Below are 72,089 nucleotides of genomic sequence, written 5' to 3'. Positions count from 1 at the left end.
TGGGGCTGCCTTCCTCAACCTGGAAAGCACCTTTCTGCGCCTTCCCGGGTGTAGCCGGCCGCGCGAGTCTCAGACGCTTTCCTGGACTCTTCCCAATAGAATTAGTGGCTCCAGCCGCTGGTGTCTTCATGGCCTTTGTTCTTTATGTGAGGCCCCAGTGACACAATCCAGTCATTGATGGGCTCACAGTCTCCCGTGCCACCAGCCCCCACATCCCTGCCCCAGGATGAGGGCCACTCGGTCAGGAAGATGCCCCTGCGCGGTGACAGGTGCAGACCAGTGCTGAGGAACAGAGCACCGGTGGGGAGGGGGGGCAGTAAGAGGTGTGTGGAGAGGAGACCCCTGCACAGAGCCGGCCTCTGGTTAGGACCACCAGGCAAATGTGCTGGGGTGTCAACAAGAGAAAGAGAACTAAGAGGGCATCATTAGGTCTAAACTGAGCGTAGAAATTACAGATTTGACTGGGGGGTTATCTTGTGTGGGAGAACGAGGTCACCCGTCCGGGCTTTCCGGGCTGGCCTCCTGACTCTTTCATGATTGCCCATCTACCTCGGGATAACTGTGGCTAGAAGGCAGGTGAAGCCATGGGCCCGGTAGAGCAGACGGAAGGTCCCGCTGGCTGGGGGACAAGTTCAAGGTGTGGCCGTGGCCAGGGAATGGCGCAGGCCGACCGCTCTAGCGTTGGAGTGGCAGACACCCATAAACCGTCACCTTTGCTCTGAAGGGTTCGCTTTGAGTTTCTGAGTCAGCTGGGTGACTGCTAACCTGGACGGGGCTCTCCTACAGTTCGAGACAACCAGACTGGCTGGTGTCTGCTCCGCGGGGTCCCTCATCAGCCAGCACGCCACCTGGGCTTCCTCCAGCGAGGGCAGGGCTCTGGGAGAGCAAGGCTTCTTGATGACAAGGTTTGGGACATCCCTGTCACTCCATGCACATTCTACTTGCCACAGCAAGCCACGCCGGGCCGCACGCAGGAGAGGAGCCTCGCGGCACGGCCCGGGGGGGGGGCGGGGGGGGGGGGGACGCGGGGCAGGGCCGGAAGCTGCGGACAAGGAAGACTGGTGGAGTGGCCAGGCAGGGGACCTCGGAGTTTGAAATCTTGGCAATGGCTGACTTCCGTCTCCTGATGAGGCCTAGTGAGTGGATCTTGAAGTTGCCAGTTTCTACTAGCTTCTGTCGTACAGAATGTCGCTTAGTGAATGGGGACAGGATCTTCAGCTCTTCTGACATGATTTAATGCTGTCACTTCTGATCAGATGAATGACTTTTATGAAGGGCCAGTGGCCTGATACAAGGTGATTAGTATAGATATTTGCTGAGTGGACCTAATTCAGTCATTTAGGAGATCATTCACATATAAGGGAAGTGAGGCCCAGAGAGGTAAACTAATTTGCTCCACATCACACAGGAGAAGAATCTTCTTGAACCCTAGTCTGTTCTTTCTCCTTTTCATTCTTCGTTAATTACTTTTTTATAAGTGACAGAGAAAAGAGACTGATTGGAGTCACAGTAACTTTAAGTCATATAATAATTTTTATTTAACTGACCTCCCCCTGAAGTATTGTGGCTACATGACACACTCTATGGTAAGAGATAGAGTAGCCCGTAAGATCAGACACCAGATTCTATGCCACTTACTTAACACAGCGGTTTGGGAAATCAAACCCAAGAAAGCTGTGCATTTATTTTTATAACAAATCATACACGATTTATTTCAGCCTCAGAATGTCCCGTGACAGCCAATCCCATATTTACTTCAGACCCTCTCTCTAGGTTCCAGTATTCAAAAACGACTTCAGTAAAAGAGGACCCTTGTGGTTTTGTTCTTAACCTGCTTATTGGTATTTTCTTTCGTCAGGAAACCAGTGGGGATCCCTTCCCCAGACTGCACGATGGCTCTTGGCTAAGAACAGCCCCAGGCCACAGAGGAAGGGGGCTCCAAGACAAGCTTCCCGAAGGAGCCGGAAGGACCCGTGCGCAGGGGGTCTGACAAGAATACATCTGTCGCAGCGAGCCGGGGTGATCAGCAAGTGACAGTTGGAACCGGATTTACAGGCATCACCTTATAAAGGGAAATGTGGGTCCTGTCCACCCTATAAAAGATCCCATTCTTACTGGTTATATAAATTCACAAATTGATTGTATTTAAAAACTTCAATGTCTGTGTGAACATTCAGATATGTACGTATGTGTTTTAATTCAAATAAATGTGTAAGCATTAATTATCTAATAACAATTAGATAATTATTTTTTCCCTTCCCATTTTCAGTTCTTTCCATGGCTCCCAAAACATTTAAAGGGAAATTAATGTATTGATATATTGACCTTTATCAGTGTGGATGGGCATGGCAGAGGGTCAGCCACTTGTCAGGCATGGAAAGGCACGTGGATGCTGCCTCAGCTGTGCTGGGAAGCCACTGGGGAGTGACCGGGTCTGGTGTATGTTGTCCGCATCTCACTCAGGTGTCCAGAGAAGGGGGTGGAATGGGGGAAGAGCTCAAGGGGAGACACGTGAACTTCAAGGGAAGGTGGTGAAGAGGCGTTGGATTAGGGGCAGGTGAACACACAAGGGTTCGCCGAAGGATGTAACGTGGGGTGCAGAAGGAGGTGGCTCCCAGCTTCTGGGACCGCGGGTTTGGTGGGCGGGGGTGCCCCGTGGTGCAGCGGGGAAGACGGGTGGGCAGGACGGGTTCTGCTAAATAAAGAGGTCTTTTCCAATCCTGTTGCTCCCCAGGCCTGTGCGAGACAACCAGGTGGAGATGTTCAGGAGATGTGTCCTTGGCATGTAGATGGAATTCGGGGCCCATGGCCTTGTGAGGTCACCATCCCAGATTTCATGCTGCAGAGCGAGGGGACAGTGAGGAGGACGGAGGGAAGGTTTGGCAAGAACAGCTGGATGGGGGATGCCAGGGCAAGTGCCAGTCTAGGCAAGAACACGGTTAGCTCCTCTGCTCCCTGGAGCATGAGGTGTCTGCGGTGCATCCTGATGAGGTGTTGAGCCAGACGTCCCGTACTTGACGTTGAGACGCATGGAAGTCGGAGTGGAGCATATAGATTTGCAGGTGCATCGTGGGTGCGTGAGGGTGTCCGGGGAAGGGTGTCGAGTTGACGAGCAGTAGGACGGAGAGCATCACCGATTTCTAGGACACGGAGAGGAAAGGCACCAGTGAAAGGAACCGTGTCACACGAACTCTCACCCGGAGTTGGGGGCTGGGGGGAGGGGGCTTCCTCACATCCGGGTTAGCGTCACTGTCCTCTCTTACCAAGCGCAGGGATTCTGGATGCTAAGCAATCCAAAACCAAGAAAAGCGGGTCTGATTTAGTGATCACTCCTAAGCACTGTCGGTGAATTCGCAGGAAGGTAGGGGAAAGCCGAGCTGTGGTCACTATCGAGTAGGACTCCAGGGGCCCCAGGGATGGAAGAAGCTCTTCCCGCAACTTTGCCTGATTCCACATTGTTTCTCCTCTAAACTGCAGAAGCCAATGTTTGCGTGGACCTCTGTGACGCGTGGGTGAGAGACGGAGAATCTCCTTGTCCTGTTCCGGGGTTCAACAGAAGTCATTTCCACGGCCTGGTGGCATTGGTGGGACAATCGGAGCCGTCAAGCAGGAGGACCCAGGCCGCCCTGCCTTGGAGGCTGCCCGGTGGGGCCACAACCCTCGGCACTTCAGTGTGCGGTTAACCAGTTACGGTTCCCTTACTACCGTGTCGTGAGTTGATCTTGTTATTGGGCTCGGGTCCACTAGCCCTATTCCGAGGAAAGGAGGGTTTGAGGAAGAACGGAGAAGGTAGGAGACACTGACTTGAAGAGTCAGCTCCTCTCCCTACATGTTATGCTTTGCATCCTGTGTCCCTTGCTGCCCCAAGGACGGTCGCTACAGCATCTGCCCCACCAGGGGCTGTCAGACGTGCAGAGACTCAGGCCGACCCCAGACCCACCCACTCAGATTCTGCATTTTAACACATTCCCCGGGGAGTCTGTGTGCACAGTAGCGGTTGAAAAACATTATCATACATTATTAAATGGCGCTCACTCAGGTTTTTCCAAAGAAAAGGTGCTAATGAGACTCCTCACCTTTCAGCAAAAGGCTCACCTTAGTCCATGTGTGCACCAAGCACCAAAGGGAACCATGCAGACAACCCCCTTAGTGGCTGATGCGGCTTCACTTACCCATCAAAGAGTGCCTTCAGGCCCGTTCACGGTGCTCAGGAAGGGGGTTGCACCCCTCAACGCAACCGGCCGCCCCCCGCCGTGCACGACACAGATCGAGACTTCGGGTTGGCACCCTGTGCTCCGGGATAATTACCCACATCTCCGTGTGCCGCAGACCATGTGTAGCCATGTCCTGGCTTGCATGCTGCGGCTCAGCACCTCCACGCACGTGTCACGGGTGGACGCTTTACAAACGGTCTGTTTGGATGGCCATGAACCGAGCAGCTTCACAAAGCAGAAATCTGCCGCCCACAGCTCTGGAGGCTGGCATTCCAAGATCGGGGTGCTGGTGCTGCCAGGCCCTGCTAGGGCCTCCTCTGGGTCACAGACCACATCTGTCTTCTTGCAGGGGGACCGGCGAGGGAGCCCTCTGAGCCTGTTTGACAAGGAACTAGTCCCCCTGGGGACCTCGTGCTTCCCATGCCGTCACCCTGGAGGTGAGGTCTCAACAAATTAATTTGGGGGTACATACACATGTTCAGTCAATAGCAACAAATAAAGATTAGAAGTTATTTGATAGGAAACAACGCAAAAACGATTTCGATAGATATTTTAAATTTACTTGCTTGGGCACTTTGGGGTCAATCAATAATTACAAGTCACACCTTGCCACCTGACTTTGAATGCAAAGGAAACATAGAAGTTTTCTTTTCTTCCTCAAAAGAGTAGTTTAGAGAGCTGTGTGATGGAGCATGGGCCCGCAGACGGGGTGAGGGCCTGAGATCCCCTTTCCGAGGAACTGCTCTTAAGCAATCAAACGGAAGTGCACCTTGTGGTCCATCTGGCCTCCGCATCCTGCCCAAGTCACCAGGTAACAGCTGTGGGTTGCTGCGGGCATCCACGCTGTGCACAGGCTGCCTTGCATGTAGACATTTACTCCGGGGGCTGAGCCTAGTTTCAGCCACACCTGGGTGCCTCAGGTAATGAGGAGACAACTTCTAGTGGCGGGGAAACAACATACCTTTGAATAATTGGAATATGTGTGCAGAGGGAGGTAATTGCCCTCTTTGGAATGGAGCAGCTTTGCTTCCTGTTGGAAAGGAGGCAGACACAGGGAAAGGCTCTCGTGCCGGCTTCCCGCTGTATTCAATTAGCTTTCTAGAGGATGCTGGAAAGGATGCTCCATTGCCAGAGCCAGGATTTAGGAGATCCTGGAGGAAACCCCCCCCCCGGGGCAGTGCCACCTTGCAAACGTGGTGGAACCCGAGGTAGGGCATGACATGATCAGTTGAACTAGATGCGGGGGTGTTATTTTAATTTTATGTCACCAGGGTCTGAGTTAGACACGCCACCCTTCAGTGCAGTCTTCCCAAAAGTGCACTAACATTGAGTAACTCCTAGGGGATTGTGATGAGAAAAGGGAGCTCAAAGCTCTCTGAAGGCTGAGCCCCCGGGGCCTCTGTGCACTCGGCAGGGACAGTGGCGTCGCCCAGACCGGGCTGGCTCCGCCGGCCGGCCAGACGTTGTGGGTTCAGGCCGAGCACACGAAAGCAGGAAGCAGTGACTTTGAACCAAGAGCTTCGTGTTTTCAGAAAATGGACCGGACCGGCAGGAAAGAGTGCGAGTTTCCTCTGAGAGCAGTAAACGAAGTCTGGGCCGCCTGCCACGGAGGAGCACTGACCTCTCCGGCAGGTCCTCGAAAGCTCAGGCGGCTGGTGGGAGCGGGCAGTGCATATCCCAACCCTTCCTGTGCCCCGTGGGGAGGAAGCACCCAGGGTGGGTTCGGTGCCAGGGAAACCTAACAGAGAGCCACAGGATGGAGATGCAGAGCCAGGGGGCACCGTCCAGGGCTCTTGCCGGCAGATGCCCCGGCCGGCCAGGAGCTCCTTCTTGTCTGGGTTCCCTTACGACTCGTGTTCATCAGGGAGGGCCCGGCTCGCTCTCAGCCCGAGGCTTCCCTCCTCCTTTGCAAGGACTCTGACAGGTACGTGATAGAGCCTTGCAGAGATGGACGCCCGTGTATGTCATCTGACGCCGTTGCAAGTTAACTGACCTCTGTTATTTTTTAGGGGAAACCTGCTCACCCACGGACCCAGCTCGACACAAATAAAAACCAAACCTGTAATCTTACAAAGTTTCTGTGGGAGTGACTGTTTCTGGACATCCTCTGGCATTGCTGGAGGGTGGAGTGAGATGCCCTGTAAAAAAAAAAAAAAAAAAAAAAAAAAAAAAAAAAAAAACAGCCAGAGAGAGGGCACTTTCTGAAAACTTTATCTTTGCTTCTTTTAGCAGGACACGCCCATCTCCATTCCTCAGCATGGCAGTGAATACTCCTCACCCTGTGAGAACAGGTGAGATCATGGCAATGTTTTGTGCTTTGCTTTCTTTGGACAGCATGGACATTTTTAACAGATGTCACTGATGATGATAATACATAAGATCCAATAATGTGCTAATAGTAATTGCATCAGTGGATAAAGAAACTATACAGCCTGGTAATTTTTGACAACGCTGACTCATGAAATGAACCCTCTGGAACAAGGGGTGATGGACACAGCAGATCGGGACCCCACTGGCATGGGGGCCACCTCATTTCCGCTCTGGACCTCACCAGAAGCCCGCTGGGTGACCGGCCAGTGATGACGTGGCACAGTGCTGTCCAGCAGCAGAGATCGGCCCCGCTGCTCGGGCTGCAGACAGCAGCTCATCTGTATGTGCCCAGGTGTGGTGAGCGTGCTCGTCAGCCCCAGCAGCCTCAGCTCCCACACGTTGCCCTTGGCCGTGTGGGTGAGAAGGGTATCACTGCCCCCCGACGCCTCACTCCCAGCCCTTCTGGTGCTTCTGCAGGCTTAGCCCCCACTAGGAGACATACTGTTTCTGCTAATGTCCAGCCTGCCTCTGTCCTTCCCTTTCTCCTGGAATATATACTCGCCCCAAATGAACAGCCCTTCAAAGCCAAGGGAAGTTTCTGTTGTTTTCGTAAAGTCGTTCGTTTTCCTATTCCGCCCATTCTCTGTATTAAGCAGTAAAGCAAAGCTCTTAACAACCATAATAAACCTTGATAGATTATTTGCATAACTGATTCTCATTTAAACAAGAGGATTAAATAGTTCACTGACAACCTGAAATGGTAGAGCAGGAACTGAGACTTCGGCCTCCTTGTTTCTCCAGTATGTCAAGTGTGTTTCAGCCCCAGGGCCTTTGCACATGCTGGTCCCGTGGACTTTGATGCTCTTTCTCTGAGTCTCCACCCAGAGGGCCTCCTCGGGGCTCTTTTCCAGGGTCACCTTCTAGGAGAGGCTTTTTCTAGCCACCATAGAAGATAATGCTCCCACCATTTTCCCCCAGCTAGCCCTCTTTATACTATTTCTTGTCCTGTTTGTCTTCATCTCATGTTTAGTGACTTGTTTGGCACTAGTTCTGTGAGTGCTAGGATGCAGGTTTCCTCCCCACACTACCTCCAGTGGCTGGAAGAGAGCCCGACACGGAGGAGACACACAAACATTGTTGAAGAAACAAATGGTGGAGAAAGGAAAGGTTCTCAGTGACACGTTTCAAATATGCAGGCGCATATAGTGACCTGGCTTCTCAATTACTTGAAGGCAAACACCTTCACAGCTGGACGGGGACGGTCGTGCCTTTCTACGTCCTCCGAGTGGGAAAAACGGAGTGAATTTTCTGGTCTAGTGATTCTCATCATGAATTAGTGTCGAACGAATTTCCCCATTGCCTCCAGGTAACTGAGTGAGGGACCAGAGCTAAGGATGTCCGACCAGAATCGAAGTTCACATGTCATCTTAGTCATTTTTAAATGTGTGCGTTTTTCCCTGAGAAAGCGGAGGTGTTCTCATGACATAAGATTACACAGTTGTTAACAGACATATCCCTGTGTATATTTTCTTTCCAGCACTGCATAGGTCACAGTAAACACATGTTAGTTAAACCATCACTCTGCTATGGGTGATGCTTTCAGCACTCATCCATGAGCACCACGAGCCTTTGGACTAAGTCCTTCATTCAGTTCAGGGTCATGCAATTTCAAAAATCCTTGAGAGAAAAGGAAACCTAATAAAAGGTATATATTTTAAAAATCAAACGACATGATCAAGTTAATACAAAGGAAGCAGGTGTTTTTGAAGTCAGATCTACATACATGATGTGTCTCCCCCTTTTCCGTAGACTGAGAGCCCTATTACATTTTGGGGTGCAATGTTCCCCGTTCAAAGTCTGTTCGTCAGCTTCTCCTGCAGCTTCTACATTTGTCTAAAGTCCAGCCTGTGAGACTCAAGCAGAAGGTCCACTTATAAAGCAGCTGACTTTTTTGCGTGTGGCCCCTTCATCATTCTTGTTGGAAAAGCACATGTTTTGGCTGGAGCTGCAGAAGCCACATTGGGCCATGAAGAAAACCTGAAGATGGAAAATATGCACTGGAGATGGCAAAGCTTAATGACAGAAGGAGCTGGGATCCTGGGAAACTTCATGAAAACACCATACCAGCCTTGAAATGTCCACATTTGGTCTCATTTTACCTGAGAGAATAAACCCTTCTTTGTTTGAACCATGTCGTCTTTGGCCTTTCTGTTCTAGGGAGCTACATGTAACTCCCACACATGCTAGGTACTGAGGGAACACTAGGGTTGAATATCAGTCACTTACTATAATTCGGAAGATGTATTTTAATTGCCCAAGTAATGTTATACATTCATAAAGCCAATAAACAAGGCAAATTTTGAGAAATAATGCAAGTACACAGTATAATCGTTCAAGACCAATGAGCTCACTTAGACTGGTACTGTTTTAGTAGTACAGAAGACAAAGGCATTCATTCAAAATATTCACCAGACACTCGTGGAGCTTACTACGTACCGTGTGCTGCATTAGCCCTGCTGAAGCACAGGGGGAAAGACCTGGCACTTGGAATGAGTGCTTTGAATTCTGACTCACTGTTTATTAGCTGTGTGACCCTGAGCAAGTTGTGCAATCCCTCTGAGCGTCAGTGCTCTGCATCCTACTTAGCTCTTGGGGGCTTGTGCATCCAGAGGAGTGAGTAACCAGCTCTGCTTAGGTGAGTTGAAAATAGGTTGTGTTGTCATTAAGACTGCTCCCCCAATATTTATGGATTTCCTCCTTCTGATACATGGTGGTGCTGCTTCCTATCCCCTTTGAAGATGTGGCCATAGCATGCGCTTTGGTCAATGAAAAATGAGCAGAAGTGACATGTCTCACTTCTGACTGTAAGTTTTCAGAAGCGGTGGACAATTTGCATTGTTTTCTACTGTGCAGTGATCCTGGGAGCAAATCCGTGTGCCTCCATCTGCCCTGGTCTCCGGTGACTACCGTAAGCTAGACCATGCTCCTCCCTCCACACGCTCACCCTGGAGATGTTATTATGAGAAATAAGCCTCTGAGATTTGGGGCTCGCTTATCACCGTAGCATCACCTAGCTTATCCTAACGGATCCAGGTGATGATATCTGTCTTGAAGCCTGAGTACCAGTTTCCAGGTAAAGAAGGAGCCCTCAACACTCTAGGGCAAAGGGAACAGAGTCTTGAAAGGGTTCATGTTGGTAATGAGTTCATTGTAACTGTTAGCAGCCCTGGGAGCGTGGGGCAGATGAGTCTAGTTGGGTGGAGGGGGGCAGAGTGTATAGTCGGAGGAACCCTTCACAAGGCCAAGTCCCCAAAAGTGATTCAAACTCAGAAACCATTCAGCCAAATCTCTGGATTCAATAAATTAAGAGCTCAAAAATGAATCTGTAAACGAAAGTCAGAATAAGATCAAAAGGGGAATGAAGTCCTAAAGCAACGTATTAGGACCAAGCAGCACCGAAGCAGCACTAATGTATTAGAAACGTAAGGAGTGGGTTAGACACGGCTGAGACAGAATCACTGACACGGAGAAAACTCTAACTAACCGTAGTGAATACAGACAGACAATAAAGGAGCCCGGCATTAAGACATTTACAGAGAAGCTAATGAGTGGAAACGAAGATGCATCGGAGATAAAACCCACCAATAATCATTGCCCCTAAAGTAGAAAACTCAATACATATTCAAAATCAGAAGCTTTCAAAGGTATAATACAGGAAGTCCAGCAATTCTTTTCAGCGTCATTCTGTCTCCATCCGTGTGTGAGCTGGGTGTAGCTCCGGGACTTTGGCAAGTCTCGGGCACGGACAAGCAGAAGGGGGGGCCTGCGATGGGGGCCATGATGGGCCCATCGAAGGCCGCGGAAGCCACACCGTGAAGCGCTGTGTCTACCAGGCTCAGGAAGTTTGACTTTTCCTGCAATATAATGGGCTGGGGGAGGGGGGCCAGAGGATCTTTAACCAAGATGGAGAGATGGTCATGCGTGGATTTTGTGAGGATCATTCTGTCACTTTGGCTGCACCTCGTGTTGTCTGGAGGTGCTCTAGCATGTAGGTGATGGTCAGGATTGGCCTAAGATCCTGATCTTCGCCTCAGGGTTTTAGATCTTTACTCCAGATTCTTAAACACTGTTTGCTACATACTTGCACTACAAAGTGAACTGGGCATAATCATTTTCTTGTTCCTGCTCAAACCCAGTGCTAAGTAGAGTCCTAGTCTTCAGAGATGCCAGGACCAGAAACAGGAGCGGGCCCCGTGGGTTTCCAGGCTGTGCTGTTGGCAGGCGCATCCAGGACAGCCGCCCCTGGCTCCCGGAGCTGAGAAAGGCAGGAAGGGCTGTGGGGTGTGTTTGGCCCACCTGCTGCCCTCCCTTCCCTTCAAAGAAAGTCCTATTTCTTCAGGTTTCTGAGATTGTCATCTAAAATTCTTCTGACGTCAATATTGGCATTGAATAATCCTCATTATTATCAAGTTATTCCTTGCGGAAAATGAACGTGTCTTTCCCACTGTCTTTCACCCTTTCTCTTGTTACATCTTCTTCCAAGAAGGTCGGTGACAAATCTCTTTTCTTATCATAGCCTCTAACATCACCGATGGGGATAAATCACCACGGCTTTCTCTCTTCCAACCTAAAAAAATCCTTGTTTTAATGTTCCTGCAAAGGTCTGATTTTCCATCCTTTGTATCTTTTTTTTTAAAGATTTTATTTATTTTTGACAGAGAGAGAGACAGACACAGCGAGAGAGGGAACACAGCAGGAGGAGTGGAAGAGGGAGAAGCAGGCTTCCCGCCGAGCAGGGAGCCCGATGCGGGGCTTGATCCCAGGACCCTGCGACCACGACCTGAGCCGAAGGCAGACGCTTAACAACTGAGCCCCCCAGGCGCCCCCGTCCTTTGTATCTTGATCTTTCATAAAATAGCTTCCGATGTTATACAGAATAATGAAAACAAACCTACAAAAGAACACTGTGCTGGAATTATGTTCAGAGTCTGGAAAACAACAATTCTGTACATAGAGGTCGGCATCATTACTATGTTTTTGATCAAGCTAAACTTATCACTTTATTCCAATTAGGAACCCCCTTTTCAAAGTCCCCGGAGATTGGGAGTGTGTGCACCGTGCACGTTAGAGGGCCCATTTGAGGTCTACTTGCACTTGAAAGGGTTCCCATCACAGGTCCATTTTCTGCTGCCACTGCCAGCCCCGCCCTGCGAGACACGACCCCATCTCCCAGAGTGTCACCAGCATCCAGCTCCGTTCACTGCCCGGCAGCCTGGTGCGTCCCTGGATGCTGATGGCTCCCAGGCTCAGGGGGCGAGTCTCGTTCAGTGCAAACCAACCACAAGAATCTCCCTCCCCAGGGACCAGGATCACAATGGTCAGGGACCTGGTTCTGGTCCGTGGGGGTGAGGCCCAGCTGGCTGGGGGTAGGTGGCTCTGGGACCGTTTGCATCCCTTCAAAAAGTACCCAAGGGTGAGAGACTGTCTTTATTGGACATTATTATGAGAGGATATGCCTTATGGGGCCGCTACAACCATCTTATAAACATGAGGGGACAGGTCTGAGAGAGAAAAGCCAAGATGCTGAGGGTTGCTGAGTAGAAGGTGAGAAGGTCCCGGGCCCCTGATGAGGCCAGGTAGCTGCCTAAACAACGCAGCCCTGGACCCTTGTTACAGGAGATAATAAATCCCTTTACTGTTCAGTGGTTCTCAAAATGCGGTCCCAGACCGTCAGGCTCAGCATCCCCTGGGACGTTCCTAGAAACGCGAATCCTTGAGCCCCCCCACCCCCCCACCCCCGGTGACTGAAAAGAAAGTCTGGGGATCGATCGTCCCATGATCTGGCCTCATAAGCATTTGATTTGATTCCAATCAGCCCAAGTGCTGGAGAACTGGCATCAGCCATTGCCCTGGGTTTTCTATCATCTGCGGTAAACTCTATCCTCGTGAATACTTGTACGGTATTGCACACCTTTTTCCTGGGAAATGCAATCAATTTGATATTTTTGTTTTATGTGGGGGTCACCAGGGAATCTGACATCTCAGATGCGGAGGCTGAAGAGAGGGGGCTGGGGCCGCTCAGGTAGGGTTCTTGAAGTGTAAGGAATTTTGTGACAATTTAGAGCTTTTAGCATTCTCGTCCTAGATGAAAGGAGTGGACTCTGAAAAAGAGGAAAAGAAAACCCAGGAAGCACAGCTCAGGTCAGAAGAGCCCAGAACTCTCTCTACATGTCGTGGCAAAGGCCATGAGTCACTCGAGGGATGAGGAAGATTCAAGGACACCGTTTTAGCACGTAATCAGGGAGGTACTAAGGACAAGCAGGCACGAAACTGCCCAACAGCTCAACAGCGTCCTTTGGAGAGGCGAGAGCTAGCTGAAGAGCAGAACAGAGCCGGCCGGGCTGGAGGAGGAAACCCTGGCCAGATCCTGGAGGGGTGGTCACATTGCTCAGCTGCGAGAGGCCACACAGCCCTGTCTCACGGATCACTGCCAAAGCAAAAATCGGAAACTGCAAGTTCCACAGTCCTATCAATCAGGCAAACGCGGGAGAGCCGCGAAGGGGGGCAGTGATGGAAGAGACACGCCGCACATTTCAAAGGAGCAATTATCCCCTTTGTCCTTCAAGCAGGGCAACACAGCGTCGCTATTAAGTCATGCTGGCTTCACTCAAATGCTAGCACACCTCATCTCTTCAGACCTCCGTGCGCCCGCGACTGAACAGCCTGCCCCGTAATGTCTGACCTGGGGCCCGGGGTCCTGCAGGTCAGCTCGGATCCTGGACTCTTTCGGAGGATGCCAGGCCAGGAGACCGTGAGCGAGGCGCCTCCTGCAAGCTCACTACTGAGACCATCCGCGGGTCGGAATCACTCTTCCCAAAATCAGTGGAGCGGGATCTCAATCCTTCACATCATTCTGTTCTATGAAGCTTAGCCTTCTCCTCAAAGTTTCTAGATCGGTTTTGAGGGAACGCTTCTGGCAATTTGTGGATCTTGGCAACGATTCCTCACTTCATTTGTAATCAGCTCTTTTGAGTAAATCCATTTGCCGATTCCTGCTCTATGCGACTCTCTGAGAATGGCAGCTATGACCCGCTCTTTCACTAAAATAGGTTTCAGAGGCATCAAACCTGGGAGACCATCTTCTCCTCTGTGGCTAACGGGAGCCCCCCACGTAAGACGTCCAGCTGTGAACGGGCTGCCCTGCCACCTCCAAGTCCCCAAACACCCCACACAGTGTCCACCAGCCTTGTGACCTAAAAGCCAACATTTTTAAAATAGTCTTCCAAACTGCGCTGGTTCTCTTTGCTCAAAAGAGGTGACACTCATCTTATTGCACTCCTGTAATGTTAGGGTAAAGTGGAGGGGCAGAAAAAATGATTTCCAACAAGGAGGTAAAGTTGTTCTCGATAAAAATCAAGTCATAATTTTTATATTTTCTGCCTCCTAAAGGGCACCTGCCGGCCGACGCAGTGACCCTGCCTGGATGCATTGGTCCACCCCTCCCACGCGTGCATCCCCGGGAGGAGGCAGGGCCAGGAGCACCTGTGTGCCGATCGGCCTTGACCCCGGCTCCTGGGCTCAGAGCTATGGTCCCTGCACTCCGATCGCGTCATCTGTACAACGAGGATGGGGACTCCTAGCACCTCGGTTATTACAGACTCTGAAGGAGTGAGTGTTGGTAGAGCACTCAGAACAGCATCGAGCCGGCCCACCGTAAGCAGTCTGTGTTTTGCGAAGTCAGTAACATCTTTGTTTGCTTAATACACTTCCTTCTCATAAATTCTGTCATTTGGGGAATATTATCGGGTTTCCAGGATTAAAACATTTAAATTAAGAGGCATCAAAGCAATTTTAAGAGCTTTGTGTTTACTTTTTTACTCTCAAACAGCAGGAGTAGAGCGGCTTTATGTGAAACTCAGAATCCACAAAGAAGAAGATATCCTCAAGGCTTTATTCGTTTCATAAATAATGTATTTTATTTTATTGCATATGGCTGTTAAGGAGAGCATCCATGATCAATACAGACTAAATACAATGCACTATTCTAGATCCATTTATTGTTGTCTCCAGCAGCGTCACATTGACCCTTATATACAGCGTGTACAGTGGAAGACAGAGCAAGATAAGGTAAGTCTTTTGTCATATCACAATAGCAAGAAATATATTTAACATCTCGATATCCAGAAACAATACGTACCCAAAAAGAAAACACTGTTTAATAACTGTTAAAGTTTATATAGCAAAAAATATTTTAAATTTAAGGTAAGTCAGGCAAAATGTACAAAGACCCAATATACATTGTGAAGTTTTAGCAAACATAACATTTATACATTTTGGTTCCATTCTGTAAACTAAATTAAAAATGTAAATATTGCATATGCCTTTTTTTTTTTTGAAATGTACAGGATAGAGGAAAATTTAGTATATTATCAACTTTTTATTCTGCTTGTTGTAAGCTGCAGTATGAACGGGAGCCACGCGTATGGTGCCAAGACTACTCTAAGTATAGAGCGCTACTTACATATACCATACATACACCGTATCCAGCAAGGCCCGCACTCAGTCCTACTGAACCGGGGGGACTACGTAGCAAATACCACCCATCGATTCCGAGTCCCAAAACTAAATCTGAACTTCAAGACATTTTATACATTTTCATAAAGTATACGTATCATACACTGAAATTGACCTTCAAACTAACATCATATGGTCTATACACTGTTGCAATGTGTGATTTTAGAAAAGTAAAACTTTAAAAATGTTCTGGGGGATCACTTTACATTCAACTTTGTCTCGCAATACAATCCTCTGTTCTAAAAGTTCAGCATGGAAGCAGGAAGACTTTTGCATTGCCATTAAATATATTTTTAAGACATTGAATTTTTTGGTCTTCCTCTAAAAAAGCCTCATTTTATTAATGCATTATTCTATAGTGATATATATCTATATATTTATATATATTTTTCTCCCAAAAAAAAAAAAAAAAGCTCACATCTCCAATGAATTAGTGTAACCTCTACAGGACTATCCGAGCAGACAGGCACTGCAAACGTGCCCGTGGGAGGGGGGTCTGCAGCCCTCCACCACTTGTCAAGGGGGCAGCGAGGTGACATGACATTCTGCTGGTCAAGGTTAGCAGTTCTGGGTGACACCTGCACTAATCACGACAACACTGGTATCTTCAGAACACTGGAAACGTAAAAGGAGGGTAGTTTCGCCAGGAACTGTTTCGACAAGTCAGATGTACTGTGAGGTTTTTTTTTTTTGTCTCCTTTTTCTTCTTCCCTTAACACAGGGGCCGGAATAGCTCTTACACCGAGTTCTTTGCTTCCCTTGTCTTTTTTGGAGTTTTTGTGTTTTTTTATTGTTGCTCAGGGCAGCCCATTGACCCACATGATAGCATCGAGAGAAGAGAATACATTTTTTTTTTAAATCTGCCAAAGCCGTGACCACCCTTGGATCGCTAGCATGCCTACATGAATTTTTGGTTAAAGAAATGCAAGCTCAAGATTAAGGATAGCAGAGACATTTGAGCTTGTAAATAGGATCAAAGGCTTTTGCAATTTGAAGTACCCACATAAACATCTACATAGAGAAGATTAAACAAGTCTGTTAAAGGTAAAAAGAGATATTCACCCCCTGCCCCAACTCCCCCTCCCACCCCCATGACCCAATGTAATTGATGATTTTTCAAAAGTAGGTTGCTTCAGTTATACATAATTATTATTATTTATTAATCCATCTTCGAAGTCCAATCCCAAATTGCATTTCCGTTGAGAAATGTCAGTCCCACACTGGGCTCTGTCTGAGTAAACACGCAGGTACCTGGACTGGAGTCCACGGAGCAGCTGTGTCCTGGGACCAGTTAATAAGGCTGAAAGGCCGCACTCGAGACGCACTCAGCAGAGATGCGCAGGAGGTCCTGCCAGCCCCCGGCCACCCAAATCCGGCTTTACCTGGAACTGAGGTAGGACTGTGGTAGTTTTGAGTGCATGCCAGTAAATGCCAGATTTTACCACTTTCATGGGTATTGGTAGAATCTCCTAGCATGCTGAGGGATAAATTTGCTTTGCTAAAATGAAAGTAAGAAGAAATTAAGACACTGGCCACGATTTAAACGGCCAATGGGAACATCCAATTTTCTTGAGAATAACTTCTTCGGTGACTTTTGTCAACAAACAAACAAAACACAGCACAAACAGCAGAATGATGAATGCCCCCCACCGCGGGAACCAGGAGAGGGGCAGGTGTCCTTGCCTTGTTGGTTCAGACTCTAATACGGTCACAGATGTTCCAAATCCTAGTCATTGCTCAGATCCAAAAGAAAACTGTAAGCAGCTTCAGATTAAAAAATAAAATAAAAAAGCAACCACGCTGAGCATCTTCTTCTAATATCATTCTCTGATGTGTGACGTCATGTTGATAAAGCCAGACAGATCCTCACTCTGGAAAAGAAAGGGAAGAAGTCAGTGGTGACAGGGGTCGCAGGAACAGAGCGATCTCGAGGGAGAGAGGAAGTCGCTTCACGACCTGTGTCACTTCCAAGCATGAGGCGAACGCTCTGGTGAGGCCCCGGCTGGACTGGACACAGAGGCAGGATGCGGCCTTGCCCTCGGGGACAGAAGCCGTGGAGCTAGCAGCCGGCCTGCTGCCCGGGGCCCAGCCCTCGGTGGGGGCTGTGGGGGAGAAATCTCAAGAGGGGACGGACACCAGGGCACAGGGGTGCATCCTGGAAACCGTGCCACCGGGGGTTGGCGGGAACACGGGACAGGCAGTGAGTCTGAATTTTGCCTCGGAAAACCCTCCCAGTGGATCGTGTATCCCCTTCCCAAAGCGACCAGGCCCACACACTGGCTCCTGCGGCGACACGCTTGTCGTCCCAGACCCTCCTCATCTGCCCTGCTGCCCCGGGGCCAGGTTAGGTCACCTACTCCCGCGAGCCTGGTGGTGACAGGCCGTTAGGACCCCAACACACTCTAATGGCTTCCTGCTTTCCAGGCCCAAGGATCAAACTTCTTCAACGTGTTCCCAATCTCCATTGTTTCCAGCATGTTTTTACTTCATTAACCGTCCGTTAAAGAACATAATGACAGACCGAGTCGGGAGACTGACATTTCATAGCAAACTGCCTTTCTTCTTAAGCTTCTTGGCTTTTTTTTTTTTTTTTAGATTTTATTTATTTTTGGGAGAGAGAGGGAGTGATAATGCGCACTAGCAGGGGATGGGGGGTGGCAGAGGGAGAAACAAACTCCCCGCTGAGCAGGGAACCCGACGCGGGGCTCAATGCCAGGACCCTGACATCATGACCTGAGCCGAAGGCAGATGCTTAACCAACTGAACCACCCAGGTGCCCAGAGTTTCTTGGCTTTTTAATCAAAACCCCGACTGGTTCGTCTGCACCCCCCCTGGAATGGCGGTGGCTGGGCCACCCTGCTGGCCACGCCCTGCCCTACACAGGTAGGCGTTCTTCCCTGGCACTTGAGTGCACACCACCTGCACTTCCGAATACTGCTCTCAAATCATTACAATCTCTCCTCGACCCTCCCCACACTCCCTGGTTTACTTCATTGCGAAGTCAATTCTCTTCGGTCCACCTGGAGTTCAGGGGCCTGCTCCCAGCAAGAGAGAATTTCCAGAGGACCCTGCAGCCAAGAATGAGCAGCTGGATGCCCTAGTTCCAGCTCTGAGGGCTGCATCCTGTGTGCGGCCAGAAAGACAAACTCCTGGACAGACAAGCGGCTGTCAACGGTCAACGTGCAAAATAAACATCATACCTTTTCATGACTGGTTATAAGTTCCCCATAATGTGGTATTTTGAAGCAGTGCTACCAGATTTTATTATTTTTAAAAAGCCTTATGTCCTTTAAAAATTTTAATCCCTGAACAGTTCCCCAAAGCAGAAACAGGGGCCAAGTTTTGTCCTGGGGAGAGATGGGCCCCCCAGCTATTTCAGCATTGTCCCCCCGAGAGCCCATGTGAGGGCCTCAACCCAGACATTTGCATCCCTTAAATAGCAGGTGTTTGCTGGAATCCACCTCGGACTTCCACCTCTCCCCAAAATAGGAGTCTGCGTTTTGTCACTGAGGGCCTGAGTGGGAGACGAATTCCCGGCAAACCCTGAGCAGGTGGTCAAGACACCCTGGATCTGCTGACACGAAGATCTGGCGTCACAGTTTATTTTATTTTTACTCTAATGATTAGCTAAACGCGGGAGAATTGTCTCCTGTTAACCCTAAACCCATGATCTTGAAAACAGCTAAGCAAGTCAATTCCTCAATCTCCCAAGTGTACACAGTCATAGAAATGCAGGTTAGCTGTTCCTGAGAATGCACCCCCCCCACTCACCCTGGGCACTTGCAGGGCGCGGCGGCCGTGCACACTCCACATGGAGGGCATGCTCCATGCCAAGCCCCAACTCCCACCATTAGATCTTCAGGAGCTCTCATCAAGGTAAACATGGAATTTTAGCTTTTTGAAGGTATAAGTATACATACGACAAGTATCAAAACCTTCGTTTCTGCGCTTTGTCGTGGTGGGAGGAGCACCGAGAAAGGCGGGGTCACCTTTCATTCACGCACTTGTGCATGCGCTGATTTCACAGGGCCAGGGCACCTGAGGGTGCTGATGGGTGAGGGGGGGCCCCTAGGCCTGGAGCTGAAGCAGCCTTCCAGAGTTCGGCTCCCACAACACGCTAGCCAGGGCCCTGAACGTGGGCACGGGAGGGGCGCGGCCAAAGGAAAGTGGCAGGGGCTCAGAAGATCCAGAGGCAGTGGGCTCCCAGACTCGGAACCCAGGGCAGCCCCCCGGAACCCCCGTCACTGCACCCTGCTCTGCTCTGCCCCACTCCCCCATCCCCAGAGCTGGCGGATGCTGGTTCCTTTGTTTACTGACTTTTAAAGACGTTAAATGACCTCTCCTCCCGAAAATTAATCTGCTTCATCCAGACTAGGAGAAAAAAAGAAGTCTTCTCACACTACTAACCCGACCATCCTCGCCTTTAAATATTTATGCCTTCTAACGGTGATTCTGGCAAAATTCTGTGTGCTTTATTATCTACGTTAATTCTAGTAGAAGCAAAGTACAAATTATTAATTTTATGATCACTCCACACCAAATATTCATTAGGATGGGAGACACTCCTTGAACTCATTAGGTGTAGCAGCAAAACAAAAAAGAAACATCAAGAATCACACGTTGTTCATGAATGCAATTACCAAGGTGTCTGGATTCTGTCCTAGAGGTAATGCGTCTCAAAATAATTTAAACTTATTGGCATTCATTGAATTTGTCATATAATCACACGCAGTACTGGTCTGTAGCTTAGACACTGCTTTGTAAAGAAACCCATTCACAGAAGCACTGATCTAAGGCAGCTGATTAAAAAAAAAAAAATTTGCATTAATAAGATTTAAGTCGTTCCACTGGCCGCGTCACCCTGGCCAGCTATGCCCCATCTTGCTCTGTCACGTGTGACAAATGATGGCCACACGAAGGACCATTTCCATGTGCCAGGTATCCTCACTTCTGGGGGGGGGGGATAACTCCATGCCTTTTCTCTTCCACTTAAAAGAGCAATCAGAATGCAAAGGAGTGAGCACCCTCATTAAAGACCCCACCTTCAATCTGCTCTACTTTACAAAAAAAAAGAAGAAGAAGAAGAAAGAAATAGAAAACAAGTCACTGAAAACCTTGTCATGGAAACAAGTGGGAAGCCTTCTTTGTCATGAGCAGCACGAATATCGAAACACCGACATGCCTGCCGCTGCTGGTTCGCCGGGCTCCGTGATTCCAAACATGTGCCTGGAAACGACAGTGGGCATCGGGTCTAGAACGTTCCAGGGATAAATCGGGGAAATCTGCACTGGCAAATAAATTCAGGCGGCATTTGCGATGCACATTCTGACTCATGACGTTTTCATTTTGATTTCTCACGAGTATGTGGGTTTGGATGTGTCTGGCTTCGTGGCCAATATTTCAGTGTCCAGAATTCCACACACAACCCTGAGGGGTAGCAAGTCTGCCCAGGAAGGCCCTGGTTCTCTCTGCAGAGAGCCTGTGGGTCCCACCCCGAGTTCCACAGGGAGCCCCGGGGAGGGCTGGGTGGAGATGTGCGTGGAGCCCGTGCAGGCCCCCCGTGGGGCTCCACGCAGACAGAGCCCCACACCTGACTCCACAGTGGTGGGGGGGGATCCCAGCACCACGGCACGGACCCCACCCGAGAGAGCTACCTACAGCTGCACTTAGTAGGTGAAAATGACTTAACCCCTGCAGGCACAACAGGAGTGGCCACAGATAATCACTTACGTGACAAACGAAACATACTTCTCAAAATTAAAACCTATATTTCCAGCGGCAACTATGATTAGGAAGAAAGAAACCTGCAATGAGCCCAGACATGTCCTTTGGCCCATTTAAACCTTTGATGTTAAACACAGACTTACAAGAGAAAATAAACTTTTCAGTTACATGAGAAATTCCTAGAAAAAGAACCCTGATAATACAGTATCTCCTTACTTGACTAAAAGCAAAACACTGTCCAATATACCAGAAGGAAAAAAAAAAAAAAAGTAAGGCAAAGCGTGATAACAAACAAGCCAGAGATTCTAAGAAAAACGGTTACTTGAACTTTTCATTTAAACAGGAGAAAAAAAATAACTTAAAAGGAAACTAGGGAAGAAGTTGCCCAGGACAAATGGGGGCAGTAAATTACTTCACCAACCCTACTCATGGAAGACTTCGAACTGTCTGTTACATGAGATCACCTTTTCCACTGACAGGTAAAATCATTTCATCCTGAGAGCTCGCTGCTGAAATGCCCCAGCACCAAGTTGTAACCTGATGGAAAGGACAGAGCACGGACTCTGGGACAAGAAGATCTAGCCCTGGGAGGGGGCTGGGGACCACAAAAGGCGGCTTCTCCTTCAGCTCCCGTTTAATCGTTCCCGTAAGACCCTGTGTTAATCACCGCACACTGGAGCCCGCAGGGGCTCCCGGCCCGGGGGGCCCGGCACTGCACCTCTCCCCGCTTCCCGAGCCACAGCCGCCCACAGGGGCTGCACTCACTGCTTAGTGCGTGGTCTCAGCACATCACACCTCCAGTGTGCGTTTCCTCCCTGTGCTCGTTGTGAGAAAGCCCGACGCGCACACCCTACAAGCTAGTCTTCTATGGCAAGAGCGCCCCACCATACGTGGGGCAGCAGCTTAGGAGAAATAAGACAGATTATTCTTCAGCACAGACGCCCGAGGGGCAACACACCCCCTCAACTCCTGGCGGACCCCCTCTTAAATCATGAACGGTCAGACCTTCCTAGCTACCAACCAGACGAGGGAGCATCAGTGACTGGTCACCAGTGGAGGGCGGACCTTCGCTGCCCTCAGGGCTCCCCTTACAAATGGGGCGGTCACCGTCCACTGTTACAAATAAGGACAGAGGGGTGGGGCCGGTGGAGGGGGAGGGGAGGTCTGCGACTGTCACTTGGGCCCCGGAGTTTACACTCTTACACAGCACATTCCAAAACTCTCCCCAGTGACACAAAATACTGCCGGCCCTGCTGCTGCCGCATGCACCTGTCTCCCCGGCGAGTGGAGCCCTTGAGCCCTGCCTGTCCCCAGCACCTGTCCCGATGCTTGGTAGGCCCTTCCTAAAGCTTCCACGAATTACGCTGAAATAAAGACCCACATGGTTTATGCCATTTCTCACAGGCAGAAAAGCTAAAAAGAAAAAAAGAAATTCTTCTAAAGGAGAACGAAACTTTAGAACTGTCTGAGGCCCAAGAGAATAGAAAACCCTCTTCACCTCATGAGAGAGAGAGAGAAAGAGAGAGAGAGGCATTCTTAGGCAGAGGTCAACAAAGTACAGCCAAATCTGACCTGTTGCCTGTTTCTGTAAATAAAGTTTTATTGGAACACAGCCATGCTCATTCATTTGCATATGGCCGCTTCTGCCCTTCAACTGCAGAGAGGAGTGGTCCTGCAGAGACAGTCTGCCCCAGGACAGGACAGGAGGAAGGCAGCGGGGAGAAAGAAGGGTAAAGTATTCAAAATAACACCACATATTTCCATCCGTGTGTTACACCTGGAGACTACTGATTCCCCCTCTGGATATTATCTGCAAGCTTACGTCCTTTAGAAACGCCAGACCAGCGACTAAAAACCATGCTATCTTGTTACAGGCCCTACTGAAAATGAGGGAGCAAGTCACACAATCATTTAGGAAGCCAGCACACTTTTGGGATTAATTTCCCTTACCTACGGCCCTTCTATTTGGTTATTCATACACAACACGGAAGTACTGAGAACATGTGATTATTATGAAATACATCCTACAGTACTAACTACTCTTTGAACGTCAACAGAGGTGAAGTTGTAATATGTCAGTCCAAATCTTTTCTCTTTCTGGGGTCATTTATGAACATGATATAAGCGTTATATTTCTGCCCTATGAAACGGTAAGAATACTTGTGAACCAAATGATACCATGTGCACTAAAACTGCAAATATCCGATGAACACTGTAATTTCCTCAGATTTAACACATTATCATGCTTATGAGCTTACACTGATGTAAAGAATATGTATTTTATGTAGACTACAAAAATGTTCATATTGTTTATATCTGAAGTTCTCAAACTAAATATAATGTTTTTCCTATAAAATTAAGGAATGTACAATAACAATTTATTCAAAATATATCTACCCCAAATATCCTGTTGTTATGTTTCAAACGCACCTTTCTTTCCTTCAAATATTAAATATTTAAGAGTTGCTATGGGGTTATTTTAGTTTTATGATTTCATTCCTTTTTTATTTTTATTATTGAAATCAAAATAAGCATTTTCTGGAAGTCTGAAATTATGCCAAACACAACTCAAATCCCCTCTATAGTATCACTGAGTAAGAAACAGACTTAGAAGCATAGTTTAAAAGGAATGGCCTCAGGTTTCTAAAATATATTCTGGTTTTCACATTTAACAATAACTGTAATTTGGAAATGTATTAAAGATAGAGCGTAATAAGCAAAAAAGCGCTTGTCTTTAAGGAAAGAAATATTTAATGGAAACAGGAAGATTCTGGAATCCACCATCCCCCACCCAGCCATCTCCCTTCTAGGTAGAAGCTTCCATAGCGCACAAACGGGCACAAACACGCACAAACGCACCCAGTGGCCTGAGCGCCCCCGGCTTCTAACCTGCAGGCCCACTCCCTCCCCGTCCATAACATCCACATAATACAGGATGTCGGCTGTCTCCCGGGGGCCTCAGAAGAGATCTCACTTAAGGCTCTAGTGTGAATGGGCAGCCAGCCTTCAGGTGCAGGATGCCCTAGGGAAGTCAAGGCTGAGGGTCCAACCCTGCTGTGCCCTGGCTCATTCCCACCATCACTCATCTCAAAAGCATCCTGGGAGCTTAGGAATGACTCAGGTCAAGCCATCCCCACCCCTCTGAACCGAATGCCATTCCAATGGCTCAGTGCGACGTGGGTGTGGACGGCCACCGGTTCCACCAGAGTCAGGGTCCTGGGGCCCAGGATCCAGCACTGACCGATCTGTTCCTTCTTCTGCACACAGGGACCTTATTCTCCTGCCCTGAGTTCCTCCCTGGGCCACGGTGAAACTACCAAATGAGATTTTATGTATGCAAGTTATAAACAAAGAAGTCAAACACAATATAGAGAGAGACATGGTTTTCCTTGTGCAGAGGGGCACGCACCACTCGCATTACCTGACCTTGCAGCTGGGTCCCTTTGCTTTCTTCAAACCCCTTTAAACGGTGTATACGCATAACCACATGTTCCTGTGAACTACAAAGACTTCTTAATAAGACAAGCCTGACTCCTCCCACCCTGCTCTCAGGCTAATCTGTGTGGCCACGGTCGTGGTATCTCTGGGCACGTTTGCCATCACAGCATTTTCCTTCATTCAAAATTCTACCCGTGAATGACATCACGAACAACTGGGACTTCAAGCAGCAAATAAACAACTGATGAATGCACAAAAACAATGGCAAACAGCTCCCGGAATGAAATGAATAAACTTGTTTTAATTGGATAGAAGCAGAACAGAAGTAGAATTGTTTTTCTGGGGGTAACTCCAGGCCATTTAAAGCTCATCGTTCTCAACTCTGCACAGAACGCCTTGCCTGGCTGCTCGCTCCACGCCCCATGCACAGGACAAAACGCGCGGACAGGGGTCACATGCGCCCCCATGCAGGCAGCTGCGCCATCAGAGGATGCACAAATGCCCGTCCGCGTCGAATGTGCCCCGGCAGGCACGGCACACCGGCAGCTAGCTGGGCTCTGGCTGGTGGGGCCATGGGCACAAGTCTCTGTCTCTCTGGTTTTTGCACAAAAGTGCAGCAAACTGTGGATCAACATTCAGACTCTGTTGCACATGAGAAAGATTTACATCCAAACGAAGTACTATTTATTAAAATTTCAGTAGTGAAAAATGTAAAGTGCTAAGTTACAAACCATCTTTATCAAGTTCATTTACTGAAAAATAAAATGAAGTAGGACAGCAGTTGCTGATGGCCAGGCCCTCCCAGGGCAGAGGCCGGGGCGGTGGTTCCGCCTACCCCGCCCCACCCCCAGCCTGCAGGTGGCCCACCCCACGCCCCACCCCCAGCCTGCAGGTGGCCCACCCCACGCCCCACCCCCAACCCCGCCCCACCCCCACGCCCCACCCCCACTTCACAGCCAGACAGCACCTAGGGCAGGTTAGGGTACCCCACATGCTCTTCCAGCCAGAATGCCAGACTGTCTCGATGTCACTCACAACCGGAGTCTCCCCAGAGCACACTTGCTGGAGACTCACTTCTCCAGCCTTGGCAGAACTTAGTGGCCAGACCTGGTGGGCATTTTACATGCTCATTTGCTGGGAGGGACCTCCCACAGGAGGGGCTCTGGACCCCAGGACGCCTGGGTCAGGGGCCCAGCCTGGGATTTCTCAAGGCCTCTTGGGAGATTCAAGAGGGCAGGCAGGCTGGACACCTTGGCCCCCGACCTTCCTGGAGGCCAGGGCCACAACTGTTATGCCCAGAGCCAGGAAGAGCACCTGTTGCTGCTGCGCCCAGCATGGGAAGTATTCACGCACAGGGAAGGAGGGGCCCAGCTCCGGGCCACACCACGGCACACTGGGGACACAAGCACACACGTCTCTCACCCCTCCCTCTTCTCTGGCGAGAAGAAAGCCACGTGAAGGAACAAAACAGCCGACCACAGAAAGACATAGCTTCCCAAACAGCTCTAGGCTTGGGGAGGGGGACACAGTCAATCCACTATGAAGACACCACTGCTTCCACCACAAGAAGGCTGGATGTTCCGCACTGACCAGCCCGCTCGCATCCCCAGTCCCTCCAAGCTGGGCAGAACCCTCTAGGACTTTTAAGAATGGATTAAAAACACAGGTGCCTTCCTAACCACCTCTTCAGGGACCAAAATGACAAAATACAACAGAGCGGACGGAAGCTTCGTACCCGGCAGTTACATGACGCGCGGAGCGCTCCCCCATCCAGAGGGCAGCCCGCCAGCCCCAATGTTCCACCCATGGAAAGCATTCCCCCACTTCACAGTGGCAGGATTGTGACACGCAGTCATAGGGGTTAACAGAAAAATAACGCTTATTTTCTCGATTTTTCTAAGACAGAGAGCAACAGGCCATTTTGTAATTTCTACCTGTTGTATTAAACTGAACACGAACGGGCTTCCAAGTGGCCTAAACCAAGAGGAACAGGAAAAAAATGAGTAAACTTCGCTCTCATTTTGAACCACTGTGCATGGCGACAGTGAGACCCCCGGGAGTCAGGGCGTGGGAATCGGCCGGCCGTGCGCTGCGGGCCGCGGGGTGGGCACCTCAGCCGCGCGTCCCTCAAAGGCCCTGGATGCGGGTCCCAGACCAGCCCACTTGGGGACACGCCGCCTCCCACTCCCACCTCTCACCGTCGCAGGGCCTTCTGCGTCAAGTTCTCCAGATTCAGGCAGCAGAGAAATCAAGGCGACCCATGAGCATAGACGTATTTCCTAGCACACGCACTTGAGCGTGAAAACTGAACTTTCACATTTCTGGCCTGACAGAGGCAAGAGCATCCCCGAGCAGAGGCGTAACTGCCAATACAGGGAAGCAGCCCATCAGGAGGAGGCCGTCCATCTCATTGAAACAGAGGAATTTAATAGTTTACGTATGCTACCGTATTCTGTACATAGTTCACCAAAATTAAGTAAAACTAAACCTAAATCCTGAAGACAGACCTCCATGCTCCGTCAAGTCTGAAAACCACACAAGCGACAAATAACTGCACACAAATCCATTTGCAAAACGTCCATGTCCCTCACACACAGGCTGAGGCTGGTGGGTCCTTCTGGCGTCCGCGGCCTCTGGCTCACTCCTAACATCAGCACTGTCCTGTCGGGGGTTCTAGCTACAAAATATACGGCACACTCAGCTCTCCATCAGCTGGAGGCTGAAGCCAATCCACAGCACAGCCTGATTCTGGCACTCCCTAGGAAAAGCAGAGCCTGCCGAACTCCCCGGGTCGGGGCTCAGCTGTAAGCGGCTCCAGGAGGCACTAACCCAGCTCCAGACTCACCCTCGGTTTGTCTTGTCCAGGGTGACAGCCTTCCCCCCAGCCCCCCAAAAGAAGCCACTGCGTCAGCTGGAAGACCCAGAACCAGGCAGCAGCAAACCTACCAGGACAACACCTCCTTCCAGGCCCAGAGTCTCTCCAGCCTCAGGTTTTTCTCTTAAAACCTAAGAATAACAAGAACCTCCCTCCAAGGAGGTCCTGAGGACTTGACAACATTCAGAAATGTTTTATAAATTATAAGGTGCTTTACAGATGTTTGTGTAATCAGGTATGTGATTCCTCAAGTAGGCAGGTGCCTGGCTGTTTATCTCATTTATCATCTCCCAGCGGGCCCCCCACCGCCCACCACATCGCTTCTCAGGGCCTCAACCCACTTTCAGGGCTTCTCCCATTTTCTCTGCTAGTTTGGAGAAGCAAAGTCAAGAGCTGCCATATCCCTCACCAGGCAAAAAAAACACAAGATGGCAGAATTAGATGACGCCAGTAAAGGTCTTTAAATGCTCTATGTATTGTTCCAAAGACTAGATTTTCCTTTTATACTGTTAAATATGTACTGATGTCTCTACAATGGCTGATCGGGCTCTACAGGTTACTGTCCCTTGTCACCTCCTTCACTTCACCTAATAAGCTCTGCCTTTCTCCCCTTGGTCAGTCACACGGAACCACTTCTCATTCAGGAACATAGCAGCAATCTTCTGCCCCAGGGCGTTTGCACGGCTACTCATTCCCTTTGCCTATAGGAATTCTCCCCCTAAATATCTACAAGAGCTGCTTCCTCATCACCTTCAAGTTGTCACCTTTGCCCTCTCTCCCTTCCCCACTTAATTTTCTGGAGCATCTATTATTACCTACAATGCTTAATCATCTGAACACATTTCAAAATTAAATTTATTTCCTAGGTCTCAAATATAGACTTCAAGATTGAGTACCTTTTGTTTTTCTTTTTAGCATGGAAACCAAACCTATTTCTTTCTAGCCCACACTTTAGTATTTTTCAAGGAGTGAAACATTTTAAAAGTGTTTAACAAGTAACAACTGGCATCTTTGTAATGAAAAAAATATTCAACAATTTGATTAAATCTGAAAGTTGAAGGGAGATCTAACCTTTCTGCCCCTGTCCCTCCCCCCCACAGCCCTTCTTTCTGCTAAGCAGCCACTGAGTGGCGTTCCCATCACTTTGTTTGGGGGCTGCAGAATAAAGGATAGGTTCACAGGAAGAACTCGCACCACCCGAACTAAAGAGAGGACATCTTTGCAAAACAGCAGTGGATGGTGAGCCGAGAAGAATCAGAAGGCGCAGGAAAGGGAGGCCGGTAACCTAGCGTGGGGAAGTTTCTGGAATACTCCCTCTGACAGCAAAGATTGGGCACAAAGAGAAATCCTGGGACCAGTTACAGGGCACAGGGTAGAGTGAGCTACACCCAGCAGCTAAGACCCCAGCAAAATCAAACCTATTGTTTCTGAGAAGAAGAGCAATCCAGAATCGTCAGAGGTAACCCAAGAGTGTGGCGGAAGGGACTCTGCGCTGGAGTGGCTCCATCAAGAACCTTCCAGCAAGCCAGCCCACTGTGAAGGGTGGACATCTTCTGGAGCGCTCCAAGCAGCTGCCCAGGGGACAGCCTGCGTGGGGAGCACTGAGGGGCCAGAGGCTGGTTTCATGTCGCCCCTGTGATGACTCCGGTGTTGGGACACACCGAACCTCAATCGAGTGACTGGCTGAACCGTCTTCGACTCTAGGAAATAGCTTAAGACCCGAAGAATTCTGAACATTCCAGCTGAACAGGACAGACTCCAGAGTCATGGAGATGAATGCTTATCACCCAGAGTTATTCTAGGAACTTAATTAAATGCTCCATGCCAGAGAAATTTGGGTATTTTACTGCTGTGGTTATTTCATTTGGAATGAAGACTACTAATAAACCAGCCCTACTGATAAGCTAAACTGCAAATAATGATAAGAAGTAAAATGGAATTAAGGTGAGTCAGTTCTACTGCATCTTTAAAATTCTGATATGACCCTAAATACCAAAATGTCACTATATTTGGAAGCTACATAAACTTTAAACTTGGAAAAAAAAATTGCTCATTTAGAAAATTGTCAAAATAAGTAAAAGCTAAAGAATGTTTTGAAAATTCATTGTTTAGAAGTTTGTCAGGCTTTCATATCTATTATTTCCACACCATGCATTATTCAAGTTTTCATTTTTTTACTGAACCAATTGAAGTTAGTTTTCTGATGCTGACTGTAACATAGTTGTACGCTCCTGGATTTATAATATCCTAAAGGAGGAAGAAATACAGATTTCACAGCGTCGCAATTTATTTTCCTAAATCCCACCTAAATATTTTCAGTTGAACTGTATATTTATTAGAAGTCTACTCAGCAAACGAATGAAAGAAAGATCTTTGAAGAAGTGTCATCGAACTTACTTGATAAATGTCACTGGAGGCGGGTATGAGTAGCTAATGGTGTTTTCTGTTTCATCTGTATACACAAAGTGCTATTTTAGGTCACGTTTATGCCAGAAAACAATTTTTGGAAAACTCTACTATTACATAAGAACAAAACAGAAGCATACATTGCCACAAGTCACTTGAGTAATTTATCTTCTAAAAAATGCATCCAGGCTGCAGCGTAAGAAAATGACCACTTTCTAGCAATTTCTGCCACCTTAGGAGTTCAGGAGCTCCACTATGTTGACAGTGTCCCAGAGTCCTAGTACCGCCATTTCTTATCTTCAAACAAAATCAAGCTGCTCTATGCACACTAATCCATGCCTTGTTTAATCCTGCTTATTGCTCAGAGTTTCTAAAGCACAATTTGCATAGTTCTTAAACTTAGTAAGAACATCTTGGCCTCTTTCCAAAACTTCTCCCCCACCTCACAATTCCCCCCCCACCCCGGACTCATCCACCCGCCAGGTGCCTGAGACCCTGCTGGGGGACAGGAGGGGGAAGTACTGGCCTGGCCACTCTGCACTCTGCGGGGACAATCCCCCAAGTGGGTGTGGGCGTGGCTTCTCCAAAGGCCTGGGAATTCCAAGCTTCACAGCCCCCCCCACCCCGCCCCCAACTGCAGTCCCTGCTTTCCGCTGGCTTCCCAAGCCCCCCTGCTGGGCAGGGCAGCCATGCCAATTCCAGGGGTGCTCTAGGGAAGGGATCCAAACCTCACCCTGGGAAAGCCTGCTGGGCTTCTTTATGAAGACTCCCTACAGAGCAAGCACATCAGAATCTTCATTCGTCAGCTTTTCCATTTATCCTGGTACGTGCTCCACAGCCAGAACTGAAGAGACGGGGCACTCTGAACTCTGCTCTCCCCTCAACCCGAAAAGCTGCACTGATGGGGAGGGAAGGGGAGGGCAGGGTCCCCCTGCTTTGCTGAGCCCCTGCAGCAGGCAGCCTGGGACGCCAAGCGGCTGGGTAGGTTACTGGTGCACGCTGCTTACCAGGCAGGCACGTGGCCCTGAGGCTGCCATCTGCTAGGAAGGAAGTAGTCTCTCCGAAGATGCTGGAGACACCGGCAGCTAATGTAAACAAAACTGACTCACCCACCAGAGCACAAGCCCATGGAGCCCCATGACATTTTTAAAAACTATGGACAGCTTAAGAATTTTGGTTTGTTTACATCTTCCCCTATGCCTTGGAAAGTGGGGTTACAGTCACATCATTAGGAAGGTAGAAAAACCATTTCTCTTCATATAAAAATTCAGTTAAATGATTTTTTTTTCCTCAGGAAAAAGAAATCTCGAAAACAAGACAGGCACTCGTGAAATAAGCCAGTCCCCAGATTACCACCTAGCAACAACTGATAAGTTAACTTATCGGTCCTTGGGCAAATTCTAAATTGGTTAGTTTTCAAATACACTCATCATTAAAGAGGTTAATGACTCATTTCTTAGGAAACTGCTAATGGACTTATTCATAATGAGGAGAACATGATATTTCACTTATAGAATAAATACATCATAAAGACACCTCAAGCCCTGACCGGATCGACCATCCAGGTTGAACCCATCACAAAGATCAAGGACGTACGTTTTATAATACAGGCTTTTCCATCTGAATTATGCCAGGAATTTTCTTCTTCTTTCTTTTCTTTCTTTCTTTCTTTTTTTTTTTTTTAACAAGTAAGCACATGATCTGGAATGTGTTTGCCAAAGCTTCTCTCCTCTGCCTCACCAGTAAACACTGCCCACATGGTCGTGAGCAGGCTCGTTCCGGGATTTACAGCCCACTTCCTTACTTCGGTGCCTCTGTATCCCCTACTTCTGGCGACCAGCAGACCTTTTAGTCTATGCATGAAGCAAAATGTCCCAAAGTAAAAAAGACAGATACCACTTGTACAAACGCTGAGCTGTTCTGCAGCGAACCGGACAGCCCTGGGAGAAAGTTACTCATAGTACACAAAGGACCCACAGAGACAGAGCATACTCTATTCTTTCTTGATAATATTTACAAACATTTCTACCAACTAATTAAATGGTGACCTTGGAGAAGAAGTCTGACCTCCCTGGGCCTCTGTGTTCACAATCTTAAATGAGTTACATTATACCAACAGCTCCCAGCTCTTCTCCCTTCAAACGAACTTGCATTCCCTTCTGATTCTCACCATGCTGCGTGGAAGGAGTTTTAATGCATTTGGTGCTGGGAGGGCGGGGAGGTGTCTTCCCAAGTATAATGTACAGCCGGCTTTGCTGAAGCCGAAACAGGTGGGGGAACAGGAGCCTTCCTCATCGCAGACCCCTAGAACTCCAGGAAGCGAGCCTGGAAACCCCCCGAGCAGACCACCAACCAACAACCTCAAACACGTGAAGTCAGCAACACACTGACAGCCTTCAAAGTCCTATCAGATCCTAAGCTCTCCACACCGCCGGGCGTAGGACGGGGGTTTAAAGAAATCGGGGGGGGGGGTTTCCTTCCGTGTCCTACTTCCTGCTCACCTGCCCACATTTTACTGGGAATGAATAAATACGTGGAAGAAAAAAAGGAGAGAGAAATGAAGTAACTATCACCCCAGCGATGTAAAAAAAAAAAAAAAACAACACAGTAACCTTCAGAGCTGCTTGAGGCAGGTCCAGTAAAATCCTAATGTAACTACTGGCTGTGAGCTCAGGAAGCAGAGTTTAGGACGCGGACACATAAAGAGCACTTGGAGACAGAACCGCAGGGCACCCCCGGACAGCGCTGGTCAGTAGCACCCCTCTGTGATTCACCCAACAGTACTCTTTTCAGCGCAGGGGACCTGGACAAGTCGCGGGGCATCTCCCTCAGCGGCAGATTCCTCATTCCCAAGGAGTGGCCCTGCCTATGTCACTGGGTTTTGCAGTACTACGTGATACTACAGGTAGGAAAATGTCTCAGCACTATGAAGTGAGAAAAAACACTTTCTGGATTTTAAACAGTACTACTGACCTAAAGGGGATAGGGGAGCACAATAATCTTTCAATATTGATCAAAATAATGGTTACAATGTCACAAGCTCCAGCGCCAGCTGCTTTCTTTCACTGCCCATCAAGTTTTGGGATTGTTAGTTACACATAATTTGGAGGCAAAAGATGGACTGACTTAAGTAACTACTTATAAATTTGCATGGAGAAAGCACTATGTCACATTCATAAATACTAAAGATTATGCATTAATACTATGGAAAAGCATAAATCCTTCTTAAGATAAACATACGGATTTTAAGGTAATTATTAAAGTCACATAATATAAGGAAATTTATCATAATCCCATTCTTACACATTGAAAAAACTGAAATTTAATACTAGACTATACTAACTCACACAGTGATTTATACCAATACCATGTGGATAGATTAAAGCACCAGTAAGACTAAAATTATACTTGAGGTTATAAAGTTTTAACATGATTAGAGAATATGTCATTATTCAGTATTCAAGTTTCAATTAAAAAAAAATTCACATCAAGCCTCTTGGAGCACGACTAGATGAGAAACGGAAGCCCCCCCCCCATAAACACACACACAAAATATTTGTTTCTGGAAAATCTGATACTCTTGAAAATCAATACTAAAGTGGCCCCTGGGTGGTTCAGTCAGTTGAGCATCAGACTCTTGATTTTGACTCAGGTCACAATCTCAGGGTCGTGTGATCGGGCCCTGAGTGGGGCTCCGCACTCAGCACAGAGTCTGCTTGCCCCTCTCCCTCTGCCCCTCCCCCATCTATAAAATAAATAAAACCTTAAAAATAAATAAATAAATACATATATACACATAAAATCAATACTAAAAAAAACCCCAGTATTTACAAGGTGCTATGCATAGATCATTTATCTTTGAAGTATATTATATACCACAATATTTGACCAAATATTCCAAATTTAAGTAAAAGCACAGTAGGCAAAGAGTATTTTATAAATCTTTTCTGTGGGCATCAATATCATGTATGGCATAAAGAAACGGCCAAATTTGAAGACGCATTTACCTGACTGAGTTTTACAATGTCTCTGGACATGTAAAGGCAACTTTATGCAAATTCAGTATTTTTCTAGTCCAATCACCAAGAAATCAGAACCCCTAACTTGCCTATTTTATCACTTGTAAACATGCAGCCTTTAAATTTTAACCCAATTCTCTTTCAGCGTTCCCATGCAGTGAATTCAGTGAAGCAGCAAGAGCACCATGCCCAGAAGGATCCACCAAGCAAGATGGTACCGTACAACCGTACAACGTGTATTCCCAGTCCCTCTCTTTAAACTTCCTTCTGGGCCTTTTATTCCTGTGCCCAGTTCACACAAGTCTCTATAGCTTTCTAGAAAGAAATCAAATCATCACCAGCAACACCCCGCCTCAGCATTCCCCCTATGTTGAAGGATGACTCCACGAGTTCCCCTCAGAAAAAAACCTACCACTGAACTCAGTCTACAATACAACTAAAATTAACACAGAGTCTCCCCCATTTAAATGTGGACAGTATGTTTTCACAAAACAACCACCTGATCAAGGACATGCTTATAACTGATCATTTTAGAGGGTCAGAACACTTTGTTTTCATTTGTTTTTTAAAATGCCCCCATTAAGATGCCTTGTCCATCTTGTACAGAAATACACATTCTCCTCATGTCTGTAGAAGACAAAATCGGCAGCGGATTCCCCCATTATTAGTGGACTCCGGTGAAGAACGGGCTTTGGGCGGCGCTTTACTTCCCTCTGAGTTTTTCCCCACTCTACTTGGCAATGCAGATAAAAGAGTAAAGTTACATTTTCCCTTAAGTTTCTAAGGTGAAACGGGAACACTTGATTCTGCGCTACCCAAAAAAACAAAACAAAAAGAACCCTCTCCACTTGCCAAATCTGATACCAAAAGTTAACCAGCTCTTGGAACTATGCTTCTCCAGAAAATGCATTAGTGGGAATTTTAAAAGAAAACCCATTATGCCCATGCTGTTCGTTAAACTGCTGCAAGTTCTCCTCTCCAGAAAAAGAGAAAGATTCGTTTAATCCATGGAGCTCCAAGGAAAATAAAACATATATATCTATGAGAATTCCTTTTGTGGTGGGGGGAGGCCTGTGGAAAAGCAAATGACTCAAGCCAACTCTGGAGGTTCCCTACCCTGTCTGACAACCAGACAAATCAAAACTCTGGAGTGGCTCCCCTAAGTAAATCCACCCAGGCCCAACACTGGATTCAGCAGCTGAACGTTCAAGGGTTCTGGTTTCCTTTCAATACACCCCACATTGAGAGCCAACGCTATCAGTTAAAAAAAAAAAAGCATATTCTAATTAAAAAATCTTCATCTTGACAGTATGTCTTGACATACAAACAAATCATAAAAGGTAATCAAAAGGACAGTCTTAATGTAGTTTCAGCATTAGGATGCTGTTTTCCCCATTGTTATTCTCCTATGTAATCTAAACCACTACACTTCACTGCAACTGATAATTATCTATGAACAACATCTCACCTTAAGTAAAGAGGGAAAACATGGTTCCTGGCGACTGGGGTGTTAACTAGCAAAGAAGCAAAAAAGACACGCGTTTCTTAAAAGGGTATTAGCTCTGTTTTCAGACTCTGAGTTTTTCCAGTTTTTTGTTTTTTGTTTTAAGAACGCCACGGACAAAAGTGACTTTCCTGTAAATACTCATGGTTTCAAGGTAGTAAGTGTCAATAGCATCAGTGGGTTTATGAGCAGGATCCTTGAGAAGAGTGTTTTAACTGTTCTTGATTTTTATGATCTGCTGGACCGCCCAGTGGCCAGAGCCACGGAAGGGAGAGGGTTATAATTACCCCATTTTACAGACAGAGAAAGTGAGAAAGTGGAGTTAAATGGTTTTCCTCTGTCACACAATGACTCATTAAGATCAGCAACCAGAAACCTGGTTTCCTGATTCCTGGTTTAATGTTCCACATACTATGCTTCCTTCTACGAAGTACTATTTTTGTAAAGGTTTCTCTTTCAATAAAGGAAGTAGAACGAGTCACGTGACTTTCATTCACGAAAGCCTGTGTTTTCATTAGCACCTTGGTTGTCTGTTCCTGGGAACAGGGCAGGAGCAGTGTTCATTATTATCTTATTACAACAAGCGCTGGACAGCACGCACAACGGAAAAATAAAGGGCATGTAGCTTGTCAAGCAACTGAAAAATATTCCGGTTTCCTTGCTTTCAGACTTCCAGTAGGCAACCCTTTTAAACGTAAATTGTGATGATATCGTTCCTTTGGAGACATTCCTCTTATCCCCAAATCCTCTGACCATAGGATATGAATAAATAGTCCTTTTATCAAACAGAATTTAAACACAGATGCCTTCAATGGTAACTCTTATCTAATCTGCCTTATACATACATGAAAACCAATTTTAGAATAAAAATCCCACTAAAGAGGAACAGAACACTAAGATAGCACCTTTTACAATATACACCAACCTCCAATCATAGCACAAAAATGTACACAGTTAGTTTTTAAATGCTGCTTTAAAGCACAGTAAATCCTGTACTATATTTCCAGTTCTGAAACAACAACGCTCTGACAGATTGGTTGGATTTTCCTACATACACACACGCAAAACACACATTAAGGACCTTCCCTTGCTCCCAAGTAAGATGCATAATTTAGAGTTCAATCTTTATTTGCTCTGGATTAATATACATAACTATTCTATCACATATATTATTATTACATATTAATCCAGAGCATGCGCGCACACACGCACGCGCACGCGCGCACACGCACACACGCACACACACACACACACACACACACATCCCTAAGGTATACTAATTGTTTCTTTGGTTCCGGCACCAAAATCCCACCATCCCCAATTCTATTGTAAACAACTATCAAGCACTGCAGGAACCTTACGTCTTTGTTACCACTTATGCAAATGCCAAACCCTACCCAAACAACCCCGAATTATTCTGCTTCGGCATAATTAATGACGTGTCCCCATGTGGAGCCTGAGGAGCTCAGTGTGGACACATAAGCCACTTCTGAGCACCAGGCCAGTGCACGCAATGACCCAGGAAGTTCTCCTATTTCATCTTCAAAGAAATGCTTTCCAAGTCTTCCTCCCTATAAATCATTCTCTCAAAGGACGCTTATCTCCTGTGAACTTTTCATTTATGAGCACCACAAACAAATTTCTACATGCACACGTGAGTTAAATAAAAGTGGACGTTCACTTTGAATTCCCTTCTGGCTCCGCAGACCACAACTCAGGTTCACGTTAATTAAGATGACCTCCTTGTCTTTCCTGTTCTACTGTTCTCTGTGTCACATTAGTTTACTAGAAATCCATTTAGCATGCAGTCCTTTTAAAAAAACTGTGGTTTTGGCACAATGGATCAACTGCCGCTCTCTATTTTGCTTAAAAATAGTCCTTTTCCTTCTTAAATGGGTGTTTACCATAATGCCCCCAGAGACTCTGGAAAAACAGCATGCAAATCCAATCTCATCTTTGTTCAGCCACCACAGAGCATATGAACTGCTGTTTTAGTTTCAGAGTCCTGAATCCTATACGTTGGAAGGGATTTTCTACTGGTGGGAAAACAAAACCAAGCTAAATCAGGTCTCGAACTAAACTTATCTCTTGCAGTTTAAAATTTTCCCTAGTCTGAAAAGGGCACTATATCATACATGAATCACGCTTCTGAATGTATCTCCTTTATCAGAAAGGCCTTGAATCCTTTCAGGCTTGGCGACGCAACCCCCAGGTCACTCCTCCTGCTGCTGCAGCAAGAACCCACTCCTGGGGCCTGGCTCAGTCCAGTCCAGGTTTTTGCTGCCTACTTCACCAAAAGGTGTAAAAGGTGTTATGTTCTCAGGCTGCTTTTCGGATGAGAATCAGATTTCAGCAAAATGTACTTTCATGTTCACTATGGCATATACACCATATATCCATTTGGGCATAGGAAAAAAATTTTTGCGTGCATGCATTTTTTCCCGCAACTCAGTTCCGGTCATGCTGGGGTGTTACTATGGGCTGTGTCCTGGACGGCAGCTCACCCTCCAACTCCCTGACACACAGGAGCCTTTTTCCAGAAGTACCTGTAGTGCTTCACTCCAAGCAAAGTGACCTTCAGTGGAGAGTTATCGTTTATGGGAGACATTCTGACAAGTTCCAACTGATGTAATTAGATGCCATAGCACCATATTCCTGATAATTCTCTCTGACTCTTTTCATCTTTTACTCTATGGTTTTAATAAAAGAAGTAAAAAGCTCTTCCTCTACTGTATTAGAACAAAAGGGTACTTACCCCGTAGCTATATTTTTACACCCCAGGGACTAACAGTTTGGCATACGCCAAACCCTATGTTGGACTTAGATGGCATCCAGCTACTCTGTTTATTTTAAGAACAAAAGGCGCACGAATCCCCAAGCCACCGAGATCATCGCTTCAGTCCCTCTGCAGCCTGCTGACCTTAGGCCAGCATCCGCAGAACACTATCCGCTGCTTCCTGTTTTGTGGTGGCCCCAGAGCCTCTACCTTACTAGCAACACCCACCCCCACCAAAGAAAAATGAGGAATTGAATACTCACTCCCTCTTGTTCCCCAACCCCCAACCCCCAGCCACTCAAAGTTTGAGATCCTCAGAATGCACCACCAGCTGCAAGCAAGCACACCCCTCTCTCCTCATGGATATTTGATGAGACTGTGAACAATACGGGGCACCCTCCTGTCCAATTGTTCTGGAAAAGACCTGGGAGGTTGTCTTCCACTTATTCTCTCTAAAGCACTGATTCTAAATCCCGGCCACACGTGCCCATCACCTGGGCAAACTCTGGACGACACTGGTGCCTGTGCTCTGCCCACTGGAGGCTTTGCTTGAATGTGTCTGGGCGAGGCCCAGTAGGTCAATTCTCAAACCTCCTCAGGTGAGCCTAGCACAGGATAGGGTGCTCAGAGGATGCTCCCCAACCAGCAGCATCAACACAACCTGGGAACTTCTTAGAAAGGCACACTCCGGGCCACACCCTACACCTACTGCATCAGAATCTCTGGGGCTTTCTACAGCCTGGCCATCCAGGTTTAACTCTGACCAGGTGACTCCCAGGTACGCTCAAAACCACTGCTTTTACACTGTGTGTAGGCACTGTCGCCATTTCAGACCCTCAGGAGAAAAACGGTGTCTCCTCGGGCAAAGCCCCTCCAGTTTACGTGTAAAACTGAAATGGTTAACTGTTCCCTGTTACTGCCACCAAAATGGACGCTCATTTTCTAAACGACTTACAGGCCTGTTTTTATAAACTTTGAGGCTCAGCAAAAATCAGGTGGGACCCTGGTTCCAGGAAAACAAAGGGAAAGGTGAGGGAGCTGTCAAACTTCAGGTCAAGAACCTACACCTGGCTGGCACTCTGGGGTGGCTGACCTGGGGAGACATCTGCCCTGGGAACCGATGGGAAGCGGGGGGGTCTGTGGGGAAAAAAGACCTGGCGCTTGGGGAGAAGAACAAATCCAAGTCTCCCGAGTGGGAAGCTTCCCGTTCAACTCAAAGACCCCTGGACTGCTCTTGGTGTTTGGAACAGAAGGAAGCCAGGGGAGCCCAAAGGAAAACAAAACAAGAAGGCTGGTCCAAAATTTTGGTGCTGGGGTCAAGGTACTACAGAAGAGAATGGCAGTGAACCCAGAGCAGTTCACCGGCTTCTGCACCCTTCCCCCCACCCTTCGCCCACCCGTCCGCCCACGATCCACAAGGTCCAAGGGCCTCACCTTTCACAATGGTGGCCTCCTTCAGGTGATGGGACAAGAAGTCAATGCTGGCATAGGTGTTGGCGGAGGGGAGGGCGCCAGGGCCCGGCCCCCCACACACCCCACCGCTGCTGCTGCCCCCCACAGCGCTGATGAGACCCCCGAGGCTGCGGGTCCGGCCCCAGGCGCTCTTGTCTCCGGGCTGTGGATGCGGATGCTGCTGCGGGGTGGGTGACAGCCCAGGCTCGTCCCTTACGTCGATGGCGATGTAATTGAGGCCGTTCTGGAAGCCGGCAGAGGTCTCCCTGCGCATTGGAGAGCCACTGCCCCCTGGGCAGCCAACCAAGCCCCCAGGCTGACTCGATACCCTTGGGCGCGCCTGCTGGGGGGGCGGTGGCTGCAACTGGCGGGGGGAGGTGGGGCGCTCCTCGGCCCCACCCAGGACGCCGCCACCGCCCCCTTCGCTGCTTTTCCTGAGACAGACGTTTTCCACAGAGGCCGAGTTGTGGCGCTTAGGGTTATGGGCGAAGGACGGGGACACGGGGGTCACAGTGGTGGTCGAGGAGAAGGTCTCGGAGCTGTGGCGGCGGCGGCCCCCCTGTGGGTCTGCGCGGATGACCTTGGCTCCCCGGTGCGGGTCTGGGGGCTGGCTCGCCTGCAGGAAGGCCTCCACTCCCGACACCTGATCCATGAGACTCAGCCTCTTCAGGCCGGACGTGGGGCTGGTCACGCGGGCACCTTCCGGCTTCGGGGGGGCCGCGATGGGTTGTGGCGGGGTGGCAGCTACGCCAAAGGCCATCTCGGTGTAGTCCCCATTGTCCCCAGTCTCCGGGGACGAAGAGCAGGCAGCGCTGGGGCCCTGGGAAGTGGACGCCTGGGGCAGGCGGTACAGCTCCCCTGGGGGGGGCGGCGGGGGCGGCTGCGGCTGCAGGGAGGAGGTGGGGGCGGGAGGGCGTGGGGGCAGCGGCGGGTAGGGGGACGAGGCCTCGGGGGACAGGAAGGCATCCAGGGAGCCCACGGGGTCCCCGCTCTGGGGGCCCGGCTTGGGTGACTTGGGCGAGCTGAAGTCGAGGTTCATGTAGTCGGAGAGTGGGGAGCGCTGCCTGCTGTCGCTGCTGGTGCCCGGGGTGCCTGAGCCCAGGGATGAGGCCGGGCTGCTGGCCGACAGCAGCGAGGACGAGGAGGCCGCCGAAGCCAGCAGCGGGGGCGCGGGCGGAGACAGGCGCGCTGCGGCCTCGCCGAAGTCAATGTTGATGTACTCGCCGGGGCTCTTGGGCTCGGGCGGCAGAGGGTACTCGTGCATGCTGGGCAGGGTCTGAAGCCCCTCCAGGGACAGGCGTGTGGGCCGCACTAACCGGCAGCGCTGGTTCAGGAAGCTGTCGGGGCGGCCACCGAGGCTGCCACTCGGCCTGCTGGGCGAAGGCACTACTGGGTGAGGAGGCTGGGTGTGGCCGCCTGCTGCCGCGAGAGCGCTAGTGGACGGCGCGGTCCCCGGGCCGGCCGGCGGTTCCAGCCTCTCTTCTTCCAGGATGCGCCCCACGGGGGAGCTCATGAGCACATACTGGTCGTTGTCCCCGTTGCACGTGTAGGGAGCCTTGTAGGAGCGGGGCAGGGAGCTGTAGCAATAGCCAGGGACTCCCCTGAGCATCTCCCCGCTGCCATGCAAGGCGGCCGAGAAGAAGTCGGGAGGGGTCCCCGAGGTACCCGCGTCGCTGGGGGACATGTTGAGGTAGTCCCCGTTGGGTAGCAGCTTGGTGTCCGCGTTCTCCATGGACAGCTTGGAGCCACACCACATGCGCATGTACCCACTGTCCTCGGGGGAGCTCTCGGCTGGGGAGCTCGTCTTGTAGCTGCCGGCGTTGGCTGGAAAGGCCCTGCCGGCCGTGGGGGTGGGCGCCGGCACTACGGCTCCCGTGGGGGGCAGGGCTGCGGCGGCGGCGGCTCGAGGCTGCAGGATCTGCTTCGGGGCCGACACGCTAGTGGGGCTCATGGGCATGTAGTCATCACTCTTACAGCTACCGCTGCCACCACCCAGGAGGGCCACGCCAGGGGTCATGGGCATGTAGCCATCGTCGGCACCCAGGTTACTGCTGGAGCTCCTATGGGACCCGATCTCGATGTCGCCGTAGTCCTCGGGATAGGGGTGGTAGGCCACTTTGGGAGACGACGCGGGACAAGACGGGCAGAGGCGGCCGGAGCTGCCAGAGAAGGTGGCCCGCATCAGGGTGTATTCATCCAGGGACGCAGAGGAGGGCTGGGGTACCGGCCGCTGCCGGGCAGGTGTGGTCAGGGAGTAAGTCCTCTTCCTCAGCCCTCGGTCCAAGTCCTGGGCCCCGTCCCCCGAGACTCTGCGGTAGGGGCGGCCACAGTGGCTCAGGGGCCTGTCCATAGTCATGTACCCGTAGAGCTCGCCCCCGCTGCCGTCCCTGGCCGGGGGTGTCTCAGCGATAGACTCGGGCGTGTTGCTCCGGTGGCTGCAGAAGGCTCTGAGGTCCCCAGGGCTGGAGCCGTACTCATCCAGAGACATGAAGCCAGGATCGCTGGGGGAGCCCGAGGCCGAGGCGCTGCCGCTGGAGGGCCGCTGGCTCGCGGGGTGGTGCAGGGGGTGCTGCAGGTGCGGATGCGGGCCTGGAGGCGGCGGGTAGGAGCCGGAGCCGTGCCCGCTGCTGGACGACAGGCTGCTGGGGCTGGTGGCGGCTGGGGGCGAGTGCGCCACCGGCATGGACATGGAGCGGCTGTGTTGCAGGGCGCCCCCTGCCGGCGCCAGCGCCACCTTGCTCGCGCGGGCGCCGCAGCCGCCGCTCAGGGTGTGTGAGCGGCTCAGGGGCGCGCGCACCGGCCCGGGGCTCAGGGGACTCCCGGCCACCGACACTGGCCTGCCGCCCGCCGCCCCCGCCGCCGCGCCGCCGTCGCCCTCGCTGGCCGTGCGCACCCGACACGAGCTGCACTTCGCGGCCGGCGGAGTGGCGGCCAGGCTGTCGGTGCGCGAGCGACGCACCAGGCCCGTCTGGCTGGGGGGGAGGTTGACCAGGTGGTGGTGGCGGCGCGCGCCGGGGACGCTGATGGGGTGTGTGGAGGACGAGCCCGACGACTGGCTCTTACTGCGCGGCCGGAACTCGAAGAGCTCCTTGAGTGCCTTCATGGCCTCCAGGATGGTCTCGTGGATGTTCTGCGCCACCACCGAGTCGTCGGCCTGCATCCACAGCTCACCTGGGCCCGTGACGGCCGACCGGCCCACCTCAATGAAGAAAAAGCTGTCCGAGTGGCCGCAGCGGCGGATGTTCATGAGCTGCAGCGTCACCGACGGCTGCTCACAGTTGAGCTTCACGAAGCCGATGGTGCGCGCCGACAGGCACAGGCGGTACACGCCCGTCAGATTCTTGCTCTGGCCCAGGCCCTTGGGCTTCAGGTTCACCTGCCACACCTCGCGGTAGGCGGCCGTGGCGGGCGCCACCAGCCCGTAGCTGTCATCGGCCGCGGCGGCGCCGGCCGAGCCGCCCAGGGCGCCGGGCAGGGAGGCGCTGCAGGACGCAGCGGTGGCGGCGGCGGGGGGCGCGTCGCCGGCGCGGCCCTCGCTGACCAGGTCGGTGAGCGCGCGGTACCAGCCCTCCTGCTCCTGCTCGTTCTCGGCCGCCACCGCGAAGTACTCGTCCTTGGTGTAGAGCGCGATCAGGTACTTGTGCTTGGCGTCGGCGCGCTTGTTGATGTTCAGGCAGCAGTCGAGCGCGATGACCCGCTTCGGGGCGCCCGCCTTGCTCCGCCACTTCTTCTCGCTCTCGTAGTACTCGAGCCGCGGCGGCTGCGGCGCCGGCCCCCCGCCCGCTGTCGCCGTCGCCTCGTCGCCGGGCCCGCGCAGCACGAAGAAGCGCTTGTGGCCGTGCTTCTGCTTGCGCAGGTAGCCGCACTTGCGCACGCTGTGGTTGTTGTTGTTGTTGTTGTTGTTGAGGTTGGGGCCGTCGCCGCCCGCCGGCCCGGGGGGCCCATGCAGCGGCGGGCTCGCCATCGCCGGCGTTTCGGGCCGCGCCGCCCGGCCCGGCGTGGAGAAGCTGGGGGAGAGCGGAGGGGGACGCGGGCGGGGGCGGCTCCCTCCCCCCCCCTGCTCGCCCGCCGGAGCCCGCGTCCCTCGGGCCCAGGAGGTGGGGAAGGTTAGGGGAGGCCCGCGGGGGCCGGCACCGGGCGGTGGCGCAGCGCCCTCCGCGCTCCCGCGCCCCGGAGGATGCCCGGCGCGGGCGGTGGCCGCCCCCTGGCCCGGCTGCCCGCGGCCGCTGTCTCCCGGGCTCTCGGGCGGCGCCTGGGGACTCGTTGGCTGGGCCGAGAGTCGGGGTCCCCGAGCCGCGGAGCCGAGCCTAAGGCGCGCGCGGCCGCACCGGTCCCGCCGCTGCGCCGCGCTCCGGGGTGCCGGGGTGCGCCCGGGCACTCGGGGTCCGCGCCGCCACCGGGGCTGCTGCTGCTGCTGCCAACGGCGACCCGGGCTCGTCGCGGTCCCCGCCGCACAGTGAGTAACACATCGCGCACCGAGTGACTGAACTAAGAAGAGCAAAACAACATGTGACTCGGCGTTACGCAGGCACACACGGCGCGGCCGCCCCGCCCCGCCGCCCGCATTGGCGCCGCGCCCCCCGACGGACGGCCCTCGCAGCCAATGGGAGCAGGCCGCGGGGGGGCGGGCCGCGCACCCCCGCCCCGCCCCCCTTTCTCCCCGGGCTGCGTTTCCCGCCGTCCCCTCCCCCTCCCGCGGAGGCCCGGGCCCGGGCGGGGTGAGGGCCGGCCCGAGCCTCATTAATCAGAGGCTCGTTGTGGATGCCGGCGGAGGAGATGCCACCCAGGGCGGGAAAAGGGGCGCGCAGGAGGGGCGGGGGCCGGCCTCCGCGCGGAGGGCCCTTCCCTCCCGCCTTTGACTCAATTAATTGGGCTCGGAGCTTCCGCCGGGGAGGGGACCGGGGGAGGGGACACTGCAGGGGGCGGGGGCCGGCGGAGATCAAGGGCCGAGACCGCCAGCCGGGGCTGCGCGCCGGTGGGGGGTGCGGGGGGCCGCAGCACCCTTCCTCGGGCCCCGCAGCGCCCAGCTGCCGCCCCACTCGCGGGGGCCAGAAGGGGCAATGAACTTGGCTGCCCTCTCCTAACCCCCTCCCACCATCATACACACTTGGGCGAGCGGATCTGGCGCCCAAACTCGGGGTGGGCGCGCGCCCGCCCGCCGCGGCGGGTTTGCGCCTGGGTGGTTCCCGGGTGCCCGGCCCGCGCCTTGTTTACGAGCATCACATTAGTCACCGGTGAGCGCTGGGTCGATAGCAGCTCGGTGCCCTTTTCCTGGAAGGAGGGGAGGGGCGCGGGCGCGGCGCCCCCGATCCCGGACTGTGCTCGCCTCGGGTGGCTCCCAGGGTCCCACCCGCTCGGGGGCGCCCTTCCCCCGCAGCCAGGTCGTGGGCTCTTCCGGGGCGTCCTCAGCGCCATTCACTTGTCAGGTTCTCGGGAAGTTGAAATCTTCTGTTTGGGATGTAATAAGAGAAAGAGAAGGGGGACGAGCAGGCGTAGAAAATTGCAGTTTCCATAGTGCCGGAAAGAGGGCGGGCTCCGGCGAGAACGAAGCTCCGAGCCCGGGTCCCCGCGGCGGGGTGCCCTCCTCCCCACCAGACCCTCCCGGCCCCGCTCCGGGTGGCGCGGAGGTGGGCGGCTCCAGACCTGCGCGCCCTTCGCGGGCGGCGACTGCCTCGTCGAAAATGCCCTTGAAGAAGTGCTTCCAGTGTTTACATCTACAGGGCTTTTGTGATGGCTTTTGTGACTTTCCAAGTCGATTACAAATTAGTGCCCCTGCAGTCGCATCTCCTAACCGTGGGGGCAACCGGTGAGGATTGGGTGTCCCTGAGTTGAGACCGGAGCAGCCTCCGGGTCTTGCAGAAACTAAGAAGGCTAACAAAACAAGCCCTTGTCTATTTTCTGCCTTTAATTGGTGTATCTTCGTGAAATAATTTGAAACAATAATGTTGGTTATTTCCTATTAAGTCCTGGAAGTTTGCCTTTGAATGTCCTCTATAGTTTACAAAGGTCTTTATTTTAAATATAATGAAATCTTAAGTCTAAGGATAACAAGATTGTAATTTTTGAAAGGGTAATAAATATTTTCACATATTTGTAAGCATGTAACTTAAAGATTCTGCCAGTTGCTCTTATGTGCCAAAAGAACCCTATATACACAAAGAAAACAGCGTTTTAGCCCGTAGAGTTATGATTATTGTGGAGTAGCATGAATTTGGGAAGAAGAATCAGTGAGGCATGTATCATAGTAGAGTTTGCCTCAAAGAGGTATATTTAAAGTCGATCTTCCATTTTAAGTCATACTTTAACAAAAAATAATACCTCTTGGAATGTCGTTTTAAGTGTGTGTGCCTGTATGCATGTGTGCGTGTGTGTGTGTGTTGGGGGCACCTTCGTAGACATGCTGCTCTGGTTTTCTATTCCTTTTACATCTTGTTGTCCTTTCTGTGTTAACAAATGTTGCCTAGCAATATGTCTACTCAGAAAGGAGAGATGAAGGGATTCTTGGAATTTGAAGAAAATGTGGCCCAATTTTGTGGGCTGTGTGATGATTTCCATCTTACTTTGTGAGGGATCTAAATGGGCCTGCCTATGTGTTCAGCAACCCTAACTAGCCAACAATGACCCTGGGATAACCTCCTTTCAGCCTCATGGGATAATGATCTCCTCCGAGAAAGTACCTTTTGCAATTGTTTCATTCTTTTCTTTTTGACTCATTCTTTTCTTTTTGACTCCCGCTTTTTCTACAAAATTAGATTTTCACATATTCACTGAATCCTTATTAGCCGTGCCCCTCGGATGTTAACGAGTGTCGTTTTGGGGGTGTTTGTTTTTTTCCTTAGGGCTATTCTAGTGTTAAATGCCATGTTCAAGTTAAGGTGTGAGAAGCTCCAAGTTGGCACTTGGCACTTTCCCCACGTGCTGCCTCAATCACCAAGGGAGGAGGACGAAGAACTCTCACCTACATCGGTGGCATTCCCACACCAGAAAGATCACAAATCTGGAGCAAAACTGCAACCTAATTGTCATTCTGAAGTCCTAGAACCTCTCAACACACGTGTGGGAGGTACAATTCCCATTCTCATTAAGAAGTCAGCCCATGAAACCAACAGGAGGGAACTCTGTAATGAGAAGTATCCCTGTCTTCTTCCTCAACGAAGGAGCTCATTGTCTTTCTCTCTTTCTACTGCCAAATAAGCTATTTATTTATTTAGAGCTTGTCCAACACCTTGTGATTTTCCAACTGTTCTCCCATACTTTTTCAGCAAAAGTCAGCTAATAACATCTGCCAACCTGCTCTCCACACAGGGCTGGGTGCTGCTTTGCGTGGCCTGTTGCCAGCCAGCAGCCTGGATGAAATGTTTTCTCATGGTCCCAAGATCTTTCGTTGGAAGTTCTCTTTGGTTTTACGGATAACTAAATGGCCATACCTTTTAGCATGGAGTGTTTTTTGTTTGTTTGTTTGTTTTGTTTTGTTTACATAGAATCATACACAATGATTTTTTGATTAAAACAAAAAGTCCTTTCTGGAATCATTTAATTACCTTTCATAAAGTAGTCAATTTCATAAAAATGTAGACATTAGAAATGCATCACAAATCCATAATACAAATAATAATAATGCAAATAATAGGATCATTAATTCTCTGTTTCATGGAAGAAAGGCACATAGAGGAGGACAAAAGTAGATAACATTTTAGTGCTTGTCAGGTTTTTTTGTTTTGTTTTATTTAACCCCATAGTTGTTGGACAGTATTTCCTATCTGGATGAACGGTATCTAAAAATGGACTAAGCAGATACTTAAGTGGAACACTATACAATCAGTTATAATAGGTTCAATTTAAAGTGTGCTTTAGGAGGAAAAAATAAAATAACATAACATAAAATAAAATATGCTTTAGGAGGAGGTATAGATTTGAACCTCAGAGCCTTATGTCAGAGGACTTCGTCCTTAAAAAAAGTGACAGGATTTCATCACATTTTGCTTTATTAAATAATGTATTTCAGTAGCTCGTTTAATACATTTCTCTTTCTCTGATGAATGAGCCATGCAAAGACAGCATTTTTCCTCATCTAGAATTCATAAGAGGACTTCCTGGACTTTCATAGCTGGTTTTTTTTTTTTTCACCAATATATTTGCTAATATGTTTCAACTGAAATTTCACAAGAGTTTTGTAACATGCTAATTGTGTGCAACAGAGTGATTGACATGAGAGAATGTAATTACTGTTTGGAGAGCTTACTATCTATGCATGGCATTCCAAATGTCTGAAGAATCAGGATTTGTTAATAAATCATACTGGTTCCTTGGAAATTGTAAAGTCTTTTCACTTTTGTATTTATTTTGTTTATTATAAATACTTGAATGTTTTAAGTGGTTTCTTAAATATTCATTAGGGAGGAGGGATTTTCTAAAATAAGTGACTATCTCGTGCATATGGGGTGGAGCAAACCACTATAACTTTGAATATAACTTAAAAATAAGAATTATTCTGAAAAATATGTGCACTGAATTAATACTCTTTAGAAAAGTACTCATTTATGTTGCAGGAACAAGTACAGTTCACCCAATACTCAGAACATTTTCATTTTAAATATAATTATGTTGAAGAAATTTAAACATATAAACGACCAATTACAAAGTGACTATAGTTAGTAACTTAAAATTTTTATTAATTCACCTCTGGATTTTGTTGTGTTTGAATTTTGAAAATGTATTTCTAAATTAGAAAAAAAAAAAAAACACCTTTTTCTCCCCATAGACTTTCCATGATAGAAATAAAAATTATACATTAATGACTGTATAACATTACTGAACCGTAAAAAAACAAAAAAGGTTCCTTCTTAGAATATCCCTCTTGGAATGTTTGGCCCTGTAACATAATACACTCAGGTTTTGTACGACCAGATTGGTGCTCTGGGTAGTGCTGGCTGTCAGTGTCCTAGCTCCTGGGTTAAAATGTTGTTTGTTTGTTGTTACTGTGGCTTTCTCTCAGAGCAGAACAAAATTGTCTGCTTCTCAATCTGTAGATCATGAGCAGATGACATAAAAAAAAAGTCTCTAAAATGACACAGCTATATTTTCTAGGAGGGAGGGGTATGAGCGGTGAGGAGAGTTGCGTGTCCTTGAACAGAGCAAATGTTAGGAAGGAAAGATCAGCCCGTGTTCATTGATCCCACTGTTTGCTCTAGGAGGGAGCTTTCGCCCTGTTTGTAAACTGCTCAGGATGTAAGCAGGACAGGAGGCACTCTGCTTTTTGCCAGATGCTCTGGTGTTTTGTGGAACTGGATTGTAGTCAGAAACCTTCTACTTTTCTGCAGTTCACGTGCTGTTTCTAGGCTTGCCTTTGAGTCTGTTTTCTAGAGTTGTTTTGAAATCCAACCTAAAGATAACAGCAAAATGTGACCCGTTCTTGTGAATGGTGCCACCAACTGGTAATGCTGCTTCCTAAGGCAAAACAGGCTTTTTTGCAAGACCTTGAAGCCAGAGTGGAGACAGAAAGTTGGTTACAACCTAACATACATTTGCTTTGCACAAAACTTTAAATAAGCTGGTAGAAACAATTTGAGAGAAAAGAAAGAAATACTGACAATGAGTAACTCAGGGCATTTTCAGGTGACTAACAAATGGATACATTCAGTTTAAAAACTTATTTTTTTTACGCTTGGAGAAGTCTCAAGCTAATACATTCACGTTTTAAAATATATTTTATATCTCAATTTGCATATTTATTTACCAAGAACAGTGTATACAAAATGAATATCAATGTTCGTTTGAGAGTTTAGAAAGCTACCTAACCAACAAAATTAAAACAAACAAGGATCTAAACTCAGGATTATTTTGGAGTAAACATGAGTTTACAATCAAGATTTGCTTGTCTTGCAAGCAAACTTTTTATCATATTTCTTCACTAAATTGACCTACCAGTCTCAAATATTTTTAGAATAAGCTGGTCATCTTCAGGGATATTGAAAAGCAAAAGTTGAAAAAGTATTGGTGGGAAAGAAAATATACCTTAAAAGCTAAGAATAACAAAAACACTTTTAAACTATAAATAATAAATGGCAGTTAATAAATGTCCAATGTAGCTATTTTTTATTGAAATAATTTGAACTGACACGCTCATGACTTATCAACTCTAAATGCATAAACTGCATCTTCTTTTTAATTGTTTTAGTCTGTCCTCAGGCAAGGCAAATAATAGAGATACTCAAGTCAGTAATGGCACCTAGAGGTAAATTATCTAAATAGAGTGAAGAGATCAGAAGACTTGATTTCTTTGCTACCAAGCATGTCCTTCAGGTACCTTTACCTGTGGATGAAAAAAAAATTACTGATGTAGGAAAAAGCAATAATAATAACTGGTAAGGGTAGTTTAGCAGTACATGCATGTATGTTAATGGCATTTGATTCTTACCAGCCCATGGGACAAGTAAACTATATACATAATTCTCCCGTAACGCTGATACTGTAAGTACATGATTCCAATGCAAGTGGGAGTAGAACCTCGATCCATCTTTCAATCCCACTCACCTGTGCTATGCACCCACATGCAACGTTTAAGAAGAGCGATTAAGTACTCACATAGTGGCTATACTTTTTACCTTGTCTAGGACGCTTACAGCAAATGATATCGACTAAACTGGCTAGAGGAAATACGAGTTAGTGAGGTTCACAAGAAAATAATAAAGATGCTCTTAGTGCCATTTCCTGCTGACTGTTGAATGTTGGGTAGGGATGACAGTTCAGATAAGCTTGTTCTAAGAATGACCACTTCGAGTGTAAACACCAGCCTGTATTTCACCTTTGCTAGTTCTTTATTAAGATGTGAGCCTCCCATTTTGCCAAAAGAGAGAAAAAAAGAAGAATTCTACATAAAAGTTTTCTTAGAATTACATTTTATACTGCAAGAATGCCTTTTTAGGTATAACAGTAAGAATTAAAAAGCCGTATTTACCACTGCTACTGAAAAGCAAACAGAAAATGAAATATACTGCCATTTTGAGAGTTGATGATTTTCTGTTTTTATTTTGGGAAACTTGTACCTGATTTTAAAATTTCTACACACAAACAGTGTATTACAATTTCAACATGACACCCATACCCCTTATAGTATGAATTAAAAAGGAAATCAATATGCATATAGCCATTCGGTTCCATTGGTTAAAGTCACACTATTTTTTAATTATAGAATAATAGAAAAAGAGTAATATCCTTTACTACTCAGGTGAATTTGTATCTTCCTCAATCCAAAATATCAAAATCACTGAACATATGTTCAGTATTTGTTAAGCATCAAATGTATTTTAGGAATTATCTAGAATGTAAGTCTTTGCCCTTTTGGTTTTCTATCTAAATAATAAGGCACTGTTTCCTAAAATGATTAATGTTTAAGGAGTTTCTTTTTTTCTTGTACCTTTTGTTCAATATCATCTCAAAATTTGGAAACAAAAATTATTGCATGTTATTATGATCATCATCTGGCATGTTCTTAATTTTCTTAACGGTTGAGGTTAATTCCCAATGCTGCTATTTTAGCCTCTTCTTGCCAATAATATATGGAAGAGAAAGTGATTTTCATCTCTGAGCACAAAAGTTTTACAAACCATCTCCCACCACATCAAATTACATGTTCGGAAACATTCCAGGACAAGGTGGTATGAAAATAAAAAAATTAAATAAAAAAATTAAAAACAAGAACTGAACTCCACTTTGATAAGCAGAACTATCATCCGATTGTAATTTTGTTTGCACTTACAAGAAGGAAAGGGGAGACATGAGAATAAGTACAAGGTACATCGAGGCAGCTTTAAAATGAATCTTTCTTAAGGTGTCTTTTGATTTGATGTGAAGGATGTTAGGTGTTGAGCAGTTAACATGGGAATTGCTTTGCGCGCGACCCTGAGAGCTTTGGTCGGGACCAGAGTCCCCGGGGCCTCTGATACATGCACCTGTGTGGCCAGGGGTCCCCCTCACTCCCACAGAAGCGTCTCTGCGGCTCCCCCGTTCTGATTCAGCACTCAGGTAGACAGCCACAAGTCCATAGGCACTCACGGTCTGGAAGTCCCCGTCACCCGCTTCAAACCCCTCCTTAAATACAACAAAGGGACGTGCTGTTGCGGCTCACTGCTCTTCCCCTTGGTTCTTCTCTTCCCTTTACATTCTTAACCCAGTCCCCTTTTCTGCCTTCTGAATGCTGTTTGCCATCTAGCTAATTCCGTAGGGGGGCAATTCTGTTTGTCTCCCAGCTTTGTTTGCCGGACGGTGTTTCTAGTCATGACTGGATTACAATTTCAAACGTGAAAATGCATAATTAAAACATTTGAGTGATAATAACCAAGTGCCCAATTTATAAATAAGGCACATCCATTTAAAATAGTTGGAGGGCTCTTAAACCCAGTGCGTGCTTCCCAAGTTATCGGCTGAACGCTTCCCAGGGAATGAAACTAGGAAATACAGTCTCCAAATTTTGTTCCATGGAAATTAGTTTTAATTAGGCAAACATTACTAATTTTTTTTAGTCCAGTGTTAGATTAATTTTTAAAAAGCCAATGTTCTGATCCTGCTCCAGTCTACAGGCTAACGAACTGTTTGCATAGTGTGGAATAATACAGAATACCTGATTTCTGGTTATGTTATCTGGTGATAAATTCATACTAACCCAAGGAAATATTTGATTCTAGCAAATTTGTCAATATATTTCAAGGATTCACTTTGTGCTAGACACCGTGTGTCGTCCTGTGGGCACAAAGATGCAAACCTACAACAGCCATCCGGTGGGCCTGCTGGGAAGGTAGTTCTTCCCCGGCTCTCTCCTGCTCCCACACCTCTTCCTGGGTAAGTGAATTATGCAAGTGTCCACCCTTCACTTAAGCCTTTCTAGGGATGGGTTTGCAGACAACCACCTTAATAGAGAAAGCAGTGGTTCCTTCCAGGACAAACAACAGGCTTGCTTACTTCCCGCTACAAAAGAGCTGGACTCTCCAAGCCCCCGTGAGTCAACTGTGACAACCCCCTGCAGAGGCAGCATGGCCTGGGCCTCTCCGGGCCACCCCCATGGTGCTTGGAGTGGAGCAGAAGCAAGGCATGCTGTTCTCTGACCCGAGAAGTTCACATCCTCGCCTAGCATGCATGTCACGAGGCAGGCTAGCCAATTAGCTGGTAAGGAAGATGGAACAAAATTTCCGCCCCTGACAGCGCCCTCAGGAAACTCACAGTCTAGAGGGAAGACGAGAACCTATATGCAAATAGCTAAAGGTCAGTTGTGCTAAGTACAGAAGTGGATCAACCACACAGGGGAAAATAGTGCCTTACCAAGTGGGCATTATACTTCACTGGGGGAGAAGACAGGTTATCAGTAAATGGGGTTGGCATACCGGGAAAATATATCTGAAGACACGAATTTGAATGCCTGTCTGTTTTCACTGAAATGTCAGTTGAATCAAAGATTCAATATTAAAACATGAAACCATAAAATTTAGGAGAAAATGAAAGAAATATGGATGAATTTGACTTTCTAAAACAGAATTCTGTGGGGGGAAGTAATCATAGCCAATACCGCAGATAACGTGCTATGCCTGTCTTTATTTAATACCTTAGGGGCTCCTGTAAGACAATAATAAGGAATCCAAAAATGGGTGAAGGATCTGAACACAAATGTCACAAGAATATAAATAAGTGCCAGAAAGTCTTGAACATATCAAAGTCTGTTTAACCTTTCCCATAATAAGATAAATGCAAATTAAAACCACAAAGTGGTACGATCATTCACCTATCAGATTGGCTCAGATTAAGAAGTTTGGTAACACAGCATGTTTGCCAGAATGTCGGGAAAGGTTCCCACACAGGGCTGCAGGGGTACCAACCGAAGCAAGTACGCCAAGCCGTTTCGCTGTATCTATCAGAATGGCAAATGCCCACGGTCCTTGACCCACAATTTAACTTCTAGGAATTACTCATGCATATATGAAGCAATTTCTTTAGAAGGGTATTTATCGCATTAATGATTGGACTAGAAACAAATGTGCCCGTGGGAAATTATATGTATTGAAATGTCTTCATTTTGGGCTTGCCTAGGATAGCAAAAATTTGGAAACAAGTTGAATGCCAACAATTTGGGACTGATCAAACTTTGTCTATTCATCTATCTATCTATCTTAACTCATAAGGAAATATACAGATGGTGTTCCTAATCAAGACTGGATTATAATTTTAAACATAGTCATAATTAAAACATTTTAATGATAATAACCAAGTGGCCATTTCACAAACAGGGCACATCCATGTAAAACCTAGCAGGTGTAAGGGTCGTATTAATGCATGCCGGAATATGCTCTGTGACGGGAAGCAGAACGGGGCAGCGCTTTCTGTACTGGCCCGCAACCACGTCTGAGGATACAGCGTAAGGTGGGGATATAAGTCAGAGAACAGGGTGTTTAATAGAATGCTGTTATTTTTATAAAAAGGAAATGTGTGCATACATGCACAGGCATTCTGGAAGCATGCTCACAAAGCTGGCAACAGTGCAGACCTGTGTTGGGGGGGGATGGGAAATAGGGAGAGGACCCCCACTTTACCAAGTTACTTTTTGGGTTTTCTGGATTTTGTAACACAAGAATCTATTAAATAGTCAAAGGTATGAAAATAATTCATTTTAGCTTTAACTAATGGCTCAGTCAGTCACCCTTGGTGATGGTTTGGGTGCTCGGAAAGAGGGGGGAGTCAGAAATGGCTCCTGGCACGGTGACTGCGACCCGCAGTGCCCTCTCCTGAGAGAAGGTCGGGGAGGGAGAATGGAGCGAGTGGTTCTAGACGCCAGGGGTGTGACCGAGCCGTCAGCCACCCCAGGGAAGCTGTCAGCAAACGGTCAGACAGGTTTGGACAGCAGATGAGTTTGGGGGGGCCGGGGCACAGAGCTGCAGAAGTGGGTGCCGGGCCGGGAGGCTGAGCGGGAGGAGGTCACGGCCACGCAGAGCACGCTAGCGCTCACGAGCCGCTGAGCGGGGCCCAGGGAGCCCTGGGAAGGAGCAGTCTTCGGAGCAGGAGAGAACCGGCCAGGTGAGACGTCACGGGAGTGAGCAGAGGGCAGTGTGAAAGCAGGCACCGCCATGGACAGTGGTGGGGAGTCATCCAGTGAGGTGGGACTTGACCTCCACGGCGGGAGCACTTTCCTCCTGGGCATCTGTGGAGATGAGGAGGTTGGAATGCAGCCCAGGCACACGTTGAAGATGGGCCAGGGTCCCTGTGGAGGAGATGCCATGGGTGGAGCACTTCCCTTCCCTGTGCCGGCAAAGCCCCGGGGTCCCCAGGGACACCAGGTGCCAGAGAGTGGAGAGGGAGAACTCACCTGTCCTGGCAAAGGGCAGCAGCATCTTCAGGATGGAACAGGGGTTCCCAGGACACAGACTCAGGTTTACAGTGGCTGACATGTGGAAGAATGGACTAGAAGGGTTTGGGAAACAAAGGAGGGAAATGGGGCTGCTTGAAAGGCACGGACCACTTAGCACAAGCGTGTGGGAGCAGGTGGATGGCAGGAGGGGCTTTGCTGCAGGCAGGCGCCTGAAACATGTGGCAGGCTGGGTTTAACAGCGACTGTGAAGGTGCTCACTGAGCTGTGGCCGTCATAGATGCGAGGGCACTCGAGACCCCTTCTCTTGGTTTTGCTTGTGTTGGCATCCACGGTGGGTGACCAGAGAGGCTACAGCCAGGGAATCCCGAGTGTGCGACAGGGACAGGGACAAGGAGAGACCTGCGTGTGCCCCTGATTGTTCTGGGGGAGTCCCTGGCATACAGCCGTCGGGAGCCTCTGACATGCCCGGACAGTGGGTCTCCATCATTCCTCTCAATCTCATGGTTCTGCTTCGTTGTAAATCATAGAACCCCTGTTACCAGCTTTCCCCCAAAATAAGTATCGTCTTGCTATCTCTCTTTAGCTTTTGCGTGTTTGGAACATGGGCCGGAATCCCTTTCCTTGACTCTCAAGCTGACAGCTTGTTAGAACTTGTTTGCATAATACCTGGGGCAGATGCAACTTGTTTATACCAGCAGCTCCCTGTGAATGCTCAGGTCAAGAATTTCCAGACATCGTGCCATTAGGCGACTGTCAGGTGCTACAACCACCCGGGACCGAGTGCTGACGTCATTATGGAACAGAGAAACCATGCCCGACCTTTCCTCCTACCTACCCTCATTGCTGCGGGTCGGCGGGCTTTCCGCACGGCACATCCTCAGAGAGCCACCTCCATGGCCCCTCGAACCCTCCCGGGGCATTTGCTGATTCACGCTTTACTCTTGACCCACTTTCTTAAGGCACCTACCCCATAGTAGATGCTCAATACGTTCTTGTCGGGATTGTTCTTCTACCTTTTTGGATTATATTTGTGTACTTTGTCCTCTAATTGGACATTTTTGTAATTATAGAAAAACTCAAATAAAGTGATATATTAAGCCCTTTCAATGATAAAGGGCCGGCACGTTATAAATAGTTAATAAATATCTGTTATTATTATTTTGTGTTCTGCGTCATACCATCTGCAGGCTGCAAACATGGAGACCTTATGGACTCTGTTCAGGGAGTGGAGGGCTGACGCCTGAGGACATCCAGAGGCTTGTTTCTTGAGGTCAAGGTGTGGGCATTTCAGAGGGTACAACGAAAGCCCGGGAAGGAAGGGCCACCAGTGGGTGCTGGGTGCAGGGAGAAGGAGGGGCATGGAGAGCAAAGAGACGACCCAGGAAACCCACACTGTGAATGTGACCACGAGGTACAGAGCTCTGAGCCCTGGAGGACATCACTGGCCTCAAGGTTTCTAGAAGAATCCATCCTGGCGCTGCCTGGTGAAGGCACAGGGTGACGTAGGGAAACTGTAGTCCTCTGCGGGGCAGGGAGTCAGACAAGGCTGACACCTAAAAAATGACTATTTCTTGTGCCATGTTGTGCATTCTGGAGGAATATATATGAAGTGGGTAGATAGAAAGTTAGTAGATATTTAATAACTATTTCTATATTTAGTTCTAGAAAAGTGATGGTTTGTTTTCTAACCATTGCCAGAGGGAAAAGTTGAGTAAAGCCAATCGGAAAAAGCTGAAGTTTTCTAGGGGGGAAGAAAACTTAATTTTGGCGGGAAAGAGGATTAATATATAAAATCTTAGTCTATTTCTCATGCGCTATTACAGTAATCTAGGATTTGTTTATTCTAATTTTGAATTCCAGATGAAGCCTGTATGTATTTTTTAAGTTTTTACTTACATTCCAGTCAGCGAATGCAGGTATATTTTTTAGAGCTCTGGAGCAATCTGTGATCTGGGGGTGAATTGGAAGAGAGGCTCGCTCGCCCTACCTGTCACTCTACTGAGGTAGACTGATCTCCCATGTCTCTGCAGCAGGTAGCTCTTATTTCAGTGCAAACATAGTTTTCATATTTGAAATCTACTTTCCAAGATGCATCCTTCTAAAAATTGTACCATCCTGGGGAGTGATGATAACAGTCGGGGAGGCTGCGTGCACAGGCATCGGGGTCAAGGGTGGGGGCTGGGGGGTGTGGGTGGGGGGTGGGAGGGATTGCCACACCTTCCTCTCAGTGTTGCTGTGACCTTCAAACTGCTCTAAAACAACAAAGCCTCAAAATGTTTTCCAAAAATACCTACCATGAGATACAGTATGTGAAATGTCACCAAATTGCCTATTTTAACATCGCTATTTTGTATTGTGTGAATTTCACTTAATAAAATCTGCCATGATTAAAGCATTTCACCTCTGCAGGGACGCCTCAGGTAGCCCCACGGTTAACCTACTGCAGGACACACCCCAATATGTAGCATTTATTCCAAAAGATGTTCTTATTTCCAAAAGCAGAAAAGTAGGAGAGCAGGAGAGAAGGGTAGGGAACATGAAGGGAAAAGGGCAAAGGCAAGGAAGAACGTGCCCAACTCTGACATTCCACAATTAAGGAGGAGAGAAAATCCGCATAGTGCCTGTAATCCCACCCAGTGAAAAGAAACCGTCTCTGAAAACGGAGAGAGACGCCTTCTGTCTGAAGGTGGTGCTGGGCACGCAGGTGCTGTGCTGAGCACTCACCTGGCGTCACCCTGGGATGCGCTTTCAAAGGTGTTATGCTCATGCGTTAAAAGTGTCTGAGTGAAAGCTGGAATTTGATTGCCCAGAGAGGCTTTGAACCCCCCACCCACCACACAATTATTTCATAACAAACATAGCATTTGTCTCCACCGCCGGTCTCCCGCGGTGGCTCGCAGCACGCGCGCGCCTTCCTCTGCGGCTCCGCCGCGCGTGTCCCGCCGCTGTCTTGAAGGCATTGGCAACAATTCCAGTTGCGATGTTAAATGCCACACGCATGTTCCGATTATTGAAGTCATCATCGACTATTGTAGAAAATTTTTAGACTCCAGGAAAGTGAATAGAAGAAAAAAATTTTTTTTCAAAGATTTTATTTATTTGACAGAGAGAGCGCACAAGCAGGGGGAGAGGCAGAGGCAGAGGGAGAAGCAGACTCCCCGCCGAGCAGGGAGCCCGACATGGGGCTCCATCCCAGGACCCTGGGATCATGACCTGAGCCGAAGGCAGACGCTTAACTGGCTGAGCCACCCAGGCGCCCAGAAGAAAATTTAAATTAGTTATAATTGTACCAACTGGGGGACCACTATTGCTAACACTGTTGGACATTTGGCCTTCGCTCAGGGTATCTATATAAAAATATACGTGTTGTATACATATACAGAACTACACAAGTAATCTATATGTTACTATGCAATGTGGAAACCATAGTGCCTACGCAGACATTAATCTGCTTTTAAAATTTGAAATGTCATCAGTTTCCTGAACTGTGAATTTTTATGCATGCCATTCCTCTGTGCAAATGCACCATGATTCATTCGACTGCTGTCTTACACTTGCCCGTTTTTGTTGTTTCTAATCTCTTACTGTTAAACATTGAGCTGCGGTGACTAAACATAATTTTGTGGTGTTCTTTATCTTGGCAAGTGGGTCGCGACACATCCAGTTACGCAGGCTGGAGACCTATGAGCAGTTCTTGCCATGCTTGCTCCCAGCCGCAGTCCAGCACCAGGGCCTGTCGCCTTGCATCCAAAATATCCTGCAGACCTGTCACTTTTTTCTGCCTCCACCCACTGCCATGTGGATACCTTGGTCTTGATTTTCTGAGTTCCTTACGGGTCGAGTAATACGCCAGGCACTTGTCATCTCTTATTTGTCACACTTATCCTTTTTTTTTTTTTAAGATTTTATTTATTTGAGAGAGAGAGAATGAGAGAGAGCACGAGAGGGGAGAGGGTCAGAGGGAGAAGCAGACTCCCCGCTGAGCAGGGAGCCCGACGCGGGACTCGATCCCGGGACTCCAGGATCATGAGCTGAGCCGAAGGCAGTCGCTCAACCGACTGAGCCCCCCAGGCGCCCCGTCACACTTATTCTAGGAAGTAGATCCTGTTTGTCGTCTTCCAACTTTTCTCACCTGTTTTTGATGGGGTTTTGTTTGTTTACCTTAAGAAACAGTTTTTTTCTACGTTATGCAACAAAGTACACACATACAAAAGGATATTTAACATATATGTCAGTTATAAATAATTGGCCATCAGTATACTCAGTTCCAAACTTAATTAAGAGAACAATATTTTCAATATTGTGAAGTCCATCGACTGGCCTTACCACCATCCTAAATTGTCTTTTATTCTTTTATTGTTGTTATGATTTTACCACATATGTATGTAAGCCTAAATAATAAATTTCTGCATTATGCTTATATTTAAGCATTATAGAAACACCATCACACTATCTCTATTCTTCTGCGACTTACTTTTTTTACACAACATTCTATATCTTAATTGAGATATAATTCATATTCCATAAAAATGTACAATTCAGTGGTTTTTAGCATAATCACGAAGCTGTGAAACCATCACCACTATCTAAACCTGGGACATTTTCATGAACTTGAAGAGAAACCTTGCACCCACAGAGAATCACCCCTGGCTCCCCCTCCTCATCCCCAGCCAGCCACTAATCCTTCTGTCTCTAGTCAACAAGATGTCCTTGAGAGTCTACTAAGTTCATTCATAGTTCATTCATTTTAATGGTAATACATGTACAATAATGTTTCGCTTCTGCCAGTGGACACTTGGACTATTTGCAATTTTTTTGAATTTTTGTTTTAAAATGACTTGCTTTAAAAAATGTAAGTTTAACAACTAAGTGACTCTTAGCCATTAAAGCACTGTTTAGAAATCACTCGCACACGCGTGCGTATTCTCACACACACCGATCTGGACACAGGAATGGAATTTCTATGCTTAATTCTGCCCATCCTTAATTGTAATGCATATTTAAAAATTATTTTTCCAAGTAAGTATACAGATTAAAAATTTCACTAGCAAGGTATCGTTGACTCTAAAAATTTTCCTGCACGCAGGGGTGCAAAATAGCATCTCATGACTTTACCTTGTATTTCCTCAGATGCTCCGGAGGAGGAGCGGCTCTTTGGAGGAGGGTTGACCGTTTGCGGTTCCTTCTCTGTGAGGCGCGAATCAAGTTCATGCTCATTTCAGCCCCCGGGTTGCCGGTCCTTCCTCCCTGGTTTGTAGGAGTTGTTTACCTACTCTGTTCACTGATCCTTTACAAAAGATGGATTTTCCTGATTTGTTATTGTCTCCGCATTTTCTTTATTTGTCTTTTGAATAAGCAGAAATTCTAAATTTTCATGGAGTCAAATCTATCAAACTTCCTTTTGAGTTTTGTGCTTTGTTTTGTTTTTTAAAAAAAGCTCCCTAGCCTAAAAGTCACAAGCGTTCATTCCTTCCTTCTTTCTTTTCCTTTTTCATTCTGACATTTATTCACCTACTTATGTATGGCGCGTGATAGGGGCTCAGTTCCGTTTTTTCTTATTCTTTGGGAAGCATGTTTTGAATATTTGGCTTTTCCCCACCGCTTGAATGAGCTGAGCAAATCTCCTTGTTTGCATGGATAAACGTGCTCTCCTCTCTTTCACTGTTCTATTTACCATGTCAGCGTCACGCCGTTGGAGTACTCTATTCTATTAACACATCTCACTGTCTGGTGAAACATTTACTTCACCTTCCTCAACAGGAACATGTGAATACTCGTAACCCTATTCCTTACGCATTTTAGAATCAGCTTGACAAGCTTAATGAAACACCTTGTTAAAATTTAGGTAAGTTTGGGAAGACTGGACATCTTTAAAATACTGAGTTCTTCCATCCATGAATATGGCATATCTCCCAATCTATTCAGGGGATTTGAAAATGTCTTTTAATAAAGTTCTGTTATTTCCCCTATAGATATCTTAAACATACTTGGTTACATCTATTTCTAGCACCTTGTATATTTTGTTGCTGTTGTAAATAACACCTGTCTATAAAAATTCCATTTTTCTCTTCATTTTTGGGCATAGAAAGCAAATTGATTTTTAATCAGTTATTTTATATCCAGCAATTGTGTTAAACCTTGTTATTAATCTGAATAACTCAGAGAGGTTTAGAGGGAGATTCTTTGTAGGTAGTGTTCAAGTCGTGGGATTTTTGTGTTTTCCTTTCAAATTCTTATTCCCTCTTTCTTTTCCTTGTACTGAATTCTCTAGAACCAACAGTACGCGGTATAAGGACAACGTTGTCTTAATGATTTTTGAAAGGGAACATTTTAAATTCTACCATTTGTTATCGTGCCTTCTCAAAGAATTCAGTAGATCCGATTTAAATCCCACTATGCTCATGGCTCTAAGCTGACAGGATGTGACCATTTATCAAATATTTTTCAGCATCTACTGCCATGATCTTTGGATTTTCTGGTTTAATTTACTCATATGGCAAGTTACACTAATTGATTTTCAAATGTTGAGCCAAATTTGTGTTTCTGGAATAAATTTAACCTTGTCATTCTTTTACTTGGGGTTCCCGTAAGCACAGACATAAGGTCTCTGTGTCTGATAGTCCCAGCATCTGATTTTGTGCCTGTGTGTGTCTGAATCATCACCTGTTCGTTTGCTGTCAATCTCTGTGTCTGACCTTCTGTCCCTTTGAAGGACAAATAGTTTCTTGCGTTCATCCTCTTGCTGAGCGTGGCTCTTGGAGTTTCTGGCTACAGGAGAAGGCCCAGCCAGACTCCAGCCTTCCAAGAGCCCTAGCTATTTTCTTCTGCTCCTTTGTGGATTTTAGAACCAAAGCACAAGGTTTGGGGACACGGGCATTTGCCTCCAGTGAGCCGTTATTCGTATCTGGCTCACCACTAGATTCCTGTGCCATTTTGTTTTATCCCTTGAGGATTTCTCTTACTTTCTTGCAAACTTGTTATGAACTTAAAAAGATGTGGTTTTTACTTGATAACTTACGGGTATTTTACAGCAGAAAAATTTCAGATATCAAATCTGTAAGTTTGCCCAAAAGGGAAAACCGGAGGCTCCCAAATGTTTTAATTCAATCTAGAGAACTTTCTTGTGATTTGTCTTTTTGTTTTTATACCTAAAAGAACTTATAACTATTTTTGTACATATTCTTTCGGCAGCATTTGATGTGACTACTCTATCACACCAATAGATAGCAATACCAAATAAAATATATTTGGACAATATTACTTAACATTTTAAAGATACTGAACCCTAAAAGGATGACTTATTTCTTGAGTACGTTGTATATGAATGGAAACTTACTTGCAACATAAATTACGTTTTGTAAGACAGGAAGACAAAGGGTAGAACAGAAATCTTCCTTCCCTTACAGATGTAAGTAAGGTGATACCCTCAAATGAGCTGACCAAGAACCTAGTTTTGAGCACTAGTTTTACCAGTTACTTCTGGTTGATGGGGGCTATCACAGAGAGCCACCTGCAACTTCAGGGCCACTGTGCATTCTGAACAGTGGTCCCTGGATTTGGGCAGAGTGGTGGCTCTGGTCTTGTGGTGGATGACTTTCCCGAGCATCAGTTACTCTCCAGTGAAATGAGAATCAGGAGGGTTGGGGTCGTGCACTGGATAAAGAGGGTAAGCCACATGAAATGACTACAAATGGTATTCCTACCTCTGCGCACATCTTTGAAGAATCTACAAAACTGCTACAAAGTCTGGCAGATTTTTGTCACTGACTCAACTCCATGAAGAACTTCAAGTGACGTAATCAAGTGGCGCCAAGAGCCTGGTTCAAGCCAAGGGCACCAGCCGAGGAGCAGGGTCTCCCCGGTTTCCTGCCGTTCCCTTTCAATCTCAGCATGAGTTACGAAGCAGCGTTCTTTCCATTCTCTCTCTCCTGGGTACCAAGAACATTTTCTTAGCTCAGTGCGACATGAAATTAAAGACAGGGTAGCAGGAACAGAACCTACCTAATACTTTGCTTCCGATTCTCCCACCTGCCAAAGAATCACGTCTAGCCCTTTGTTGTGTTTGCTCCGACACTTTTTTTGTGTGTCTTGTAAGGACTTTAATTGATCTGTTGATTTTGACTGTATCTTTGCCCAGCCCTTCCTGACCCCCAGCAGGTGTGACCCGCAAACACTACACACCTAGCTCAACGTGGTGAATCCACAGCAAGCTTCACGGCCTGGGAAGCAGTGAGAGGCTTCCCTGTGTCAGGTGCAGGGGGCACGACCACCTCCCACTGTTTCCTAGGCCATCCCCACCCTCAGCACCACCCCGGGATCATCCAGGGTTCTGCAGACACCATCCGCGTGGGCCAGACCATTGCTCCTGCTTTGGGAGCGTGATGGACGGACGGTGGGGTCCCGCGGAGCACCTGCTGTCCCCAGTCTGTCCTGCGCAGTGAGGCCGCTCATGCCAGTCCCAGGGGTGCAGTGGACATGCCGCTGGGCGGGTTGCCCTTGCTCTGCATGAACTCATCCTCCATGAGGTCACCTTATAAGATCACATGGTCCTTTTTCTCTTTTTTTCTGATTGACAAGTATCACTTTTCTCCTTATATTTTGCAATGATAACCTTTTGATAAATGTGTTAGACACACATTTTTGTTTCTATTTTGCATTATTCCCAAAGGATGGAGTCGTTCCCGATCGCTTAGCAGAGGGCTCTCTCCGCTTCCTCTCCAGCTCTCAGTGTAAAGATGGCTAAATGTTTGTGCCTTGTGATGTAAGAAAAGTGATGTCCCATGTTTCCATTTGCTCTTTTTTGATTACCAGTAATGTTGGAATCTTTTCATGTTCATTAAACACATGTATTTTATTTTTTATAAATCCATTCCTACAGTTTTGTGAACTCTTTTCTTGGGTCACTAATGTTTTTCTCACCAAATTTTATGTGAACTCTATTTATAGTAAGGTTATTAACCCAACATGATGTACTTGGTATAAATATTATTCTGAAATATTATGTCAGTTGTAATTTAGTTCATCATGTGTCTGGATCTTTAGAGGTTTAAAATTGTCATGTGCCCAAACATTTTCTTTATTTTCCGTTGTGGTTTGTTTAATAAATGTCCACTCTTAGGAATTCTTTCCTTGCCCGGACAGAAGTATTGCTTATGTTTCTTAAACTCTATTGTGGTTTTATTTATTTATTTGATGATTTCATTTTGGTAAATGGTGTGAATAAAAATTAAAACTGGCATTTATCCATATATAAGTACTAGATCCCAAGACTACATATTTACTGTTGGTTTCTGTTGTTTCTTTCTTTTTCTAGTGCAAATAACATTTTGATGAACCCTGTTATATACAAACTTTTAATTATTTAAATTCTACAGGCATGGGTAAATACCCAATATAAGTGGGCACTTAATTCCACCAAAACACAGGTACAAGAACATTCCCGGCAGCTCTTTTAATAGCAAAGACCAGATAAATAGTAGCAAAGACTAGAAACAAACTAGATATCCATCGATATCTATACTATCTTATAATGGATCACAAATTAGGTTATATTCATACAATGGAACAGTAGACAACAATGAGACAGAAGGAACCACTGCACAAGGTTACGGCAAAAATGAATCTCATAAACAAAATGTTGAGTGAAAAAAAAAGTTCATACTGTGTGATCCCATGTGTATAAAAACCACGACTGGTCTCCAGTAATAAAGTGGATTAACTGGAAGGGGCATCCGAGATCCTTCTGGGAGATTTGATTGATCTGGGCGGTGTTTGCTTGGCAGTCTATAAAAGCAAAGATTCATCAAGCCATATGCTTAAAATGTTTGTACTTTCTACCTCAATAGAAAGTGAAAAATGTTCCTATATGGAATCATTTAGAATTAAGTTTTTTTTTTTTTCTGTGTGTCAGGTATTGAGGTGAACTTTTAAAATCACATGGGAAGTATTGACAACTCCTTAGCTCGTCAAACCTCTCTCATACGGGGTATAGAACTTCAGAAAAGCTCTGGGACTGAGGATAGAAATGTGAATTCCGGGCTCATCTCAGCTGCTACGGGCCTTGAGAATTAACCTCCAGGACAGCACTCCCGCACCGGAGAGGTTGGCGTGAAAGTGATGAGGGTCCCTGTATGCCAGACATTATGCTAGAATTCTATGCATCTTTTTTCACTTAATGCTCATGTAGCTCAGATATGAGCATGTTGCACAGGAGAGCGAGTCCAGGGACTTGCAAACTTTCTGACAACAGCCCAAAGTCAGAAAAAAATATTTTACATTATGACCCCGTACATATGTACACACCCTCGGCAGAAATAAATTTCTTGAAGCAATACTTCCTATGGGCTATTGTCTATGCTTTGCCAATCTGTCCTATCTATTAGAAATAGCACTTAATTTCTTTCTACACGTATGAATGGGCAGCAGTCCACAGCTTGAAAAACACTGGAGAAGGCTTCAAAGAACACAGTACATTAGCCAAAGGAGATTGACAGTGATTGTTAAATTTTCTTGCATTTCTCGGAGAACATTAGAAGCAGTTTCCCACCCCCCCCAGGAGTGAGGGGTAATGCCGGCCCCCCAGTGCCTCTGCCACCCCCACGGCTCCCCGTGTCTCTGCCACCCCCAGCCCCGCCGCCACATGAGCCCGCTTCTTCCTCCTTCCTCCCTTCCGTTCCCATTCCTTCTCCACCAACGTCTCTCATTCTCTCAAGATCCAGGTCTGCACCTTTTCTGTGCACACCTGCTCTGTCTGCACTTCACAGACTTTCTCCATGTTTCGCAAGACAGAAGTGTTCACCTGCATTCGTGGAAGAGCACAGATGGAGCCTCAAACACCGTATTGATCAACCAAGCCCCCAAATGGTCAAATACAATCACTTTTATCCCCCTGCTCTTAGCAAAGGGACCTTTATAAGGGGCTACATGTCCAGGGTCAAATTCCCAGACTCCTCAGTGTGCGTGTCGGCCCCGCTGGCGATGTGGCTCCCGTGCCTGGCCGGCAGCCTGCCTCCTGTCCTCTCCCACCGGGGCTCTGTCCTGCACCTGGATGGCCTCGCACACACGCGTGCAGCACTAGCAGCCCTGTGCACACACACCGCGGCCCCCGCCCCTTGCCCCACCTCAGCTTCCAAGTCCAGGGTCCTTGGACCACATTTTAAAAAGGAGGTGGTGCAGGTCTCGGGGGAGACCTCTCAGCCCCAAGGACCCCTCACTTGGTAGGGATGCCCTCCTGGGATGCTGGGCCAGGCCCCGCAGACTGCCCTGCAGGTTTGGGTGGCGGGGGAAGAATCTGAGTGGGGCACCAAAGGACCACTCCCTTCAGAGGGTCTGCACTCATTGCCCTCCAGGCTTCAGGGTATGTGGGGCGCAGGTAACGAGGAGGTGAAGGATGAGGCCCCAGCCCGGGACCTTTGAGTAGGGTGCACACACCTGCTGTGGGACGTCAGCACCATGCTCACCTCATGGGGACAGTGGGCTCTGCTTTGAGGGAACGACTCTGGACTTTTCGGTTTGTGGCCAATAAGCTCACCTTTTCCAGTTTGGGCCACTTTGAACTGGACGCTCTGCCTCCTGGACAAGGAAGGGTCTTACCCGAGAAGCCTCCTGGAAAATGACAGCGTGGCTTATGAGGCCGTACGCCTTCCCGCGGCGTCCCAAGCCAGTCTTTCCTTCAGGAGGGCGGCTGGAACTCTCTAGATGGTTTTTAAAGCTATGCTTAGTTTTCATATTCTCTGATTATCTGTGTAGTAAAGCAGATTAATTTGTCTTTTAGGACAGTGGAAGGGCTCACATTGTAAGGGCTCAATAAATTCCGGTTATGGGTAAACAGAAGGTGTCTGCATAAGGAGTGAGTAATTCCGTCCCGTGGAGCCTGGCACTGTCCCCTGCTGCCCCCGACTGCAGGCCCTCGGGCTCCCACACCTGCCCCCTCACGCAGGAGGACTGCTTGGACCACTCTGTTCCTCATGGACTTTGTGGCCACTTGCGTCCTTGTCACCCGACTTAACACTGAGTTATACAACATTTTGATTACAGATGTTTGATTCGCCTGTGTTTTAGCATAGCCGTTAGGAGCCCAGCCTGTGCAGGCCGCCTGCCTGGGTTCGAATCCTAGCCCCACCACAGACCGCTGTGTGACCCTAGGCAAGTGACTAGCACTCTCTGTGCTTCAGTTTCTCCATTTCTAAAATGGAGGTAAAGGTCATTCCTACCTCAGAAGTAAGGTTAAATAAGTTACATTCTTGACATGTGAGTTGTGAAGAGTGTGAAAACAAGGTCGGGCATGTATTGGCACATCCGTGTAAGCAATCACTTTTAATTCGGGGTAATGATAGTAAAAAGGCTCAGGGGTTTTAGATTCAGATACACTCCAGTTAGAATCCTGCCTCCAACCCACCTGCCCAAGGTTATGGCAGAACCCATAGGGTCCACAAAGCCCCGAGTATTTACTGTCCAGCCCTTTACGGCCGTGCAGGCCCGTGAGAATGTGTGTGGAGCCCCTAACCATGGCTGGAGCCGGGCGTGAAGAGTCCCCTGTCTCCAGCCTCCAAGCGCGCCAGCCACCGCGCCGCGGGCTACTGGGCCACTGCCTCCCGGCAGACCACAGCCCAGGAGCTGATGGCAGGCCGCAGGGGCGGCAGAAGTGTCCGATCCTGGGAAGGAGCCCTTGGGTGCTTAGCATTACACAAATATGTGTTGGATAGAACACGTGACAGTCTGAATCTTGGGAATCCTGTTTCCAACCTCAGAAGGTCATTCAGAAGCCCCACGGCAGATACGGGGGGTGCCCTCCGGGTGACAGCATGTTGCTGAGGGCAGCACCCCAGGGGGCCCCCACGGGCAGGAGTGGCCAGCACGTCCCGCCCTGGTGGGCACAGGTGATGGCCTCAGGCTCAGGCGTCCCGACATCACCCTGACCCACGGTTGCCCCAGAGGGAGAGCTCATGGGCCGCCCATGAGCTCTCCCAAATGCCAACGAGCCCAAGCACATCGGCTCTTTTCCGGTGTAGACCTTCTTTCTCTTCCAGGATCCCTTCCTCGATCAGGAGATAACCGACGGCAAAACCATGAGTCATGAAAGGTAAATGATGAATACTGACAAAGAGAGGCCAGTGTGCTTTGTGACGGGCCAGAAAGACTTCACGGACAAATAGGATTTGAGCCGTGCCTTCTTCAAATCCCTGTCCAGCCTTCGGGAACGTCAGCTGGACTGCAGGCTGTCCGGGCCGCCTCCTGGAGCCACGTCTACACCAGCTCCGTGCGCGCTCCACTCTGCCGCCGGTAGCTGGTGGCGTGAGACCAAGGCCCTTGTCCAGTCACCACCATTTCTTGATTGGGGGACTTTAGGTAAATCTTTACTCTCTCTAGGATTAAAGAAGTTTTTAAATTTTAAATCTTAAATCTTTGATCTTAAATCGCTCTAGGCTTGAAGAGTTCTCCTGATCTTTAAATATGACAAGTATCTACCTCACATGTTCATGTGAAGAGGCAGGCACAGCAGTTGGCACTTGATAAGCACTTACTAAATGGTGCCTATAATATTTCATATATTCATTCTGCAAACATCCATGGGACATCCACCGTGGACAGGTGCAGGGTCCAGGCCAGGGGATGCCACAGTGACCTAAGGCAGGTGTGGCCTCTGCCTAGTTTGAGACTATAGAGAAGTTAATGCGTAAATACACATCAATGTGGACTTTTCTATGTTGGGGGGGTATGGATAGCTGAGGGGGAGCTTAGGGGGAGCCCCTCACCAGCATTTAGGGGGCTAAACGTGCTTCTCAGAGAAGTTCTGTGTATGCTGAGAAGAGAAGGACAAATATGTCAGAGCCTGAACTGACATAAGCAAGGGGAGCGAGGACCTGCACTCTGGGCAGAAGGAGAATCGTGCAAAGCTCAAACAGGTGGAGTGCCACACACCGAGGGAAGGGACATGAAGGGGCCCCCCGATTGGGGCAGCCCCAGGGAAGGGAAGGGAGGCAGAGAGCTCCCCGGCGTGGGATGGAGAGAATCTGGGTCCTGTCACGAGATCAATCACTCAGCTTGAGTAGGTCAGAATCTCTTGTTTCTCAACTGTAATTTCCTGGGCTATAAATTGTGTGTGCGTGTGTGTATGTGTGTGTGTATGTGTGTCTGTGCACGTGCACGCACGCGCATGTTTCTGTGTGTGCACAGGTGTGTGTGCATATGTGTGTAGGTGTGTGTGTCTGTGCACGTGTACGTGTGTACATGCATATACGTGTGCATGTGTGTGTGCACGTGCGTGTATATATATGTGCACTATGTGCACACGCATACACACATGTGCGCATGCATTCACATAGAGGTGCGTGCTCGCATGTACTTATGTCCGTGTGTGCACGTGTGCATGCGCGTGTATGTGTATGTGCATTGTGTGCGCACGCACATACACATGTGCACATGCACTCACATAGAGATGCGTGGTCGCATGTATTTATGTACGTGTATGTATATGTGCATTGTGTGCGCACGCACATACACATGTGCGCATGCATTCACATAGAGGTGTGTGCTCGCATGTACTTACATGCGTGTGTGCACATGTGTGCATGTGTATGTGCTTTGTGTGCGCATGCACATACACATGTGCGCATGTACTCACATAGAGGTGTGTGCTCGCATGTACTTATGTGCATGTGTGTGCACGTGTGCATGTGCGTGTATGTATATGTGCACTGTGTGCGCATGCACATGCACATGTGTGCATGCACTCACATAGAGGTGTGTGTTCGCATGTATTTACGTGCGTGTGTGTGTGCACATGCACATACAGGCATGTTCCTTTCCAGGTGTAGCAGTCACACTGGGCCAGTTCACACTATGGTCCTTACTAAGTCATGATGACTGAACACAGCAAGACTGTGTTTCCTGGTACATGCGGTTGGTGTGGGCTCATCTCTGGAGAATCCTGCGGGGAAAAGCTGATGGGGTCCCTACAGCCCGAAACACGTGGCCTTCTGCTCCCTGCCAGCAGGAAGGAGTGGAGGGCCTGACACCTGCAAGTACTCGGTGGCTTCCCACCGCCCTCCCACTCACTGCCCACGGCCTGGAACTTATCACATGGCCCCGCCAAGCTCCATGTGTCTGGAAGTACAGCCTTCTGTGCACAGAAGGAAAGAAGAGCCAGACACCAGTGAGCACCACCGTCTACCATAGTACCGATAGCTAGTGTCTCTAAGATGCTGCACATGCAGCAAGTGCAGGGACGTTCGTGGATGACAGCTGACGGAGGAGTTCTGCTCTGTTCAGGGCCCTGGGCATTGGTTCAACTGCTCCCAAGAACCCAGAGAGAAATGAGACCCTGCGCTTCCCTCAAGGACACAAAACTGAGTAAGGAAAATAGAAGGTATCCGGGGATTATCCAAAATACTTCATATGTATCATAATTCAGCCTTTATAGACGACGGAACTGAGCCACAGAGAGGTAACTTTCTCCGAAGTCACAGGCACACGCGTGCGCACACAGGTACACGTGCACCCTCCCGATGCTGTGATGCGTGCAGCCAGCTGACTAGCAATGTTGCCAATAATGTGCTTCCCACATTCCCGCCATTAGCTAAGCAAAAAGTACTTTGTGGGACCCACTGTGTGCAATGTACTGTGCTGGGAGGGGGTACAACGAAGCATGCCACGTGGGCTCTGCCCTGGGGAGTCTTACAGTAAAACTGGATAGGAAACAGACAAAACAGGAATGGCCACATTTACTAAGCCTTTATTATGTACCAGGAACTCAGGTTAGCCTCCTGGGTTTGCACCTGTGACCCCTCCCACTGGGGAAGCTCTGAATGAGGAAGACTCACTGGGAAACACAAGGGAAGGCGCGCTTACTGGCCGGCCTGAGGCCACCTTGAACCCTAAAGTTCTTGAAGGAACTGGTTTGGTTAGAGGAGGGCTCCGAGTTTCAGAGAATGACCTATCTACTTTTCTGCCAGCAGAACCCCCGGGGGACCCCAGACCTTAACCGGCCTCTCCCATCCACACGTGCTTGCTTATTGCTTGGTTGCTTCCATTCGGCTCCCGGTGAGAGGTCACTGGGAAAGCCTGTCTTGTGTCTCCAATATGCTTGCAACCATGGACTTGAACGACCCTCAGTCTATCATCGAATGTGCCCTGGAGCCAAGCGCTGGGCTCGGGGTGGTGGCTGCCAGTGTGACGGAGCTAAGTGGCTTCCTGGAAGTACCTGGTTACAAACTTATTTGAAAAACTGGCCCAGGTAGAACTGTCTGTAAGCTCTTGTTCTTTGTAAAGCTTGGGAACAGTGGCTATCTACTTGGCCTCAGGCCATTTGGTGAAATGGGAGCCAGGAGTACTGGCAAGAGGGGAAGGGGCCTCATCCAGGCGGGATATTGGCCTGAATATTGAGAAAAAAGAGTCCCAACTCCTCTGCGTCGAAACCCCATTAGCGAACGAGAAGAGGGGTTCCATCAGCATCGAAGCCCCGCACTCCCTCGGACCGGCAGCAGCTCACCTCTGCCATCACTGCTATTGGCAGCCATTGCTCCTCCCCGCCTTGCTTCCAACGCAGGTCCTGACACCCCATGCTCCAGTCTTCCTCCCTTCATGGTGGCTGGGGGAAGCTCAGGACCAGCCGACTGAGCACCCCAAGGACGTTCCAATGTGCCGGTGAGTCACTGAGTTCCAGCTCATGCAATGGGACAGGCATCACTTTCCGGACACGCCCCTCCAAGGCATGGGCATGCACCCACCGACTTTTGCACCCAGTGAAACCCCTTTGGACGTGGTGGTGACAGATTTGTGTTGAAGGTGGCAGAGCTGCCTTCCCGGTTCCGTACCACCAACTTCTGGATTGATAATGGAGCACATCTCAGACCCCTGTTTTGGGTGCACTTGTGCACCTCCCAGCCTCATCACAAGCCCCGGCAGCTGACAACTCCTCAACTCAAACGCATGCCACCCCTCTCTCGCCCTCTCCCTGGGCTTTCCACAAGGAAGTGCCTTCTCAGCGCTCATGTTTGTGCTCCCTGGACGTTCGAGGGAGTTAGCACACCATGCGGCATGTGGCAATTCCCAAACGGGGGAGGGTGAGAGCAGATGGACGGAGACGTGTGTCTCCCTTTTATGCCACAAGTAGTAGAATATCAGGTGGGCCAACGCAATGAGACGTGTGTCCTTACAGAAGAGAAGAGGCACAGAGACAGACATTCCCAGAAGGCAGATGATGTGAAGACACAGGGAGACATTGCAGGACACTGAGGCAGAGGTTGGGGTGCCTGTCAGCCATGCCAGAAGCTAAAAAATGGGCACGCCACAGATTGTCCCCTAGAGTCTTCAGAGAGAGCATGGCCCTGCCAACCCCTGGCTTGAGACTTCTGGACTCCAGAACTCAGAGTAAAATGTCTGTTGCTCTGAACCATCAGTTCACGGCACTTTGCTTTCAAAGCCCTAGGAAACTAGTACAATTAGCCT

At 48.4% G+C, this 72,089-nt stretch overlaps 1 protein-coding gene across 1 annotated transcript; it reads right to left on the bottom strand.

The window, feature by feature from the left end:
- Window positions 1-15,478: 15,478 nt before the first annotated feature.
- On the bottom strand, window positions 15,479-43,780 carry IRS2 (insulin receptor substrate 2). The gene is made up of 2 exons (XM_027589343.2): window positions 39,275-43,780; window positions 15,479-16,969 (listed from the first exon to the last, which is right to left on the bottom strand). Exons 1-2 carry the CDS (start codon window positions 43,254-43,256, stop codon window positions 16,965-16,967), a joined length of 3,987 nt encoding a protein of 1,328 aa, XP_027445144.1. The 5' UTR covers window positions 43,257-43,780; the 3' UTR covers window positions 15,479-16,964.
- Window positions 43,781-72,089: the final 28,309 nt, after the last annotated feature.

The sequence above is a fragment of the Zalophus californianus genome, chromosome 3 (genome assembly GCF_009762305.2).
Source record: "Zalophus californianus isolate mZalCal1 chromosome 3, mZalCal1.pri.v2, whole genome shotgun sequence".
NCBI lineage: Eukaryota > Metazoa > Chordata > Mammalia > Carnivora > Otariidae > Zalophus > Zalophus californianus.
Note: the sequence above shows the minus strand (reverse complement) of the source record. Positions and strands in the feature narration are given on the sequence as shown.

Excerpts from the sequence above, each read along its gene's own strand:
- IRS2 (XM_027589343.2), bottom strand. The coding sequence starts at position 43,256 with ATGGCGAGCCCGCCGCTGCATGGGCCCCCCGGGCCGGCGGGCGGCGAC.